The sequence below is a fragment of the Miscanthus floridulus genome, chromosome 2 (genome assembly GCF_019320115.1).
Source record: "Miscanthus floridulus cultivar M001 chromosome 2, ASM1932011v1, whole genome shotgun sequence".
Taxonomy (NCBI): Eukaryota; Viridiplantae; Streptophyta; class Magnoliopsida; order Poales; family Poaceae; genus Miscanthus; species Miscanthus floridulus.
In genome coordinates, this window is record NC_089581.1 from 32,279,151 (window position 1) to 32,350,869 (window position 71,719).

At 45.4% G+C, this 71,719-nt stretch overlaps 3 protein-coding genes across 3 annotated transcripts; 1 reads left to right on the top strand and 2 right to left on the bottom strand.

The window, feature by feature from the left end:
• Positions 1–24,736: 24,736 nt before the first annotated feature.
• LOC136538366 (phytanoyl-CoA dioxygenase 1-like) lies at positions 24,737–28,379 on the top strand. Its single transcript, XM_066530345.1, has 9 exons — positions 24,737–24,921; positions 25,060–25,181; positions 25,452–25,512; positions 25,796–25,864; positions 26,570–26,688; positions 26,760–26,907; positions 26,999–27,143; positions 27,228–27,314; positions 28,103–28,379. The coding sequence occupies exons 1-9, from the start codon at positions 24,867–24,869 to the stop codon at positions 28,143–28,145; spliced, it is 849 nt and encodes a 282-aa protein (XP_066386442.1). The 5' UTR covers positions 24,737–24,866; the 3' UTR covers positions 28,146–28,379.
• A 347-nt stretch (positions 28,380–28,726) lies between these two features.
• Positions 28,727–30,084, bottom strand: LOC136538367 (phospholipase A2 homolog 3-like). The gene is made up of 4 exons (XM_066530346.1): positions 29,826–30,084; positions 29,632–29,680; positions 29,396–29,518; positions 28,727–29,281 (listed from the first exon to the last, which is right to left on the bottom strand). Exons 1-4 carry the CDS (start codon positions 29,943–29,945, stop codon positions 29,109–29,111), a joined length of 465 nt encoding a protein of 154 aa, XP_066386443.1. The 5' UTR covers positions 29,946–30,084; the 3' UTR covers positions 28,727–29,108.
• Positions 30,085–56,752: 26,668 nt separating this feature from the next.
• On the bottom strand, positions 56,753–58,601 carry LOC136538369 (small ribosomal subunit protein eS19). Its single transcript, XM_066530347.1, has 4 exons — positions 58,422–58,601; positions 57,397–57,487; positions 57,116–57,299; positions 56,753–57,033 (listed from the first exon to the last, which is right to left on the bottom strand). Exons 1-4 carry the CDS (start codon positions 58,509–58,511, stop codon positions 56,961–56,963), a joined length of 438 nt encoding a protein of 145 aa, XP_066386444.1. The 5' UTR covers positions 58,512–58,601; the 3' UTR covers positions 56,753–56,960.
• Between the last annotated feature and the right edge of the window lie 13,118 nt (positions 58,602–71,719).

A 71,719-nucleotide genomic window follows, 5' to 3' on the forward strand; every position in this document is an offset into this window, starting at 1 on the left:
CAAATGCAACCATCCGACGTTGTAAGAAAGATTTTGAGTGTCCTCCCCATTGACAAATATGGGCATATTGTGACCGTGCTTCATCAAGGTGATCTTTCCACCGCTACTCCGACATAAATCTTAGAAAAGATCAATGCTCATAAGATGTATATGCATATCACACCATAAGATGGCTCATCCTCTACAAAGAAGAAAGAAAAAGATTTGGCATTCAAAGCTAGTCAAGAGAAGGGCAAAGCAAGGCTTGAGTATGAGAGCTCAAGTAATGATGAAATTGATGATGAAAGCATTGCTCTCATGGTGAAAAGAACCGCCAAGATGTTAAAGAAGCTCAACAAGAGTGGCATCAAGTTCGATGGTAAGAAGAAGAAGTTGTTCACAAGCTCTAGAAGGAAGCCAATCTCGGAGATAGATTGCTACAATTGTGGAGAACTTGGTCATCTAGCACATTAATGCACAAAGCCCAAGAAAGATAAGTACAAGAACAAGAACAAGGGCAAGAAAGATGACTCAAGCAATGAAGAATAAGATGAGAAGAAAAGGAACAAGCCATACAAGAAGAGAGATGGCAAGAAGAAGGACTTCTACAAGAAGAAGAAGAGTGGAAAGGCATACATCATCGGTGATTGGCTCACGGACATTGATTCATCAAGTTGCTCATCCGATGATGATAGTGACAATGAGAAGGTGGCCGCCATTGTCATTGACTCTTCATCATCTTCACCGCCATCATCCCCTACACACCTATGCCTTATGGCCAAGGGTGATCGCAAGGTATCAAATGATGATAGTAGTGGTGATGAACATGCTAGCAATGATGATAGCAATAGTGATGATGATGAATATGAGTCACCTTCCTATGATGATCTTGTTAAATTATTAAATCAATACACTAAGATTATTAAAAAGAGTAGTGCTAAGAATGAAAAACTAGAGGCTAAGAATGATTCACTTTTAGCAAAATGTGATATAGCGGAAAAGGCTAGTATTGAGCTTAGAGAAGCAAATGATGCTATATCATCCAAACTCAAGGAGCTCAAATCTTCTAAGAAAGAGCTTAGAGAAAAACATGATAAACTTGAGAGGATACACAATGAGCTCATCACTAGCCATAACAAGCTAAAAGAAGAATATATAACTCTAAAGATCAATCATGATAATCTTGTTATTGCTCAAGAATTCTTATCCAATGAGCCACATGATGCTACTAACAATGTCGTTAAGATTAATATAGCTACATCATATGATGATTTGATCATTGAGAGCATTGAGCAAAGTTCTAGTAGCAAGAGCAAGCAAGTGGTTGAGGCCGATGATTATGATGAGTTTGTCAAGCTCAAGAATGACAATGAAAAGCTCAAAAAAGATCTTGAAGAACTCAAAACCACTAAGTCTATAGTGCTAAAAACTCTTGTTCATGATGATGGTTTGATCCTTGAGAATGAAAAGCTCAAAGAAGAGAACAAGAAGCTCAAGGAAGAGAAAAACAATGATGCTCTCAAGGAAGAAAACAAGAAGCTCAAATTGGAGAAAGAGCATCTCAAGATTGGATTGAGCAAGTTCACAAGAGGCAAGTATCTACAAAGTGAGCTACTTATGAACACCATCATGAAGATGGATAGAAGTGGCATTGGGTATTTGGCAAACCAAGAAAAGAAGGCTCAAGCTCAACAACAACACAAGTCAAAGCCAAAGCCAAAGAGATGCTTCGAGTGTGGATAAGAAGGTCACTTTGCCCATGAGTGCCAAACTCCACCACCACAACCCTTGCCCAAGCATGCTAGACCTTTTGCCTTCAATAATCACTACATGCTTAGAAAGAATTCTAGTGAAAAGATGAAAGTCATGTTCTTAGGACCTTCAAACAAGAATAGGCCTAAAAAATTTGGGTTACAAAGTCACTTGTTGAGAAGGTGAAGGGCCCTCAATAAGTTTAGGTTCCTAAAGCTTGATCTCTTATGTGTAGGTGAACTACAAGACTGGTGGAAGTCATTGGGTTATTGATAGTGGTTACACATAACATATGACCGGTGATCCTCATATGTTCACCTCACTAGATAAAGAAGTAGATGGACAAGAAAGAATCACATTTAGAGATAACTCAAAGGGAAAGGTTAAAGGATTGGGCAAAGTGGCAATATCAAATGATCATTCTATCTCAAATATGCTATATGTTGCTTCATTGAGCTTCAACTTGCTATCCGTTGGACAATTATGTGATCTTAGCTTCCAATGCTTATCCACCGAGAAGGAAGTTGTTGTATCTAAGAAGGATGATGATCAAGTCATATTCAAAGGATTTAGATACAACAACCTATATCTAGTGGATTTCACCTCTGAAGATGTAAATTTGAAGACTTGCCTATTCACCAAAACAACACTTGGGTGGCTATGGCATAGAAGACTTGCTCATGTTGTGATGAGCTCACTCAAGAAGCTAATGAAGAATGATTTGGTGAGAGGGTTGAAGGATGTGAAGTTTGAGAAGGACAAGCTTTGTAGTGCATGTCAAGCCAGCAAACAAGCTGCAAATACCCATCCAACCAAAGCTTTCATGTCAACCACAAGAGTGCTAGAACTCCTTCACATGGATTTATTTGGACCAACAACATACAAGAGTTTGGGAGGAAATCTTTATTGTCTTGTGATTGTTGATGACTATTCAAGATACACATGGGTATTCTTTCTTCATGACAAATCCAAAGTTGCATCTTGCTTCAAGAAGTTTGCCAAGAGAGCACAAAATGAATTTGAAGTGAAGCTCAAGAAGATTAGAAGTGACAATGAGAAGGAATTTGACAACACAAACATAGAAGCCTATTGTGATGAAGTTGGGATCAAGCATGAGGTCTCCGCAACATATACTCCTCAACAAAATGGTGTAGTTGAGAGAAAGAACTGAACATTGATCACTCTTGTAAGAACAATGCTAGATGAGTACAACACCCCCGAAGCTCTATGGGCGGAAGCTATCAACACCGCATGCTATGCATCCAACCGCCTATTCCTTCAAAAGTTTTTTGGCAAGACACCTTATGAGTTGCTCAATGGGAAGAAGCCAGACGTCTCCTTCTTTAAGGTGTTTGGTTAAAAATGCTACATCTACAAGAAGCGGCAACACCTAGGGAAGTTTCAAAGACGTTGTGATATTGGTTTTCTTGTTGGTTACTCATCAAAGTCCAAAGCATATAGAGTATTTAATCATGCCACCGGTTTGATTGAAGAAATATATGATGTGGAATTTGATGAATCTAACGACTCCTAAGGAGCAGATGAGAATCTTGATGATGTAGGTGATGAACCATTGAGGGTGGCTATGAAGAACATGCCGGTTGGAGACATCAAGCCTAAAGATGATAAAGATAATGTACAAGTGATTGATCCACCTTCTTCATCAAGTGTGCCACAAGATGGTAATAAAGATAGGAGAGTAGAAAATGAAGATACTCATGTCTCCCATGATCAAATGGTGGTACAAGCACAATATGTTGATGCTCCACAACCTCCTCCTCAAGTGGTCAATAGAAGAAATACACCTCTACTACAAGATCATCCACAAGATCTCATCATAGGGAGTCCATCAAAGGATGTAATGACTCGCTCACAAAAACTTGCTTCATTTATTGCTCATCACTCTTTTGTCTCTTGCTATGAGCCTACCAAGGTAGAAGAAGCTCTTCAAGATTCAGATTGGATAAATATCATGCATGAATAGTTGAACAACTTCACCCGCAATGAAGTTTGGACTCTTGAAGAGTAGCCAAAAGGTGCAAGAGTCATTAGAACAAAGTGGGTGTTCCGCAACAAGCAAGATGATCAAGGTGTAGTTGTGAGGAACAAGGCAAGACTAGTTGTAAAGGGGTTCTCTCAAATTGAAGGTTTGGATTTTAGAGAGACCTTTGCACCGGTTGCAAGACTAGAAGCCATTCGTATCCTCCTTGCATATGCATCATATCATGAAATGAAACTATATCAAATGGATATGAAAAGTGCATTTTTAAATGGCTTTATAAATAAACTAGTCTATATTGATCAACCTCCCGGGTTTGAAGACCCTAGATATCCTAATTATGTTTATAGGTTGTCCAAGGCATTATATGGGCTTAAGCGAGCCCCAAGAGCTTGGTATGAGCGCCTTCGGGACTTCCTCATTGAGAAAGGCTTCACCATCGGGAAGGTTGACACCACACTATTCACCAAGAACCTTGATGGGCACATCTTCATTTGTCAAGTGTACATTGATGATATCATCTTTGGATCATCAAATGAAGAATCTTGCAAAGAGTTTGGTGAATTGATGTCAAAGGAGTTCGAGATGTCAATGATTGGAGAGCTTACATTCTTTCTTGGTTTTCAAGTTAAGCAAATGAGAGAAGAGATTTTCATCTCTCAAGAGAAATATACAAATGATCTTATCAAGAGATTCAAGATGGATGAATGTAAGCCAATCAAGATACCAATGCCAACTAATAGACATCTCGACCTAGATGTGGGAGGTAACATGGTTGATCAAACTCTCTACCGCTCTATGATTGGTAGCTTGCTATATTTAACCGCATCTAGGCCCGACATCATGTTTAGTGTGTGTATGTGTGCTAGATTTTAAGCTAATCCTAAGGAAACTCATTTGATAGCCGTTAAAAGAATCATTAGGTATCTCAAGCACACACCAAGCATTGGCCTTTGGTATCCCAAAGGAGCTATATTTGAATTAGTTGGCTATTCCAATTCGGATTATGCCGGTTGCAAAGTTGATAGAAAAAGCACATCCGGAGGGTGCCATTTGCTTGGTAGATCACTTGTGTCTTGGTCCTCCAAGAAATAAAATAGTATGGCCTTGTCCACCGCCGAAGAAGAATACATTGCCGTGGGTGCTTGTTGTGTACAAATACTTTATATGAAGCAAATTTTGTCAGATTATGGTGTAGTTCTAGAAAAAGTACCTCTTTTGTGCGACAATGAAAGTGCCGTAAAACTTGCAAATAATCCAGTTCAACACTCTCGCACCAAGCACATAGATATCCGCCATCACTTTCTTAGAGATCATGTTGCTAAAAATAATATATCATTAGAAGGTGTAAGGACCGAAGATCAATTGGCGGATATCTTTACTAAACCGCTAGATGAGGCGACTTTTTGTCGATTGCGGAATGAGCTCAATGTTCTTGATTTTAGTAACTTCACTAAAAAATAAGCTTGTGTTGTCCCTTGCATTGCATTGTAATATACAACATGTTTAATCTTGGATAATGCATATAGGGCTTGTCTAACATGGTTAAGATAACCACCAAAAGGCGTGTGATGGAGCTTAACCTTGGATCAAACTTGACAAGCAACTAGATTTACTTTCAAGTATTGCATTGCATATGCATAAATGTTGCTTTGTTGTTTATCTTCAATTGCCCTATTATTGCCTATTTTCATAAAAAGAATTATAGCCTAAGGTAAAATATTTTTGAAAAACATGAGGGTTTGAGAGAGGTCACTCATATCAATCTCAATTGGTGTTTATTTTGATCTTATTGAAGTTAGGACTTGATTGGGATCAGGCAACATGAAGGACTTTGAAGGTTTGCTAGAAAAATAGTGATCGGACGCTGCACTGGACTCTGATGTCCAGCGTCCGGTTAGTTCACAGGAGGTGAACCTACTGCGAAGGAGTGACTGGATGCTGAAACAGTGTTCTCCTAGCATCCGGTCAGGTGGTGATCCAGCGTCCGGTCGCTTGCACCAGACTCTGGCTGCATCCGGTTGGTGTTCACCGAATGCGTCCGGTCGTGATTATAGAGGTTTTGGACCTCTCTAGAATCGACCGGACGCTGGGTGGTAGTGTCCGGTCACTGCCACTGGAGCGTCCGGTTAGTAGAAAACATGCGGGATTCAATCTCTTATCTCGTTTCCTTTTCTATTCTGTGGGGGACCCCATATAACGCAGCGTTGCGCCTAGCCCATGTCCTAACTCCCGCTCGGCTGTGTTCGCGCCACCGCTCTCTGCGCCACCGCTGCTGCCCGCGCTGCTCCACGCCTGCTCCGTCGCTCGCGCCACCGCTACCTGAACCGCCGCGGCGCCATTTCCCAGCACAGCTCCCGCGCCAACACCACCTCCCTACTCTGTTTCAGTGTCGGAGTCCCTGCCGCCGATCCTTGTCGACCAGCTAACCCTAATCTCCCGATTGCCAACCCTAACCTTTGGATTTCTGGTGGTTCCCCGATTTGCTTATCTTCTCATCGTTTCACCAGTTTGTTAGGTAGCAAGCTCTCGTTTCCAATTTCGTATCCAATTGTTTGCTTTCTTAGGGTTTCGTATCTCTAGATGTATAATTAAGATTATTTGTATACCCTCTATTCTATCGTGCATCGAGTCGATGCCATTGTGGTCCCATTTGCAGTTGCCAGTCAACTCAGGGCCAAGCTCATGAGTACGGATCAAGGCCAAGCCTCGAAAGTGGCAGTTGATCTTCGTCAGTGGCAGTTGTTCTTTTCAGATCCATCAGATGATTCAGGTCAAGAATGTTGGAGGTGGTCCCGGTGATGAGGATCTGAGACACCCGCCTGCTTGCCTGCAGATCCAAAAAGCAAGGCGACGAAGAAACTTGCAAAAAAGAAGCGGAAGTATCCAGATGCAGCCACAGTTAGAGCAGATGCAGTTGTAGCAGCAGCAGAGCGTGCAGAGGTAGGAGGTGCTAGGCGTGGAGTCCAGATCGCAGATCAGCTCTCTCCATCCACAAGGGCCGCACTAGAGCAGGTTGAGCACCATCATGGTGGTCTAGCTGGGACTGTCATGGTTGCGGGATGGCAAGTTGTCTTGGATGAGAGTCAACCTTAGGGGGGTCATAGCAAGAGCCACAGCCAGCAGCACAGACTTAAGAGGGAGAGCAGACCGTGGAGACAGAGTAGGAACCTTAGCCACAGCTTCGCCGCTCTGGACGTACCTATGTTCCAGTCACTCCGAGGTTAGAGACTCAACGGAGGGGTTCACGTCCACCGCCTAGACCATAGGGTCCTCCTCCAGTGACCCACCTGGATTTGAGGGCCGCCACGGCCAAGCATGTTCAACAGCTCAGATTTGTGGATTTTGAGCAGTGGTTTCCACCAAGGCGGGATGAGCGTGCTTAAGAGGGTTTCTACACTCCTCTGTAGGAAGATTTCTATAATGCATATCTTAACAGTGGAGCTGTATTCAGATCTCAGAGGGTGTGTAACATTGAGACCATTGTTGCAGCAGCTGGAGAGCACATTCGCCCCTACCTATCTTACCTACCTGGGCTGTCAGATTTACTTGGACGGACAGGCTTATATATTCCATCTTGGGTCCGTTAGTTCTATGTTTCTCTCTGGATTGACCCACAGCACAGATTCATACACTTTGCATTTAGTGGCAGAGATTATAGGCTGACGAGGACTAGGGTCAGAGAGATACTTAGGCTTCAGGAGCAGCCCGTCCGGCTACATGAGGTTTGCTATGGACAGACAGTGTCCCCAGACGCCCTCATGGTGGTATGGTGCCCCCTATAGATCTAGTCCGCCACTGCTTCATAGAGCCATTCGGCGAGGGGTCTAGCAGGATGTAACACCCCGGTGTTACGATCCTTTTTAGCGCCGCGATTTAGGCCTCAGTAAAGTTTTCGAAACAAGTTTCTCGGATTTTTGATTTAAAATGTATTCGACACGATACGCGAATCCAGTGTGACTTAGTTCGCGGACTCAAGTAAACGCTCAAGTTGAATCACGCCGGGCGTAGAAATAATTAGGAATGTCGAACGGCAATTCGAGCCAATCGATAGCAAATGGTTCGCTCTATTAGATTAAGCATGAAAAGCAATGTTTATAAATAAAATAAAATCTGTTAATAAATAGAAAGATATATATATATATATAGATTTAGAATCAAATTTAAATTCGAGCTTGCTGAAATTTTCGTGCGCCTAGACGTTGCCGATTGACTAAAGTAGTAAACCATTATATATATGTATATATATATATATGTAGGTATATATATATATATGTATATACACGTTACTCGACAATAGCCCTAAATCAAAGCAGCAGTGGCCACTAGCCAGTGGGTCACGGTCTCGTGGAATCTTGCAGGGTGTTCCATAGCATAGGGGTGAAAACCAGGGTGACGAGAGTTTTTCATTTGGCGGTAAAAATATGTCCTCTCTGTACAAGTTGACCGACTGTGGCTTGTTGTTTTTCTTTCAATCAGTCTCTGTCTGCCATGTCTCTCTGTCTTTGTTTGTCGCTGCGCCACTATTCCCTCTGCCTGGCATGCAGGCCGGTCGTCCTAGCTGCTGCTGCTGTCTCCTACCCAGCTTTTTGAGCAAGCAGCTGGGCCGCACCGTAGTGGCCGAGTCACCGAGCTCGTAGGCGCCACCGAGTCCTTGGCCGCGCTGCTGTCTTGCACCTGCGCCCACCTTGGCTGCGTTTTCCTCCACCGTAGTCGAGCGGAGGCGTCCCAGCTTCGCGCGTCGAGCCGCCTCACCAGCATCCGAGCCACCGTGAGGTACCGGCGCCCCTCCCCTCCTTCTTCGCGCGCGCGCAAGGACCATAGCGCTTCCCTCTCTGCTCCTCCTGCACCCCGCTGCTGGCCGAGCATGTGCGCCCGTCGTTCGCCTCCCGCCACCGAGCTATAGCGCCTTGCTCCACCAGCACCGCGCGCCTACCTTCCGCCTCGCGCGAGCAACCGCCCCGAGCACTTTCCGTTCCACCTGCCGTCGGTTCCACTCGCCTCTACGTGCCTTCCTTATCGAGTCTGCCATGGTCGGAGCCCCGCCATGCTCTCCCACCGGCACAGCCCTGGCCATGGTCGCCACTGTCCTGGCCCTTTCCCGCGCGTGGACCCTGGCGTCCGTTCCCTTGCTCCAACAAGCCACACCGTAACAGCCGCCCACGCCACTGTCTCCTCGCAGCCGCAGTCTCGTCGGCGGCAGCGCCATCGTCGCCCTGTCTCCCCTCGAGCGCACCTGGCTCGAGCTACCGTGTGCCTTGCCACCACGACTCGTTGCGCCTCGCGTCGACGCTGCCCTCCTGTGAGTCGCGCTCTTGCTGCCTCGTCACTCGCGACGCGCCTGAGCCACCGCGGCTCTTTCCGTGTCCGTGGCTGCCGTGGCTAGGCCGGTTGCAGCCACACGTCTCACCGTAGCTGCCCTGTTGCGTGGTTTCTCCACGCGCGCATGCCCCCGGTCCACGCCGTGCCGGTGCCATGCCGTAGCACCACGTCCCGCATCGCTGCAGTCGCCATTGATGCCGCTGGTGCACGCAGCCTGGCTGCTGTGGCCATCGTCGGCTTCTGGCCCCCCTCAGCCCGAGGTCGCCGGTGGGTCCCCGTGCCACCCCCGTCGCTGCCGTGCCTCCCCGGCCGGTTTTGGTCGCCGGCCGGAGCTCCTCCGCCTCTGCTCTATACCGAAGGAGAAGATGAGGTGAGGAAAGGGGTATAAATCCAAGACGCCATTTTATACAGGGTCTTATTTGCTAACTACGAGACTCAAGTGAATAGTACTTTCGTACCGCGGGTTAAATTGAGGACAATATGAGGGCCTCGTTGCAAATTGGTGCCGTCGCTGTCTGGCCCTGGCCTTGTGGGCCGGCCAGCTCGCCGTGCCATGCGATTGGGCCGCGAGCGCTGCGCCCCGCCTGGGCCACGGCCGGCTGATTGGGCCGCTGCCCCGCTCCCGGTCGCTGGCTGCTCTTGGCTGCTGGGCCGCTGCTTCTCAGCCGCGCGCTGGGCCGGCCTGCTCTGCGCCCACCTGGGCCGCCAGTCTGGCGAGTTGGGTTGCCGCCGGCCCCTTTTCAATTTATAAATGTTTTTTTTCTAATATAAGTTTCTAGATAACTTGTAAAATCAATATAAAATTATGTAGTTGTCCAAAAATTATGAAACCAGTTTTGTTAAGTTTCTCAAATCACGCTCTACATGTAGTATATTTTGTTCACGTAGTGGGTAATATTTTTAGGAGCTATATGATTAATCTAAGATACTTAATATTATAAAATATAAACATGTAGGAAATTTCCGTGGTAAAATGGTAATAATGTTGGGGTCTGAAATTTCTACAGTAGGCTCCTAGTAATATTAGGTACTCACTATAATTTTTGTAGTTCTGGAATAATTAATTTGCTAAATAGATAAAGATGTCCTATTCGAATAAAGATTATATTGATAGAACGGAATTAAGAAACACCGTTGGTTTATATAACTAAACTAATTGTTGGGAAATAACGCCTTATCCGACAACGTGTACATGTAGCCTAAGTATGGTCGTCGTTAGAACTAGCCCGTTAGCTCGAGAGGCGTACGCCGTATTTTACGAGTCACGATTGCAGTTGATTAATTACATCTTTGCATTTCATCGCATGCATATCATATAGGTACTATGATGGATCAACGGATCGATCGAAGGATGATTGGGAATTCAAAGATGGTGTAATGGTATTCTCTCCAGGAGGTGATGCAATGAGCTTTCTATCCAGATGATCTAAAGATGTAGATACTAACTTTTAATATATCTTACCCAGGCAAGCCCCGGTGCATAACCCCTACTTTCTGCAGTTTAAATTATATTTGTGCATTAAGTTTCAAGGAGTTGAATGAAGCCCACTTGCATATATATCTTTATCCTATGAGTCTTACTAGTATGACAGGATCGTGTAGATTGCTATGCTATAGGACTCCGGTAGAAGTCGAGTGATTGCCTGTCACTCGCGAGATACAGGAAATATGTTACTATATGATTATCACCTAGAATATATAAAATGGTGGAAAGGAAAAATGGTGACTGGGCAGGGATATGGTTTGGGTATTGGTGGGTGTAAGAAGTTGTGTCGCCGCGGAGGCGGGTCATAGCTTGGTTACACCGTTTTTCCCTGTCTGGTCGGTTAAGGACCGATCGTTGCATATGACTCTAGGCAGGTCACAGACTTATTATCCCGAGCACATACTTGTGTATGGGCGCTTGGAAGACTTGTTGCTCTCTTGTCGCGGATCTGGCTCTTTCCGGACCGACTGTCAGGGTTTTGTTTTGGTGGAGGAGGTCCTTGCACCGCACTGAGTCCGGGACTCAGGGGCGGGGGCTTGGAGTCCCAGTTTGGACGGGGACCTAGACACCTGGGACAGGAGAGTGATGGGTTGGTCCTGCTTGTGCCTAGGGTACAAGCGGGGCGTGTGTTTTTGGGGTACCCAGCTGGGGGCATTGATTCGCGAATCGCCGGGCTATCCGGTATGGCTTGTCTACGGTTTAGCATCGTAGTAAGAACTGAAGATGAAAGATGGAAGATGGACAAAAAGGAAATCTGATTACTTATCACTTGCTTGAAAGTAACACATGTGCTTACATAGAATGGTTAGCTAATGAACCAATACGGCTATTACTAAAAATCAAATATAAGGACGCACGCTTAGTAATGCTTTCTGCAAATGCAACCCACAAACCAGATAGCCTTGCATATCCTTGGAGTCTTTTCTTTTCTCCTGTCAGATAAGTCTTGCTGAGTACAATTGAGTACTCAGGGTTTTATTCCCCCTGTTGCAGGTGATAGGTGGATGCTAGAGCTGACCTTTGTGTGTGGATTCCTCCTGGTGGGCTCAGCGAGGATTTCCTTTACGCTGCGATCGTAGTTGTTATTTATAACCCTCACCAAATGCTTTTATAGATGGAAGTTTAATAATCTGTTGTCGTAGTTTATATATCAATACTTCATCATGTCATTAATAGAGGTTTATTTCCACTGTAACTCTGATCACATGTTTATATTTCGCTGTTCAATTAAATTGTTTACAACTCTGATAATATGATTTCATTCCGCTGTTATATTAATAGATATTACACTCTAACATTGTATTAAAAGTGATGTAAGAAATGGTTACGAATGATGTAAGCTTTATTCTCTCATTTGTGATCGTGATGGCAAAAATGTGGATTTTCGGGTTCTCCCCTGGGGTGTGCCCGACGGAATCGAGTAATTTAGTGTTCTCTCTCGAGTGCTTAGTGTCTAATGGAAGACAAGTGCTCCTGTGAGGCATTAAATTAGGCGGTTCTGCCACAGGTGGTATCAGAGCATAAATGAAGAAATAAGGCTTCGAAAACCTTTTCTAAACTAAAATTTGACAACCCATTGTTGCAAAAAGGTTAGGACGTTTGTATGCGAAGTTATATAAGTAGCCCTATTACTATGGTTATGTATCCAGGATAGATGGCACTCTGCTGACTTAGATAGGCTTAATCAAGTTTTCTGCAGGTACACTGACTCAAGCATAGTTCGATAGTATCGACTAGTTACAGGGAGAGAGCGATGTGCTAAAAATCTGAGAACGGTTGCCCTATATGTTGGCAATAGTAGAAGGACGTATAGGACGTGCATTCATGCATATCCCGTTTGTGCATTCTAGTGCTCGTATTGCTGGTAGATACACCATCCATAGGTGTCACGCGCGTCGTATTGTGCATGTCTGACTCGTTCCTGTTCTAGAGTTAGGTCCGCACTATGGCTCCGTGCTTCGCGTTCACCCGTGGTTCACGTCGGTCGTGACCCACGTCTCCCCCATACCCCCTTTCTATGCTCTTCTCGGACCTTTGCCCTGCAGTCGTACTAGTCAGCAATGGCATCGCACGTCGCTCGCCTTGAACGCGCGGAATTTGGTCGATCCACCATAGTGATCTCGCGCGGGAACCCTGGTGAACCACGCTAGGACCACTGAACGCTCCACCTTTATAAGTAGAGCCTGACTTAGCCATTGGTACCACCACTCGGCGCACTTTAGCTCGCGTAGCTTTTCCTTTGAGCCAGCTTTTCGCTCAACCTTCATTGCAACCACCGCCAAAGATGGCAGGAGCCTGGGTTAGTACCTACTGCCTAAACGTTGAGGGTTTTCCCAGAATCCTACATGCCACTCTGCAAAAACTCGGAGTCAAGGATCATCCCGAGTATGAGGGCCATGAGTATGAGGAGCATGGCACCGAGCGGTGTGAGGTTACCGTCTACATCGGGAAGAGTGAAGAGTTCCCCGACCTCACCGAAGCCTGGAGTGTGACCGCAACTGGGTTTCGCTTCGTCGACACCTGCCAGGTTGTGGCCCGCAAAGCCTTGCAGTACCTCTGCCAGATCTATGAGGAGCCCATTGCTCATACTCCCATGCGGTTCTTTCCTCCTTTGGACAAGAATCAGCGGGCATGGAGGGCCCGCATGGAGGCTTTGCAAGGACGAGATGTGCAAGAGGACAATCCCACCATGGTGCACTTGACCACGTACCTGCTCGCTCTGGATGAGCAGTACGACCATCAAGCCTTGGAGCTGAGGGCATGCCTTCGGCGTGCCGAGGAAGCCGAGATCTTCAACCGGATGCTCTAGGTGCAGCTCGCTGAAGCGCATGCCAGTGCTGCAGCTGCGGAGAGCCGAGAGACTGCCATGTCGGAAGCCCTAAAGGAAGCCGAAGATCGGCATGTTCATCAGCTGCGGGTGGCCTATCTTGTCACTAGGGCTGAACGGAGGATGTTGGCTACTGGAAGGCAGGATGCCCCGATCTTGGAAGGGATCCCTATCCACCCGCCAGAAAGAAGAAGAACTGGTGTTGCTGCACCGCCAGCACCTCCACCCTCGGAAGTGTCAGAAGAAGAACCCTTGATTCCTCTCGCTCAGCCGTTGCCCCACGAGGATGTAGACTAGTTGCCTTGGGACGTTGTGCCCGTAGTAGTAGTGTTTTTCATTGCTGTCCCCGGTATTGTACTCTTGCCATTGTTGTCATCCGTAGTTGTTGAGCTCATTCGACCATAGGTGAATGCTGTGTCATGAACAGGAGCCTGAATGCCTGTACGTTGTACCCGTATAAGACCATTCGGAATATGCATTTTTTTTATTTCGCTACGTTTATTACGTTTATCTACTTAAGTTTCGTTAGATGTGCTTAAAGTTTTCAAGGGCGATATTAAGCGGGTTGCAAGAAAAGTTGCAATTCAGATGCCAGTAGATCAGCCATGATTGGATAATATAGGACACTGTAGCGGCTAATTGTGGGTGTCCCAGCAGAACACTTGAATCTTTTTAAAACAAATCCATCGTTGAATTTGAATTCCTTGTCCCTTGTTGTGGAGGGAAACCTTTGTTGTTGAATTTTTCCCTTGCGATACGCCCTTACTCTGTGGTCTATGACCCACTGCCTTCATGGCGTGTAAGTTGGTAGTAGTTGCCTGGTTAATAGCTTACGGTGCCGCGACAAAACCGAGGGCTCCCTGTGGAACAGCTGCCACATGGTGATGCTGCTCGGCACGCGCTGGTATCGAGGTTGTTGACCAAGTACCTTGCCGAGTTACACCGCCGTACCATTGTTTTAAAAATTTTCTCCTTGGAAATATTCAGGTGTTCAAACGGGAAATCCACAACGGGGTGATGCAGAAGTGTTCTCTCAAGGTAAACAAGAGATGGTTTGGAGAAAGAAAGTATGACATGATCTGGGTTTACAGAAAAGACGGATGTGGTTGAGTAAAGGAAAGAAAAAGAAGAGTAGTAAAGGAAGGTTAGCAGTGGATAGCCGGGAGTAATAGAAAAGCCTGAGTGGACGTCTTGTCCCAAGCCCTGTGCTTAGTTGACCGCGCTATGCATGTTGGGTCATTTCGCTGCGTGCCCTGCGAACACCGTCGGTGTCGGGTCCATTATCGTCCCATTTTCGCGTGTCTGCGGCATCGTGCAGTGCTCGTCGTCTTTGTGCACTGTGCGCTTCTCCTTTTCCTAGCATCCGGTCGGCTCTCGACTCTCATGCCTCGTCCCTCGTACCGGACCCCCTCTTTTCCTTCTTCTTTTGGTGACACGACCACCCGCACGCCTGCCTCGTCAATCGGACCCCCTCTACTCTCCTTTATTTCCCCCTCCGCCGCTCACGCAGGAAGCATGCCATGTTTCCGACCTTATCTCCATAGCATGCACCGTCTGTGTATCCCATCCCCGCCGCATCCGCCTCTGGTGTGTTGCTTCCCCTCTCCGTTTGCCTCTATAAATGCCATTGGTCCTTGCTTTTCTTCTTCATCCCCATTCCTCTTGCATTCACAACAGAGCTACGAGATCCAGTCGACGTTGTGAAACTAGGTTCGTCAGTCTGAGGTGATGGTGTGATCTGAGAAGAAGAAAGGATTCGGTTCGTCGAGGAAGTCAAGTTCCCTTTTGGTAGTCAATCTTAGGGTTCACGATGTTTTACTTCTCAGTCGACTATTTCTAGATCTGTTGGTGCTACGCCATGTTTTGGATAATCACTATCTTGTTGTTTCTCCATTGTCCTCGTCTATCTTGACTTCTGGATTAAGTCTCGGTTGTATCAAGTTGCTCCTAACCATGTATCCCTAGATCCCCGTGTGGGTTAGTATTCGAAGTCATGTAATCTTTCGTGTAATCCCTGATCTACGAAATGTAATCGCGTTTTTCCCCTTCTGGTTCTTGCTTCGAATCTCGGGACGAGATTCTTTTTATGGGGGGTTGGTTGTAACACCCCGGTGTTACGATCCTTTTTAGCGCCGCGATTTAGGCCTCAGTAAAGTTTTCGAAACGAGTTTCTTGGATTTTTTATTTAAAACGTATTCGACGCGATACGCGAATCCAGTGTGACTTAGTTCGTGGACTCAAGTAAACGCTCAAGTTGAATCACGCCGGGCGTAGAAATAATTAGGAATGTCGAACGGCAATTCGAGCCAATCGATAGCAAACGGTTCGTTCTATTAGATTAAGCATGAAAAGCAATGTTTATAAATAAAATAAAATCCGTTAATAAATAGAACGATATATATATATAGATTTAGAATCAAATTTAAATTCGAGCTTGCTGAAATTTTCGTGTGCCTAGACGTTGCCGATTGACTAAAGTAGTAAACCATTATATATATGTATATATATATATGTAGGTATATATATATATGTATATACACGTTACTCGACAATAGCTCTAAATCAAAGCAGCAGTGGCCACTAGCCAGTGGGTCATGGTCTCGTGGAATCTTGCAGGGTGTTCCGTAGCATAGGGGTGAAAACCAGGGTGACGAGAGTTTTTCATTTGGCGGTAAAAATATGTCCTCTCTGTACAAGTTGACCGACTGTGGCTTGTTGTTTTTCTTTCAATCAGTCTCTGTCTGCCATGCCTCTCTGTCTTTGTTTGTCGCTGCGCCACTATTCCCTCTGCCTGGCATGCAGGCCGGCCGTCCTAGCTGCTGCTGCTGTTTCCTACCCAGCTTTTTGAGCAAGCAGCTGGGCCACACCGTAGTGGCCGAGTCACCGAGCTCGCAGGCGTCACCGAGTCCTTGGCCGCGCTGCTGTCTTGCACCTGCGCCCACCTTGGCTGTGTTTTCCTCCACCGTAGTCGAGCGGAGGCGTCCCAGCTTCACGCGCCGAGCCGCCTCACCAGCATCCGAGCCACCATGAGGTACCGGCGCCCCTCCCCTCCTTCTTCACGTGCGCGCAAGGACCACAGCGCTGCCCTCTCTGCTCCTCCTGCACCCCGCTGCTGGCCGAGCATGCGCGCCCGTCGTTCGCCTCCCACCACCGAGCTACAGCGCCTTGCTCCACCTGCGCCGCGTGCCTCCCTTCCGCCTCGCGCGAGCAACCGCCCCGAGCACTTTCCGTTCCACCTGCCGTCGGTTCCACTCGCCTCTGCGTGGCTTCCTTGCCGAGTCTGCCATGGTCGGAGCCCCACCATGCTCTCCCACCGGCGCAGCCCTGGCCATGGTCACCGCTGTCCCGGCCCTTTCCCGCGCGTGGACCCTGGCGTCCGCTCCCTTGCTCCGACAAGCCACACCGCAACAGCCGCCCACGCCCCTGTCTCCTCGTAGCCGCAGTCTCGTCGGCGGCAGCGCCATCGTCGCCCTGTCTCCCCTCGAGCGCGCCTGGCTCGGGCTACCATGTGCCTTGTCGCCACGACTCATTGCGCCTCGCGTCGGCGCTGCCCTCCCGTGAGTCGCGCTCTTGCTGCCTCGTCACTCGCGACGCGCCTGAGCCACCGCAGCTCTTTCCGTGTCCGTGGCTACCGTGGCTAGGTCGGTTGCAGCCGCATGTCTCACCGCAGCTGTCCCGTCGCGTGGTTTCTCCACGCGCGCACGCCCCCGGTCCACGCCGTGCCGGTGCCGTGCTGGTGCCGTGCCGTAGCGCCACGTCCCGCATCGCTGCAGCCGCCATTGACGTCGCTGGTGCACGTAGCCTGGCTGCTGTGGCCATCGTCGGCTTCTGGCCCCCCTCAGCCCGAGGTCGCTGGTGGGTCCCCGTGCCACCCCCGTCACTGCCGTGCCTCCCCAGCCAGTTTTGGTCGCCGGCCAGAGCTCCTCCGCCTCTGCTCTGTATCGAAGGAGAAGATGAGGTGAGGAAAGGGGTATAAATCCAAGACGCCATTTTATACAGGGTCTTATTTGCTAACTACGAGACTCAAGTGAATAGTACTTTCGTACCGCGGGTTAAATTGAGGACAATACGAGGGCCTCGTTGCAAATTGGCACCATCGCTGTCTGGCCCTGGCCTTGTGGGCCGGCCTGCTCGCCATGCCGCGCGACTAGGCCGCGAGCGCTGCGCCCCACCTGGGCCACGGCCGGCTGATTGGGCCGCTGCCCCGCTCCCGGTCGCTGGCTGCTCTTGGCTGCTGGGCTACTGCTTCTCAGCCGCGCGCTGGGCCGGCCTGCTCCGCGCCCACCTGGGCCGCCAGTCCGGCGAGTTGGGTTGCCACCGGCCCCTTTTCAATTTATAAATGTTTTTTTTTCTAATATAAGTTTCTAGATAACTTATAAAATCAATATAAAATTATGTAGTTGTCCAAAAATTATGAAACCAGTTTTGTTAAGTTCCTAAAATCACGCTCTACATGTAGTATATTTTGTTCACGTAGTGGGTAATATTTTTGGGAGCTATATGATTAATCTAAGATACTTAATATTATAAAATATAAACGTGTAGGAAATTTCCGTGGTAAAATGGTAATAGTGTTGGGGTCTGAAATTTCTATAGTAGGCTCCTAGTAATATTAGGTACTCACTATAATTTTTGTAGTTCTGGAATAATTAATTTGCTAAATAGATAAAGATGTCCTATTCGAATAAAGATTACACTGATAGAACGGAATTAAGAAACACAGTTGGTTTATATAACTAAACTAATTGTTGGGAAATAACACCTTATCCGGCAACGTGTACATGTAGCCTAAGTATGGTCGTCGTTAGAACTAGCCCGTTAGCTCGAGAGGCGTACGCCATATTTTACGAGTCACGATTGCAGTTGATTAATTACATCTTTGCATTTCATCGCATGCATATCATATAGGTACTATGATGGATCAACGGATCGATCGAAGGATGATTGGGAATTCGAAGATGGTGTAATGGTATTCTCTCCAGGAGGTGATGCAATGAGCTTTCTATCCAGATGATCTGAAGATGCAGATACTAACTTTTAATATATCTTACCCAGGCAAGCCCCGGTGCATAACCCCTACTTTCTGCAGTTTAAATTATATTTGTGCATTAAGTTTCAAGGAGTTGAATGAAGCCCACTTGTATATATATCTTTATCCTATGAGTCTTACTAGTATGACAGGATCGTGTAGATTGCTATGCTACAGGACTCCGGTAGAAGTCGAGTGATTGCCTGTCACTCGCGAGATACAGGAAATATGTTACTATATGATTATCACCTGGAATATATAAAATGGTGGAAAGGAAAAACGGTGACTGGGCAGGGATATGGTTTGGGCATTGGTGGGAGTAAGAAGTTGTGTCACCGCGGAGGCGGGTCATAGCTTGGTTACACCGTTTTTTCCTGTCTGGTCGGTTAAGGACCGATCGTTGCATATGACTCTAGGCAGGTCACAGACTTATTATCCCGAGCACATACTTGTGTATGGGCACTTGGAAGACTTGTTGCTCTCTTGTTGCGGATCTGGCTCTTTCCGGACCGACTGTCAGGGTTTTGTTTTGGTGGAGGAGGTCCTTGCACCGCATTGAGTCCGGGACTTAGGGGCGGGGGCTTGGAGTCCCAGTTTGGACGGGGACCTGGACACCCGGGACAGGAGAGTGATGGGTTGGTCCTGCTTGTGCCTGGGGTACAAGCGGGGCGTGTGTTTTCGGGGTACCCAGCTGGGGGCATTGATTCGCGAATCGCCAGGCTATCCGGTACGGCTTGTCTACGGTTTAGCATCGTAGTAAGAACTGAAGATGAAAGATGGAAGATGGACAAAAAGGAAATCTGATTGCTTATCACTTGCTTAAAAGTAGCACATATGCTTACATAGAATGGTTAGCTAATGAACCAATACGGCTATTACTAAAAATCAAATATAAGGACGCACGCTTAGTAATGCTTTCTGCAAATGCAACCCACAAACCAGATAGCCTTGCATATCCTTGGAGTCTTTTCTTTTCTCCTGTCGGATAAGTCTTGCTGAGTACAATTGAGTACTCAGAGTTTTATTCCCCCTGTTGTAGGTGACAGGTGGATGCTAGAGCTGACCTTTGTGTGTGGATTCCTCCTGGTGGGCTCAGCGAGGATTTCCTTTACGCTGCGATCGTAGTTGTTATTTATAACCCTCACCAAATGCTTTTATAAATGGAAGTTTAATAATCTGTTGTCGTAGTTTATATATCAATACTTCATCATGTCATTAATAGAGGTTTATTTCCGCTGTAACTCTGATCACATGTTTATATTTCGCTGTTCAATTAAATTGTTTACAACTCTGATAATATGATTTCATTCTGCTGTTATATTAATAGATATTACACTCTGACATTGTATTAAAAGTGATGCAAGAAATGGTTACGAATGATGTAAGCTTTATTCTCTCATTTGTGATCCTGATGGCAAAAATGTGGATTTTCGGGTTCTCCCCTGGGGTGTGCCCGACGGAATCGAGTAATTTAGTGTTCTCCCTCGAGTGCTTAGTGTCTAATGGAAGACGAGCGCTCCTGTGAGGCATTAAATTAGGCGGTTCTGCCACATAGGACACCTAGTGATCTTACTCTCACTGCTAGAGTGCTTGATGCCATTATGAGGAGGACACTACTTCCAAGGATGGGGTATCATGAGGGCTTGACTCACATACAGTTGTGGTTACTGAACTGTCTGATGCAGTAGACAGTGTTTGATATTTGGGATCTCCTTCTATCAGAGATGAAGGATACTATTGTTGAGGGGTTCAAGGGTCACAAGCAGCTGTCGTATGCTCACTGGATCACATTTCTTAATTCATAGGGCAGTTACAGTGAGGTCGCCTGAGATGCTCGCTGAGTACAGTGGTGCTACTACAGAGTTTTCTACATATAACCTGACTCAGATGATCCGCCATAGTACACTGAGTGCACCTAGCTAGCCGCGTCATCATCCAGAGGTGCCAGAGACTACAACCCAGCAGGATGATACTATCAGGGGCATAGCAGCTATAGAGGAGGAGGAGCTTGACACTCAGTAGGAGGGGATGGTCGAGAGCGACCCCAGCGATAGCTTAGATGAGGACTACCGTGATATCCCCCAGATGCCTCCTCGATGACATGATCATGAGGCCGGTAGCTCCAGTTCAGCTCCATCTGCACCGCAGACAGACCCCGCTCTACTTACCATACTTGAGCGGATGAGGTAGGATTAAGCTCGCCAGGCTTAGGAGACCGCCGCTACTTTTGCACAGTTTTAGACTCGATAGGATGAGTTTCCACGGCAGCAATAGGCCATACAGCAGCAGCAGTAGGCCATGCATCAGCAGCAGCTTCTCATGCAACAGTAACTACTTGGTTTTATGCAGCATGTTGTGTCAGCTATTGGGGTTCCACCACCACAGCCTTCACCCTAGCTTGGTTAGCCTGCCACCACTTCTATGACTCCAGCGTTACAACCTAGTGGGCTTCAGAGTCAGGGATAGCCACCAGCATAGTTTGTTTCACCTACAGAGCAGGTGTCCTAGTGGTTTGCTTCACCCATGTTAGCCCCGCAGTTCACACCTCTCCAGACGGGTTTCACACTGGCTCAGACTTCCTCGCTACTAGTGCTAGATACTTCAGTCTCTAGGAGTCCTGGAGTGACCTTCAGTGAGTTGATAGGGCAGCCTACTCCACCATATTTGTATGTCCTAGGTCCTTCTATAGTTGCACCTTTTACCGGGACTACAGAGACGCTCCCTTCCTTAGTGGCATCATCAGAGCCAGCTGCTCTAGTCATACCTGCACAGTCTACAGCAGCTCCAGTTGTTGATTCGACCCAGACCACTTTAGCATCACTTCTAGCTACAGAGGGTCAGACAGCTCAGAGCTCTGGTTCAGATGATGATGGCACTCAGTTCTAGCTTGCTCCTCGTACCTCAATGCCCGACTCGTCCACTACAGCGCCACCGACTGACCCTTAGGTTTTGGTGTTTGACGCCAAAGAGGGAGAGGGATCGAGTATGCTAGACTTAGGGGGAGCGACTTAGGGGGAGCTTAGTTTACCTATTTGACTATCTATTATATTTGGTTTTTATGTGTGATACACTATTATGCATTCGTGTGTTTACTTTTATGCATCAAATTATATCTATGTGACAGTGATATCTATGTAATCGTGATATATGACATGTGCGCTCTCTACTTTGAATTAGTTATATGTCATATCACTTGTGCTATGCTCAGTTGCTTTGCTTCCGCGTTTCACTCCGATGCAAATGAGCTTTATTACTTGTACTCATGCTTATTGTCATATCTTTTGAGTACATCATGTTGGCTTGGGTCATATAAGCTTGCCTAACTCTTTTGTTCTTATTGTTAAAAGCTTATATGAATTAAGCATGTTAAAAACCTCAACTCTTTCATATACTCGAGGTAGTATTGTCATCAATCACAAAAAATGGGGAGATTGAAAGCATCTAGGCCCCTAGATGAGTTTCGGTGATTAATGACAATACATGATTACTATGACTAACGTGTGTTTTATAGAGACAATTAAGTTAGGTCATGGTAACAGAGATCGATTGGGCTATCATGGTGGTCATGCCCCTCGATGAAAATCATTTCGGTTTTCAAAGGATGGATGACAAGGTTAAGGATATACTAGTTCTAAGTGATGTTTGGTGTTGAAGAGACACTTAGAGTAGTTTAGGACTTTGTTTTTCCTTTGGCCGTACTATTAAGGGGGGTATGGACGGGTAGCTTGACCTAGGTGAGTCTAGTGGGTTAGGTGTAGTGTACACTTGCTAAAATTAGCATTAGGTAGCTTCTAAAAAGCCATTAGATCTATTGGAGCAAACTTCATTCACATACGTTTGAAAGTTGGAAGTGAATGGAGGGTTAAATACTGACCGGACGCTGGCTTCGGTGTGACCGGAAGCTGGCACAGAGTCCGGTCAGTTCATTTGATCAAGATGAAGTCGTCTGGAAGTGACCGGACGCTGAGAGGTGAAGTGACCAGACGCTGAGGGCCAGTGTCCGATCGACTCTAGTAAGGTTCTAGAGAGCAAAAATCACGACCGGACGCGTTCGGTCACACTTTAAACACTGGAGTTCAGGGTGAACTGACCGGCGCGTCCGGTCAACATGACCAGAGCGTCCGGTCACCCCGCAGAGGCACATAACGGTTCGTTTTTTAGCCCATGTTATAAATACTTCCTCCACTCGTGTGGGGGGGGGACTTTTGCTCATTTCAACAGCTGAGAAACACCTTTGAGAGTGCCAAGAAGAGCAAGGTCCTACTGAGGTGATTGAGATTTGAGAATCCCAAAGAGAGCCCTCATTAGTGAGATCAAGAGTAGCAAAGTGTGCATCCACCCTTCTCATTAGGCTTGTTGTGGTCAAGTGTGAGTTCGTGCTTGTTACTCTTGGTGATCGCCATCACCTAGACAGCTTGGTGGTGATTGAGAGCTTGGTGATCATCCGACGGAGCTTGTGGATGACCCAACTCAAGTTATGAGCGGTTGTGGGTGATTCACCGCGACGGAGTGTCGAAGAATTAACCCGTAGAGAGCACTTGATCCTTGCGCAGATCAAGGGAGAGCTATACCCTTGCGCGGGTGCTCCAACGAGGACTAGTGGGGAGTGACGACTCTCCGATACATCGGCAAAACATCGCCGCGTTCCTACTTCTCTATTTACTTTGAACATTTACTTTGAGCAATTCAATACTTGTCTTTACATTCATAGAATTGCCATGCTAGAGTAGGATTATAACTTAGGTTGTAAGATTTTTTGTGCGATAGAACATTACAAACACTTTCTAGGCACAAGGGGTTAATTGGGCTAACAATAGGACTTAATTATTGAAAGAAATTTAGAATTAGCCCAATTCACCTCCTCTTGGGCATCTTGATCCTTTCAGTTGGAGTAAGTAGTCCGACCGACATCGTCCTTATATTTCTAATCGGCCTTAGGCAGATCAAATTCGAGGACATCATTGACTGGTCAGAGAAACGATGTTGTATGGCGGAGTAGATGAGACGTGGCTGAGTAGACACGCCAGCCTTTGTTCGCTATAGGGATGGCCGTGCTGTAGATGTACGGCTCTCAGACTTGCTGTAGTATTAGCATACTTGATGGATGCATACGCACACAATGTGCAAGTGCCTTAGCTAATTTCTGTATAGTTGGCTTCCATGTACATACGCCTTCCTTATTTGCTTAGGTGACGGAAACAGCCAATGATCCGACTCGGATCCAACTCGAGCCTTCCCGTCGACCGATAAATCAGTCGTAGGAAATTGCTAACTCGTACGTGAACTGGAGTCAGAGTCGAATTCGATCAAGTGGCGAAGTGTTGACCAATCTTGTAGATGAGTATGTCCTCTAGTTTGCTTGTTGGTTGATTGAAGCACGCGGCAGATTCTCGTTGGGCGTTAGAAGCTTGTACTGTTTGACTTGAGATGTCCGCTAGCCTGTATAAGTTGTTGAAGCACGCCGCCGTAGGAAGTCAGGTTGCCACGAGCGACGTCGATCTTAAGATCTCATCTAGTTCGCCATGGATCAGCACGCACACCCTTACCCGGCGCGCCAACTGTCGATAAAAGATGCTCGGCAGCCCATCGAGGGGTATCCCGTGATGGTAGATTGATCGGTGGAGGTACGTGTAATCAGGAACCAGATGGTGACACAAGGCGTAGAGACAGCGATTTAGACAGGTTCGGGTCGTCTGATCGACGTAATACCCTACGTCCTGTGTCTTTGGTGTATTGTATTGAGTATAAGATGTATGTAGATGACCACTGCCTCTCCTTATATACTTTGGAGGGGTAGGGTTACAAGAAAAGTATCTTATTTGATACTATACAATGTCTTACGGTGCACATCGATCAGTGCCGTACACGTCTTGATCTTACGGGCTGAACCACCTCTAAGGATGCGGCACATATCTTGTCTTAGGGATACCGGGGACCATACCTCCACACTAAACTCCTCACCCCGCTCGCTCTCGAGAGAGCAGGAGTAAGGAGAGACGACTATCGTGGGAAGGCTCACAAATGGACGGTATAACAATTATCGAAGGAGTATAAATATTGAAAATGCTTTCGCCCTAGGTGCATAAAGGTCTTTCACTCTCACAAATTGTCGAAATAATTAGAATTACGAGCACTTTGATTATCTAAACCGTAGATTATTGATACTGCACCTTACCAGAAAATCCGGATTAATCAGATTAGAGATTATCTGATTAAAGGTCGTTCACACTCACACTTGTCATAATAATTAGAATTACAAGCACTTTGATTATTGATTATCTAAACCGTAGATTATTGATACTGCACCTTATTACCAGATAAATAATCGTTTCCCACGCAAACGGTTCCAACGGCGCTCCGTGGATCGAATCGCCTCCAAGCAGCTTCGGGAGAAGAAGTTCCGTACCCTTCACTCCACTATTCCGGTCAACCCTTCTCCCCTCCCCTCCGGCCTCCGCCTCCGCCCGCCGCTATGCCGCCAGCCAGTAGCCTCACCGCCGACCAGCTCAGCTTCTTCGAGGCCAATGGTGAGCGCGTCCACCGCTTGTCCACCCTCAGGCCTATTCCTTCGCCCTCGCGCTCCTGGTATCCCGGCAACCGGAGGCGAATGTCGCTGCTCGTATCGAGCTGAAACCCTAACTCGTAATCTCGTTGGTTGGTTCCAGGGTACCTCGTGATGGACTCGTTCTCGAGCGCGGAGGAGGTGCGGGAGATGCGGGACCGCATGGCCGAGCTTGTAGCTGGGTTCGATGGCCCCAACTCCGCCGTCTTCTCCACCAAGGATCATGTACGCTATCCGCTTCGATTGGGCCAGTCTCGATCCCTGCCTTTGTTACGCTCCTTTCCTTCTTCACATACACACCCTGTTGCTGAAGCACCTACATATCTGTCTTTTTGAAAATTCCATTGCTTGGTTTGAATTACACATATGTTTGGTTTACATTGCGCTATTTTTTTTTTGTTTCAATTAGTTGTGTTTGTAGCCTGTTGTGGTTTATAAATAGCATATCGTGCATACTCAGATTTAGCATAATTGTTATGTTGTTTTCCATTGCAGCGGCAGTTGAAGGATGACTACTTCTTTAAAAGTGCAGAGAATATCTCATTCTTCTTTGAGGGTACGTGATTTGTTCCCCTCAGACTAGTAGGAATATCAATATGTCACGATTCTATTCAATCTATTTTACAAACTAGGAATTAATACTGCCTTGGACTATGTGAAAATAACTCTACTTTGCTCTACCGATTTAGTTTAGTGTTTCTGTACCTGTACCTATGCGAAAAATTTTACTTGATACTGAGATTTCTTATCCTTTTTTTTTTTGCTCAACTGGCTGAAGATATTTTGACAGCTTGAGGGCCTCATATCTTTTTTTTTCTTTGACACTGTTTCACTTACAGAAAAGGCATTTGGAGATGATGGATGCTTGAAACAGCCAAAAGAACTTTCAATTAATAAAGTTGGGCATGGTAAGTATGGGCATGGTGCTGTCACATTCAGCTAGAAAGCTTTTATACCTAGTTTTCTTTCATATGATGGGCTCGATCATTTTTTCAATATTGTGCCCCCCTTGGCCCCTCCCCTCTTATGTGCATACTTTAATTTGGCCAGTAAATAGGAAATAGTGGTGGAAACACCCTGTTTAACTAAATACAAGAAATTTATCGTCACCTTCTGTAATTGTAGTATTGTACTAATAGTATGTTATTATACCTCTGTGACTTTACCAAAGATGATAAACTGTAGCTTCTAAAGAGATTCCACTTTTAAATGACTTTCAGAGTTTCTGGTGGTAATAATCTTAAAAATAAGAACAATTGTTGCTGTTAATCCAATTATGTTATGTGTATTCTAAATGCACCACTGACTTATCTTTGTTATAGATGTTTGTAGTTTGTGTAATCTAGCTATCTTAAATATTTATGTGCTTTTTCGTTCAAAAAATATATTTATGTGCTTCAATTTGTTATGTAAAGTGTTGTTATATTATAATCCCCATCATTTTTTTGATAAACCTCCCCATTTGGTTGCTTCTGCCTTACAGTGTGTATTATGTTCCATGTTGTGAATGTATTATGTAAGCCATTCAAGAAAAAGTGGCATCCAGCATGGCCTGCAGTCCTGAACAACAGGGTTTGAGATATCTTGCCTTCACCATCTTTCCTGATATGCAGCATTACATGAACTTGATCCCGTGTTCAAAAAGTTTTCTTTCTCGGAGAGCGTTGCAAGCTTGTTCTCTTCTTTAGGCTACAAGAGGCCTGCAGTCATTCAATCGATGTACATCTTTAAGGTAGATTTTTTAGACTTTACTTTCTGCTGACATTGTATGTTATTTCGTAATTTCTTACTGTTTTTTTATAGCAACCAGGTATTGGTGGTGAGGTGGTGCCACACCAGGATAATACATTCCTTTACACGGAACCTCGAACATGCACAGGGTTGTGGCTTGCACTTGAAGATGCAACAATCAACAATGGTTGCCTGTGGGCAATTCCAGGATCACATAAAAGTATTTCTTTCACACAATTACTTTATGCCAAAGAACGTCTTGAAAGGCAGGAATATCTAAGTTTTCTTTTAACTTTTGTGTTTTGTATTAGAGGGTTTGGTGAGGCGTATGATCAGAGATGAAAATGGTACACATTTTGATCGGCCCTCCCCAGCCTATGATCAGAAAGAATTTGTGGCGCTGGAAGTAAAATCTGGTGATTTGGTAGTTATACATGGAGATCTTATACATCAGAGGTGGAATTCTCCTTTATATTACTAATGCTTCCTACTTGTGTTGTACTGTTTCAAGTTAATAGTGTTATGGCTTTTTGTGTGCAGTTTTGAGAACCTTTCTCCAGCGTCAAGACATGCACTGAGCTTACATGTAGTTGATACTGAAGGATGTGAATGGTCCAAAGACAACTGGTTAGTTCATAATGGCACTATTGAAGAATTCTTCTTTTACAATACTGTTTTGATTTTCCTTCACGTCTTGAAGGTCTTGGCACAATTGACTAGAAATCCTTATAAATTCTGTCTTCAATCTTGAATGGGATGTCGCTAGCGCTGTTTCCCTTCTGAAATCAAGCTTGTGACAACTGCTTAATTATCTCATTGGTAGGTTCATACGATAGTTTGCACTTTTCACTAAACCAAAACATATTAGTGCTTGGTAACTCACATTGACAAACAAAACAACACATTTTCGTGCATAAACTTGCCGTTCGCTTATTAGGTTTGCTCTGCAACTTATTAAGGTGTTGATCTAGACACACTTCTGATAGTATGATGTTTCAGTTGACAATGTTGTTCTTCAGTGAGTTGATAATAGTGGTAACAGTAGAACATGGGAGAATTAGGCTAATGTTTCATGCAATATAGATACACCCATCTTTGATTATGAAACGAGGCAACTACTAGTTTGTATGCATTGCTGAACATGTACGCCTCATGCCCATGGTAATGATGCACATAAGGGGGCTCAAGATTATATAAATAGTGATTGTGATTAAAATTCCAGTATTCCACTATATATGTGCATTGTAAATGGACCCATAAGTCTATGGACCCATCCTTATAGACAAGTCTATTAACCCAAAGGCAAGTGCACCTCCGTCCAATCTGCTCTTTCTTCGCCACTGATGCATATTGAGTGTTGACATTGGTTTTTATATTTCCTTCGTTTTTCTAACTTCTTCTTTTGTTATATCCAGGATACAGAGGAAAATGGCCCCTGAACCGCTTTATGTGTCTTAGTAAAACCAGCCAACCAGTTATCAGTAGTGCAGTAAAACAACAGAGACTCCCAGCAAGTGATTTGTGGATCGCTTCTTTGCACAATAAAATAAAATGGGGGAATCCAGCTGGGCCATGCTGTTTCCGTTTCACCTGTAAACATGTAAATTGTAAATACTCTTGCTACTGTGGCGCCGTCATTGACATATTATGTTTTCTTATGCATCCAATAAATCTCCAGTTATTGGTACTAAATGAAGAGAGCTACACAAGCTTACTTTCCATTCGATCATGCAATGCTGCCCTGCTCTTTGGTGCAGGCGTGCAGCTGCTGCGCGCTCTGCTCTTAATTTTGTTCTTTGGCATTGCATCACATTTGTAGTTTTGGTCATTCCTGACTGCTGTCTGCTGAGCTTATGAGGGCATGACCGTATGACGGACGCTACGCGCTACTACTTCCAATGTTTGTATGCATCCGAAGGATGGACTTGACAGCAATGTGTGGACTATGGACAACGAGATAGCATCACTGGAGCGTCGAGGCCAGACGATCAGTGGGCGCAGATGCCCTCCGAGTCTCAGTAACAAACAAATCGCGCGATCACGAAATCGTTCCGGCAGCAGCACGTACAAGATCCTATCATCCTAAATCAAGGTTCATCCATCACATGATGATCCTGCTGAGGACACACTCTGTATTATTCGTCATTTGCAACAACGCAAGCTACACACGTATCTTTAATAATCTCCATACATATATCTTGTCGTCAGTTTAGGCCGGGCTGAGAGCCTGTGGGAGCTGCTGGCCAGCTAGTAGCACGCACACAAGCCGCCATGTGAGCCGCCGACGCAGCCCGGGCCCCGGCCAGCCGTCCAGGACGCCACCACCCTAAACCAAGCACGAAAAAGATGTATCACCCACCAACCGCAGGCTGCTGTTTACATGTCCCTGCGCGCGCCCACCACGCCCGCCGCGTGCGGCGGCTACGGCTTGTGCAGCACCCTGCCGGCGACGACGGCGGCCTCTATGACGACCGTGATCACGTCGATGACCTCGTCGATCATGCACTTGTTCCCGTCGAAGGTGGACGTGCCCTCCCGCAGCCTCGCCAGGCAGTCCAGCAGCGCCTCGTTGCAAGACGTGCTCAGGTAGTCCACTGCATACGGTTTACAACACGCGCGCAGCCGCCGTGTCGTCATCAGCCCACGTTCGTGGTAGCAATTGAAGATGCATGATGACTGGAGCGAGCTTGTGTATATAATTAACGTACTCTTTGCCTGGACGCAGTTGTCGTGGTGCATGCAGCAGGCGTCCAGCCCGTCGCACGGCTGCTCGCCGGGGCAGCCGCTGTACAGGATGCCGCAGTACTTGCCGTACCGCAGGAACGGCGCCGCTGTTGATCGAGTGGCAGAAGATCATGTCGGGCGCTTAATAAGTGAGCGATCGATGCAATTAAGAGGAAATAAACCGTGCAGATCATGGAAGAGACGGGTTAATTGTACGCACTCGTGCAGTGGTCCGACTCGCACGTACGGCTGCACGCCTGCTGCTTGCTCTGCGCACGAATCAAGCAAAGAGCACAGTTAACAGGGGTGTGGAGCTAGATTAGTGGGCAACGACGTGCTGCGTACGTGTGTGTATGAGCATGATGAAAGGCTGAAAGCTACTCCAAGCATATATAGTTTAGCCTGTGTACGTACCGCGCCGTCGCCGTCGGACTGGATGCCGATGTTGAGCGCGGCGGCGGGCGGCGAGAAGAGGGCCGCGCAGGCAAGGATGCCGACGACCACCGTGAGCCGCCAGGAACTGCCGAGCTCCATCCTCACTGGAGCTCTAGAACGAAATCTCTCCGATCCCACCGCGCGCGAACGCACTCTCTCGGTCTCTCCTTGACGACCCGGCCGGCGAGTGGCGAGGAGTCTTGTGACGGCACGGCCTGCCGTCCCTGGCGAGACGAGATTATCTAGGGTAGGGGCGGCGAACTGGTCTCAACTGCAGTCGCTTTTATCAGTATAGTATTTTTCTCTCGTAATAAATCAACTACAATCGGCTTTAATACCCGTCGAGCATGTCCGGTTGACGCTGATATACCGGGGATGTGGACAGAAGCGGGGGAGGTGAGTGAAGATGGGGGCGTGGCGGGCGCGCGTTTGGTCGGATTCGTCCCGTGAGTGGACGGGTCCTTCTTGATGCTCACGGGCGTGCCAGTTGACAGCACACGGCCGGCAGGGACAAGGGACGCCGCGCTCCAGTCCCTGCTGTGCCTGTGCCGCTGCAGTGCATGCACCAACAGCTGAGCCAGCGCAGCATGCACAGAACCAGTGCGATGGGCCGGGCCGATGCCCCTCTTTGGGGATGGTTCATTTCGGCCTCTAAACGTTTTGTTGTGTTCACGGGCTCCGAGCTTGTTTTAGGGTTTTGATTTCTCAGCGGTCAGACGGACGGACATCCTATCTCCCACACTTAAATGACGATATTTTTTTTAGTGCGACCCTCTCGCTTCCCCTTACATCGCCCGTACGATTTGCCCCTACGGCACCCCCTCATTCCTTCCTCCTTTTTTTTGCGACAAATTAAAAAGGAAGGAAAGTCGATCCCGCACCCCTCCCTCGCTCCTTCCCACTTCATTTGCGACAAAATTCAGCTGCGCGCGCCGCCGCCGCCCTCTGCGCCCGCGCCTACCCACCGATCCTGCGATCCATCTCCCAATCACGCTCCATCCCCTCCCACGATCCCGCTTCAATCACGCTCCGTCACACGCATGCCGACCCACCGATCCTGCGATCCATCTCCCAATCACGCTCCGTCGCACTCGCGCCGTCGAGCTCGCCGTTCGCGCCAGCGCCGTCGTCCTCGCCCGCGCTCGTCAATCCCCGATTCGCGGCCGACGGATCGCCGAGAAGACCGTTCCGCCGCCTCGCCGAGAAGGAGAAGGACCCGCGCCGTCGTTCTCGCTCCGCCCCAATCCGCGTCCGCGCCCCGCCCCGATCTGCCGACGCCGACGACTCCTTTCCCTCCCCGCTGCGAAGCAGTGCCTGCTGCCGGCAGGACGCCTCGACGCCGCCGCGCCGCCACCGGACGCGCCGCTGCCTCCACGATCTGCCCTACCGTCGAGGCGGGTGGACGTGCGGCCGCCGGACACGCCACCCCCTCCACGACGCCGGAAACTCAGGTGGTCCTCGCCGTCGAGCGGCCCGCTGTCCTCGCCGTCGTGCGACGTGGCCAACGTCGTACGTCTCTTGTGTCTACCTTGACAAAAGGTGTGCGCATTACAGAAGGATGCAGCGTCATGGCGCCCTGCCGCCGCCAATGCCACAACGATGCCAAGGTGCGTAGTCTTTGTTCGGTTCATCTCCCCCTATCGCTCTCCATTTTACATCTAATTGAACAAGATCTGACTGCTGCATAATTGATGACCTCGACCTGGAATTGGATATGATTAGTGTCGTGTTTGCTATCTAGATCAAGTGATGTGCCCCCAACAGGTGCACCTGGACATAGTAGCAGACTTAGCAGTGAATTTGAGATGTCAATCGGCTAAAGCAATCACATTTTATTCTTTTCTTTTGAGAGTACAGTATATATGCCTGATTCTTCTTCGTATTGGCATATAATGGCTACCTAAATATTCCTACCTTTTCTAGATAATGAAGAATTCTCTAGAAAATATGGATGAGTTGCTATGTTGATATGTTAAAGAAATATGGGAGTATATGTTTTTTTTGGGGGGCAGTATGCGTGTATGCCTGATTTTAACAGGTAGTCTAACACTGTGATTCCTAATCTAACACTGTTCTGTTCCAGGTCTCAAATGACCAATACCATTGTGATGGATGTGCCATATGCAGGTAACTACCATACTGACAGGCAATCTTCCACTTACCACTCAAAAGTCTACTTTTGCTAATTGTTCAGAACTGGTGGTGTAGATAACTTTTTTCACCGTGATAAACTTGTTTCACTGTGATAAATATGGTAAGTTTCTGCACAAACTTCTTTCTGCTAATATTCCATTGCATGTTGTGCAACAAAGATTTTATTTGCACCCCTGGTGCCCTTGTTGCCATCCAACAGGGTGTTGCTACAACAATGTCATGAAGGATTCCCACTGCTATGTCAAAAGAGCAATGCATCCCAACTGCCCTGTCTGCTTCGAGGTGAGAAACCTTCGTTTCAATGAAACATCACTCTGAACTTTCCAGTTTCTTGATTTTGAGAAGATTTCCCTCTCTTGTTTTGCACTATATATACTACTGAGGATAAGGAGCATGAGAAGGCGGCCAAAGCTGAGGCGAGGGGCAACGAGCAAGAGGTGCTCGCGAAAAGGAGTGACGATATGGGTAACTTGACTTTTATTACATGAGCCCCAATACTAACACATAAAATTATTGTGCTTGAAGCAAGGATATGCAAGTGTAGTTTTAACTGTGATCAAGCCACGTTTCTGTTTTTAGCATATGAGGTGAGAACTGTATGAGCATTTTACGTGTTCGAGAAAAAAAATTTGTATGGGCATTTTTAAACAAGAGGCAGAGTAGCAGATTTGTTCTGTTCCTTAGGCTATGTACGGTGTGCATGTGTAGGAGGGAGCAAACAACAAAGTACATGAACTAAGGACTTGGCAATTTGACCTGCTATTTTCAGTCTTACTGAAGCTATAAGCTGTTGTTATATCTACAGCACTAATGGTGTTGGAGTATGTGTGTATTAAGGCCCATATATGGCCCATGTATGACTCCCATATAGCTACCCTTCCAGGGTTAGCCCAAAAGTAAGGAATCACAATTCTATCATGGTACCGGAGCTTAGGTTTTCCCTTTCCTCCCTCTCCCAGCCGCTAGGCAGGCAGCCGCCGCCGGCAGCCGCCGCCGCCATGGCCGGTGGCCCACCACCTCCTCCCCCTCCCTCCTACTTTAACTGCTTCCCCCCTCTTCCTTCCACCTGGGCGCAAATCGCGAGCCGCGCGCGCCACGGAGACCCAGCCGCTGCCGCCGCTTCTCTTCTCGCCGCCGTGGCCCTTCCCGGCACGGATGCGGGCCTCCCCGGCGCGGATGCGGGCGGCGCGGCTGCTCGCGTGGAGAGCCGGCCGCACTCGGCGGTGGTAGACACGCACCGGCTGTGCGAAACGCGCAGCAGGTGCTGAAGCCGAGGTCTCCGGACCCGCGCAGGGCGTAGGGCCAGGAGCAGCACCAGAGTTCAGCGCCGCCGGACCCGCGCTGGGCGCAGGGTCACCGGAGGGCGTCGAGCCGGAGCACGGAGCCGGCGAAGGGCACGGTGGAGTAGTACCTGCAGGACACAACGGCAATGGTGGCTGGTCCACCGTGTCAGTGGGAAATAGGGAGAAGAGGTCAAGGTCGGGGGTGGAGGGGGGTGGGGAGGTGGTGGAGAAAGGGAAGACGGACTCGTCAAACACCACGTGGCGAGAGATGAGGATCCGACGAGAGGTGAGGTCAAAGCAATGGTACCCCTTGTGATCCGGGGAGTACCCGAGGAAGACACACTGAGTCGAACGGGGAGCCAGCTTGTGGGGAGCAGTGGCAGTGGTGTTAGGGTAACACGCACACCCGAAGACACGAAGGTGATCGTAACGAGGGGGGGTACCGAAGAGAGCGTGGTGTGGAGTGGGAGCCGGACAGGCAACGGAAGGTAGGCGGTTAAGGAGGTAGGTGGAGGTGTGCAGACTCTCAACCCAGAAGTGAGCAGGAAGCGAAGCCTGGAACAGAAGGGTGCGCATGGTGTCGTTCGTGGTGCGAATCATGCGCTCAGCCTTACCGTTCTGGGAGGAGGTATAGGGACATGATATGCGTAACTGCACACCGTGAGAGAGGAAGAAAGCACGAGAGTTGGAGTTATCGAACTCACGCCCATTGTCACACTGAACGGCCCTGATGGTGAGGCCGAACTGAGTAGACACCCAGGCGAAAAAGTGGAGAAGCGTGGGGAATGCATCAGACTTAGCACGCAAGGGAAAAGTCCAAGAATAATGAGAGAAATCATCAAGCACGACAAGATAGTATTTATAGCCAGAAATGCTCACAACAGGAGACGTCCATAGGTCGCAATGTACAAGATCAAAAATATGGGTCGCATGGGAAGAGGAGGTAGGGAAAGGAAGACGAACATGACGGCCCAATTGGCATGCCTGACACAAGTGCTCATCATGAGCCCGAGTACATGGTATGTCGGAACTACGACTAAGCTGGGTCAAAGCATTACGGCCAGGATGCCCAAGACGCCGGTGCCATGTAGTGGATGAAGTGGTGGCGGCAAAAGCAGCCGCTGCCTCCCTGTTGCCCGCGCGCCGTAGCAGCTCGCCCGCGCGCCGCCTGTCCCGCACCGGAGCAGCCCGAGCCACCATAGCTCTTCGCGCCGCCGCTAGTGGCCTAGCCTCCACGCCTAGCGCTGCGCTGCTCCCCATGCCTCTCTGCTCCCCACTGCCGTGAAACCCTAAGCGCCGAGCCCCTGTTCCAGTGTCGTAGCTACTGCTACCCTCAGCCGTCGATTCACCGCGTCGCATTGCCGATCCTCGCCGACCAGCAACCCTAGCCGATTCGGTGTCCTCCGATCCGTTCCTCTTGTCGCTGTTTTGCTGTTTCGAAAGGTAGCGAGCCCCGTGTTTCAATTTCATATATAAATTGCTTGCTTCCTAGGGTTTCGTATCTTTAGATATATTGTATTTATTTGTATATCTTTTCTATTCCATCGTGTAGTGAGTTGGTTTTGTTGAGGTGTCAGCGGCAGTTGTCAGTCAACTCGGGGCCAAGCTCGCGAGTACGGATTGAGGCCAAGCCTCAAAAGTGTCAGCAGTAGTTGATCTTTGTCAGAGGTAGCAGCTTTTTGTCAGATGACTCATGTGAAGAATGTCGGAGGTGGTCCCGGTGACGAGGATCCGAGGCCCTCGCCTCGCCAGCCTACAGAACCTAAAGGCAAGGCGACCAAGAAGCTGGCAGTTAGGAAGCGCAAGTATCCAGATGCAGATACAGCGAGAGCCGCCACAGTTGCAGAGGCCGCAGAGCGTGCTGAGAGAGGAGGCACTCGTAGTGGAGTTTGGATTGCTAATCCACTTTCACCAGAGGCAATGGCTACACTTCAGCGAGTTGAGCGCCTTCATTGTGGTCCAGCTGGAACCCTCATGATTGGAGGACGGCGTGTTGCCATTGACGAGGTTCAGCCTCAGGGGGAGCCACAGCAGCAGCCTCAGCTGACACAACAGTCTCAAGAGGGTGAGAAGGTTCAGCAGGTCGAGGAGACAGAGCTGGCACCATAGCCACAGTTACGTCGCTCTGGTCATACTCGTGTCCCAGTTTCACCAAGGCCAGTCACTCAGCGCAGGGGTTCTCGCCCACCGCCTCAACCACAGGGTCCGCCTCCAGTGACCCATCTTGACCTGAGGGCCGCCACGGCCAAGTAGGTGCAGCAGCTGAGGTTCGTTGACTTTGAGGTATGGTTTCCACCCAGGAGGGATGAGAGAGTATCAGAGGGATTCTATACACCCCTGTAGGAGGATTTCTCTAATGCTTATCTGAACGACGGAGCAGTCTTCAAACCTCAGCGAGTGTGCAACATAGAGTCCATTGTTGCAGCAGCTGGAGAGCACATTCGCCCCTACCTTGCATATCTGCTGGGGCTGACAGAATTAATTGGACGGACTGGATTATATGTTCCATCTTGGGTTCGTCAGTTCTATGCATCTCTCTGGATTGACCCCCACCATAGGTTTATTCACTTTGCATTCGGTGGCAGAGACTATCGGTTGACGAGCACCAGGGTCCGAGAGATTCTCAGGCTTCAGGAGCAGCCAGTCAAGCTCCATGAGGTATGCTATGGACAGACTGCACCCCCCAGATGCCCTCATGGTGGCATGGTACCCCTATAGACTTGGTACGTCACTGCTTCACAGAGCCCTTTAGCGAGGGGTCGAGGAGGAACCCCAGTGATCTCACGCCTACTGCTCGCGTGCTTGAGGCTGTTATGAGGAGGACTTTACTCCCAAGGATGGGATACAGAGAGAAATTGACTCGGATTCAGCTATGGCTTCTCAACTCTCTGATGTAGCAGACAGTTTTCAACATCTGGGATCTCCTTCTGTCAGAGATGGAGGACACTATAGCTGAGGGCTTCAGAGGTCATAGGCAGCTACCCTATGCTCACTGGGTCACTTTTCTTATCCATAGAGCTATTTTTGTTAAGTCGCCTGAGATGATTGCTGAGTATAGTGGTGCCACGATAGAGTTTCCTGCTTATAACCTGTCTTAGATGATCCGACACAGTACATCACAAGCACAGAGTCAGCCACGCCATCGTCTAGAGGTGCCAGAGACTACAGCCCAGCAGGATGATATCATTAGGGGTATTGCAGCTATAGAGGAGGAGCTTGCTCAGCAGGAGGGGTTGGTCACTAGCGAGCCCAGTGATAGTTCTGATGATGATTACCAGCCCATTCCACAGATGCCTCCACGACGACATGATGCTAAGGCCGGTAGCTCTAGTTCAGCGCCACCTGCCCCACAGACTGACCTCGCTCTTCTTGCTATACTTGAGCAGATGAGGTAGGACCAGGCCAGACAGGCTTAGGAGACAGCTGCTATACTTGCACAGTTCTAGACTTGGCAGGACGAGTTCTAGCGCCAGCAGCTTGTTATTCAACAGCAGACACAGGCACTACAGCAGCAGTAGCAGGCTATGCATCAGCAGTAGATCCTCATGCAGCAGCAACTTCTCGGATTCATGCAGCATATAGTGACAGCGATTGGGGCCCCACCGCCACAGCCTACGCCCTAGCTTGGTCAGTCTGCTACCACTTCGATGACTCCAGCGTTATAGCCTAGTGGGCTTCAGAGTCAGGGATAGCCACCAGCATAGTATGCTTCACCGACAGAGCAGGTGTCCCAGTGGTAGCCCCGTAGTTCACACCACTCCGGATGGGCTTCACACCAGCACAGATGTTATCGCTGCTTGAGCCAAACACTTCAGTCTCCAGGAGTCTTGGAGCCTCCTTCAGTGAGTTGATAGGGCAGCCCACTCCTCCATACCTACATGTTCTAGGTCCTTCTATGGCTACACCTATCACAGCAATGACAAAGACGCTCCCCTCCTCCGTGGCATCATCAGAGCGAGCTGCTTCTGTTATACCAGCTTAGCCTACAGCAGCACCAGTTCCTGATCTGACCCAGACTACTTCAGTGTTAGTACCAGCTACAGAGGGTCAAACAGCTCAGAGCTCAGGATCAGACGATGATGGCACCCAGTTCCACCTCGCTCCTTGTACCTCAGCGTCCGGCTCGTCCGCTGCAGCCTCGCCGATCGACCCTTAGGTTTTGGTGTTTGACGTCAAAGGGGGAGAGGGTTTGAGTATGTTAGGCTTAGGGGGATCTACTTATCTAGGGGGAGCTTAGTTATTATATTAGCTTATCTATTTACACCTGGAGTTTTTATGTGTGTGATACATTATGCATTCATGTTTACTATATTTATGTGACAGTGGTATCTACGTGATCGTGATATATGACATGTGTGCTCTCTACTTTGAATTCTTTATGTGTCATATCACTTGTGTTTTGTTCATTTGCCTTTGCTTCCGTGTTTTACTCCGATGCAAATGAGCTTTATTACTTGTACTCATGCTTATTTCATATCTTTTGAGTACATCATGTTGGCTTGGGTCATATAAGCTTGTCTAACACCTTTGTTCTTATTGCCTAAAGCTTATATGATTCAAGCATGTTAAAAACCTCATCTCTTTCACATACTCGAGGTAGTATTGTCATCAATCATCAAAAAGGGGGAGATTGAAAGCATCTAGGACCCTAGTTGGGTTTCGGTGATTAATGACAATACGTGATTACTGTGACTAACGTGTGTTTTGCAGAAACAATTAAGTTAGGTCATGGTAATGGAGATCGATTGGGCAATCAAGGTTGTCATGCCCCTACGATAGAAATTATTTTGATTTTCAAATGATGGACGACAAGGTTAAGGATGGACTAGTTCTAAGTGTCGATTGGAGTTGGAGAGGCACTTAGAGTAGTTTAGAACTTTGTTTTTCCTTTGGCCGTACTATTAAGGGGGGTATGAATGGGTAGCTTGACCTAGGTGAGACTAGTGAGTTAGGTGTGGTGCACATTTGTTAAAACTAGCACTAGGTAGCTCCAAAACAGCCCTATGATCCAATGGAGCAAACTTCATTCATATATGATCGAGAGTTGGAAGTGAATGGAGGGTCAAATACTGACTAGACGCTGGTTCCGGTGTGATCGGACGCTGGCTCAGGGTCCGGTCAGTTCATTTGGCCAAGGTGATTGCGTCTGGTTTGACCGAACACTGCGAGGTCATGGTACCGGACGCTGAGGGCCATCGTCCGATCAACTCCAGTAAGGTTCCAGAGAGGGAAAATCATGACCGGACGCGTTCGGTCAGTGCTAACCAGACGCTGGCCAACGTCCGGTCACACTGTAAATACTAGAGTTTGGGGTATACTGACCGGAGCGTCCGGTCAACATGACCGGAGCGTCCGGTCACCCTGTAGAGGCACATAACGGTTTGTTTTTCAGCCGGTGTTATAAATACAACCTCCACTCGTGTGTGGGGGTACTTTTGCTCATTTCAATAGTTAAGAAACACCTTAGAGAGTGTCAAGAAGAGGAAGGTTCTAGTGAGGTGATTGAGATTTGAGAATCCCAAAGAGAGCCCTCATTAGTGAAGATCAAGAGTAGCAAAGTGTGCATCCACCTTCTCATTAGACTTGTCGTGGTCAAGTGAGAGTTCGTGCTTGTTACTCTTGGTGATCTCCATCACCTAGACGGCTTGGTGGTGATTGGGAGTTCAGTGATCACCCGGCGAAGCTTGTGGGTGACCCAACTCAAGTTGTGAGCGGTTGTGGGTGATTTACCGTGATGGAGTGTCGAAGAATCAACCCGTAGAGAGCACTTGATCCTTGCGCGGATCAAGGGGGAGCTACACCCTTGCGCGGGTGCTCTAACGAGGACTAGTGGGGAGTGGCGACTCTTCGATACCTCGGCAAAACATCGTCGTGTTCCTTTCTCTCTATTTACTTTGAGCATTTACTTTGAGCATTTACTTTGAGCAATTCAATTTATGTCTTTATATTCTTAGAATTGTCATGCTAGAGTAGGATTGGAACCTAGGTTGCAAGTCTTTTGTGCGGTAGAACAATTAGGAACACTTTCTAGGCATAAGGGGTTAATTGGGCTAACCATAGGATTTAATTATTGAAAATAAATTTAGAATTAGCCCAATTCACTCCCTCTCTTGGGCATCTTGATCCTTTCAATTGGTATCAGAGCCTCGTGCTCACGTATTTAGGCTTAACCACCTAGAGCAAGATGTCTCACGGGGATGGACCTCCTCCTATCTTTGAGGGAGATGACTTTTCTTATTGGAAAATTCGCATGGAGGCATATCTAGAGGCTCTAGATGTTGGTATACTTAGAGCCGCCTCATAAGGCTTCCCAAAACATCGGGATGCTACTAACCTACAAGACAATGAGGTGAATTATGAGAATGCAAAGACTCAAAACACTATCTTTAGAGGCCTTTGCAAAGATGTGTTCAATCAGGTGAGGAACCACAAAGATGCCCATGCACTATGGTCGAATGTTTATGCACTCCATGAGGGAACTAAGAGTGAGCGTGAGGAACGCTATCATCTTGTCATGAAAAGGCTCTTTTGAAATGCTTTCTAAAGAATGTGCTAATGAAATGTATTCACGTTTGAATGTTCTTATAGAGGAAGTCAATGGGCTTGGACTCACTCAAATGCAACCATCCGATGTTGTAAGAAATATCTTGAGTGTCCTCCCCATTGATAAATATGGGCATATTGTGACCGTGCTATATCAAGGTGATCTTTCCACCGCTACACCGACATAAATCTTGGAAAAGATCAATGCTCATGTGATGTATATGCACATCACACCTTAAGATGGCTCATCCTCTACAAAGAAGAAAGAAAAAGACTTAGCATTCAAAGCTAGCCAAGAGAAGGTCAAAGTAAGACTTGAGTATGAGAGCTCAAGTGATGATGAAGTTGATGATGAAAGTCTTGCTCTCATGGTGAAGAAGACCGTCAAGATGCTGAAGAAGCTCAACAAGAGTGGTATCAAGTTTGATGGCAAGAAGAAGAAGTCATTCACAAGCTCTAGAAGGAAGCCAATCTCCGAGATGGATTGCTACAATTGTGGAGAACTTGGTCATCTAGCTCACCAATGCACAATGCCTAAGAAAGACAAGTTCAAGAACAAGAATAAGGGCAAGAAAGATGACTCAAGCAATGAAGATGAAGATGCGAAGAAAAAGAACAAGCCATACAAGAAGAGAGATGGCAAGAAGAATGACTTCCATAAGAAGAAAAAGAGTGGAAAGACTTACAACATCGGTGATTGACTTACGGACATTGATTCATCTAGTGGATCATCTGATGATGATAATGACCACAAGAAGGTGGCCGCCATTGCTATTGACTCATCATCTTCACCGTCACCACCGCCATCATCCTCTACACACCTATGCCTTATGGCCAAAGGTGAACGAAAGGTATCACATGATGATGATAGTAGTGGTGATGATCATGCTCATAATGATGATAGTGATAGCGATAGCGATGATGATGAATATGAGTCACCTACTTATGATGATCTTGCTAAATTGCTAAAGAAATACACTAAGATCATTATAAAGACTAGAGCTAAAAATGAAAAGCTTGAGATTAAGAATGATTCTCTTTTAGCTAAATGTGAGATAGCCAAAAAGGCTAGTGTTGAGCTTAGAGAAGCAAATGATGCTATGTCATCCAAACTCAAGGAGCTCAAATCTTCTAAGAAAGAGCTTAAAGATAAACATGATAAACTTGAGTAGGTGTACAAAGAGCTTATCACTAGCCATAACAAGCTAAAAGATGAATATACTACTCTCAAGATTAATCATGACAATCTTGTTATTGCTCAAGAATTTTTATCAAATGAGCCACATGATGCTACAAACTATGTTGTTAAGATTGATATAGCTACATCATGTGATGATTTAATTGATGAGAGCATTGAGTAAGGATCTAGTGGCAAAGGCAAGCAAGTGGTTGAGTGCAATGACTATGATGAGTATGTCAAGCTCAAGCATGACAATGAAAAGTTAAAGAAAGAGTTTAAAGAGTTTAAAATCAACAACACCATTGTGCTAGAAACTCTTGATCATGATGGTGACTTGATTCTTGAGAATGAGAAGCTAAAAGAAGAAACAAGAAACTCAAGAGAGAAACAATATTGCACTCAAGGAAGATAAAAGTACTGATGCACTCAAGGAAGAGAATAAGAAGCTCAAGTTAGAAAAAGAGCATCTCAAGATTGGATTGAGCAAGTTCACTAGAGGCAAGTATCTTCAAAGTGAGCTTCTAATGAACACCGTCATGAAGATGAATAGAAGTGGCATTGGGTACATGGCAAACAAAGAGAAGAAGGCTCAAGCTCAACAACAACAATCAAAGCCAAAGCCAAAGCCAAAGAGATGCTTTGAGTGTGGATAAGAAGGCCACTTTGCTCATGAGTGCCAAACTCCACTACCACAACCCTTGCCCAAGCATGCTAGACCCTTTGCCTTCAATGCTCACTACATGCTTAGAAAGGATTCTAGTGGAAAGATGAAATTGATGTTCTTAGGACCTCCAAATAAGAATAGGCCTAAGAAAAATTGGGTTGCAAAGTCACTTGTTGAGAAGGTGAAGGGCCCTCAACAAGTTTGGGTTCCTAAAGCTTGATCTCTTATGTGTAGGTGAACTACAAGACCGATGAAAGTCATTGGGTTATTGATAGTGGTTGCACACAACATATGACCGGTGATCCTCATATGTTCACCTCACTTGATGAAGAAGTAGATGGGCAAGAAAGAATCATATTCGGAGATAACTCAAAGGGCAAGGTCAAATGATTAGGCAAAGTGGCAATATCAAATGATCATTCCATCTCCAATGTGATATATGTGGCTTCATTGAGTTTTAACTTGCTATCCGTTGGACAATTGTGTGATCTTGGCTTCCAATGCTTGTTTACCGAGAAGGAGGTTGTTGTATCCAAAAAGGATGATGATCATGTGATATTCAAAGGGTTTAGATATAACAACCTATATCTAGTGGACTTCACCTCTGAAGATGCAAACTTGAAGATATGCCTATTCACCAAAACAACACTTGGGTGGCTATGGCATAGAAGACTTGCTCATATTGGGATGAGCTCACTCAAGAAGCTTATGAAGAATGATTTGGTGAGAGGGTTGAAGGATGTGAAGTTTGAGAAGGACAAGCTTTGTAGTGCATGTCAAGCCGGCAAGCAAGTTGCAAATACCCATCCAACAAAAGCTTTCATGTCAACCGCAAGAGTGCTAGAACTCCTTCATATGGATTTATTTGGACCAACAACATACAAGAGTTTAGGAGGAAATCTTTATTGTCTTGTGATTGTTGATGATTATTCGAGGTATACATGGGTATTCTTCCTTCATGACAAATCTGAAGTTGCATCTTGCTTCAAGAAGTTTGCCAAGAGAGCACAAAATAAATTTGAAGTGAAGCTCAAGAAGATAAGAAGTGACAATGGGAAAGAGTTTGACAACACAAACATAGAAGCTTATTGTGATGAAGTTGGAATCAAACATGAAGTCTCCGCAATATATACTCCTCAACAAAATGGTGTAGTTGAGAGGAAGAACCGGACATTGATCACTCTTGCAAGAACAATGCTTGATGAGTACAACACCCCCAAAGCTCTATGGGCGGAAGCAATCAACACCGCATGCTATGCATCAAACCGCCTATTTCTTCAAAAGTTCCTTGGTAAGACACCTTATGAGTTGCTCAATGTAAAGAAGCCGGACGTCTCCTTCTTTAGGGTGTTTGGTTGCAAATGCTACATCTACAAGCGGCAACACGAAGTTTCAAAGACGTTGTGATATTAGTTTTCTTGTTGGTTACTCATCAAAATCCAAAGCATATAGAATATTTAATCATGCCACTGGCTTGGTTGAAGAAACATATGACGTGGAATTTGATGAATCTAATGGCTCCCAAAGAACACATGAGAATCTTGATGACGTAGGTGATGAACCATTGAGAGAGGCTATGAAGAACATCCCGGTTGGAGACATCAAGCCTAAAGATGATAAAGATGATGTACAAGTGATTGATCCACCTTCTTCATCAAGTGTGCCACAAGATGGTGAAAAGGATGGGAGAGTAGAAAATAAAGATACTCATGTCTCCCATGAACAAATGGTGGTACAAGCATAAGATGTTGATGCTCCACAACCTCCCCCTCAAGTGGTCCATAGAAGAAATACACATCTACTTCAAGATCATCCACAAGATCTCATCATAGGGAGTCCGTCAAATGGTGTAATGACTCGATCTTAAAAACTTGCTTCATTTATTGCTCATCACTCTTTTATCTCTTGCTTTGAGCCTACTAAGGTAGAAGAAGCTCTTCAACATTGAGATTGGATAAATGCCATGCATGAAAAGTTGAACAACTTCACCCGTAATGAAGTTTGGACTCTTGAAGAGGGGCCAAAAGGTGCAAGAGTCATTGGAACAAATTGGGTGTTCCAAAACAAGCAAGATGATCAAGGTGTTGTTGTGAGGAACAAGACAAGACTAGTTGCAAAGGGGTTCTCTCAAGTTGAAGGTTTGGATTTTGGAGAGATCTTTGCCCCGGTTGCAAGATTAGAAGCCATCCGTATCCTCCTTGCATATGCATCATATCATGAAATAAAACTTTATCAAATGGATGTGAAAAGTACATTTTTAAATGGCTTTATTAATGAACTAGTCTATGTTGATCAACCTCCCGGGTTTGAAGACCCTAGATATCCTAATCATGTTTATAGGTTGTCCAAGGCACTATATGGGCTTAAGCAAGCCCCAAGAGCTTGGTATGAGCGCCTTCGGGACTTTCTTATTGAGAAGGGCGTCACCATTGAAAAGGTCGACACCACATTATTCACCAAGAAGCTTGATGGACATATCTTCATTTGTCAAGTGTATGTTGATGATATCATCTTTGGATCATCAAATGAGAGAAGGGATTTTCATCTCTCAAGAGATTCAAGATGGATGAATGTAAGCCAATCAAGACATCAATGTCAACCAATGGACATCTCGACCTAGATGAGGGAGGTAATCCGGTTGATCAAACTCTCTACCGCTCTATGATTGGTAGCTTGTTATACTTGACCGCATCTAGGCCCGACATCATGTTTAGTGTGTGTATGTGTGCTAGATTTTAAGCTAATCCTAAGGAAACTTATTTAGTTGCCGTAAAAAGAATCATTAGGTATCTTAAGTATACACACTAAGCATTGGCCTTTGGTATCCCAAAGGAGCTATATTTGAATTAGTTGGCTATTCTGATTCGGATTATGCTGGTTGCAAAGTTGATAGAAAGAGCACATCCGGAGGGTGCCATTTGCTTGGTAGATCACTTGTGTCTTGGTCCTCCAAGAAGTAAAATAGTGTGGCTTTGTCCACCACCGAAGCAGAATACATTGCCGCGGGTGCTTGTTGTGCACAAATACTTTACATGAAATAAACTTTGCTAGACTATGGTGTAGTTCTAGATAAAGTACCTCTTTTGTGCGATAATGAAAGTACAGTAAAACTTGTAAATAATCCGGTTCAACGCTCTTGCACCAAGCATATAGATATCCGCCATCACTTTCTTAGAGATCATGTTGCTAAAAATGATATATCACTAGAAGGTGTAAGGACCGAGGATCAATTGGCGGATGTCCTCACTAAACCGCTAGATGGGGCAACATTTTATAGATTACGGAATGAACTCAATGTGCTTGATTTTAGTAACTTCACTAAAAATTGAGCTTGTGTTGTCCCTTGCATTGCATTATAATATACAACATGTTTAATGCTTTATAATGCATATAGGGCTTGTCTAACATGGTTAAGATAACCGCCAAAAAGCGTGTGAAGAAGCTTAACCTTGGATCAAACTTGACAAGAAACTAGATTTACTTCCAAGTATTGCATTGCATATGCATGAATGTTGTTTTGTCATTTATATTAAATCGCCCTCTTATTTCCTATTTTCTTAAAAAGATTTATAGCCTAAGGCAAAATATTTTTGAAAAATATGAGGGTTTGAGAGTGGTCACTCACATCAGTCCCAATTGATGTTTATTTGGATCTTATTCGAGTTGGGACTTGATTGGGAACAGGCAGCGCGAAGGACTTTGAAGATTTGCTAAAGAAGGAGTGACCGGACGCTGCACCGGACTCTAATGTCCAGCGTTCGGTCAGTTCACAGGAGGTGAACAACTACTGAGCAGGAGTGACCGGACGCTGAAATAGTGTTTTCCAGGGTCCGGTCAGAAGGAGCTTCATCATCCGGTCGATCATGAAGACGTCAAGGCTAGGTGACCAGACTCTGGCTATGTCCGGTCGATGTCCACTGGACGCGTCCGGTCACGATTCCAGAGGAATTGGACCTCTCTAGAATAGACCGGATGCTGGGTGGCAGCGTCCGGTCGCTACCACCGGAGCGTCCAGTCAGTAGATTCGTGCGGTTTCAGGACTCTTATTCGTTTCCTTTTCTGATCTGCCAGGGGACCCCATATAATCCGGATGTGCCTTGAGCTAAGCCCTATTCCGTCGTTCCCACGCACCATCGCCTTCGCCGCCTTTAGAGCTTGGATCCGCCGCCGTCAGCCCCAATCGCTAGATCCGTCGCCGTAGTCCCGCGCCGTGCCCCACGCGCCCGAGCGCCAAGCCGCCGCACCGTGCGCCGCTCACGGCTAACTACGTCGTCGCTCCTTGCGTCGTTGCCCGTGCGCCGCCACAGCTCTACACGCCGCTGCTTGCCCGCATGCCACAGCAGCTCACCCGCGCGCTGCAGCAGCTCGCCCATGCGCCGCCTGTCTCGCACAAGAGCAGCCCGAGCCACCATATCTCTCCACACCGCCGCTAGTGGCCTAGCCTACGCGCCTAGTGCCACGCTGCTCCCCGCGCCTCTCTGCTCCCCACTGCCGCGAAACCCTAAGCGCCGAGCCCCTGTTCCAGTGCCCTAGCTACTGCTACCCTCGACGGTCGATTCACCGCATCGTATTGCCAATCCTCGCTGACCAACATCCCTAGCCGATTCGGTGTCCCCCGATTCGTTCCTCCTCGCTGTTTCGCCGTTTCGACAGGTAGCGAGCCCCGCGTTTCAATTTCGTATCTAAATTGCATGCTTCCTAGGGTTTCACATCTTTAGATATATTGTATTTATTTGTATATCCTTTCTATTCCATCGTGCAGCGAGTCGGTTCCATTGAGGTGTTAGCGGCAGTTGTCAGTCAACTCGGGGCCAAGCTCACGAGTACGGATCGAGGCCAAGCCTCGAAAGTGTCAGCGGTAGTTGATCTTTGTCAGAGGTAGCAGGTTTTTGTAGATGGCTCGTGTGAAGAATGTCGGAGGTGGTCCCGGTGACGAGGATCTGAGGCCCCCGCCTCGCCAGCCTATAGAACCTAAAGGCAAGGCGACCAAGAAGCTGGCAGTCAAGAAGCGCAAGTATCTAGATGCAGATACAGCGAGAGCCACCATAGTTGCAGAGGTCGTAGAGCATGCCGAGAGAGAAGGCGCTCGCAGTGGAGTTCGGATTGCTGATCCGCTTTCACCAGAGGCAATGGCTACACTTCAACGAGTTGAGGGCCTTCATGGTGGTCTAGCTAGGACCCTCATGATTGGAGGACGACATGTTGCCATTGACGAGGTTTAGCCTCAGGGGGAGACATAGCAGCAGCCTTAGCCGACACAGCAGTCTCAGGAGGGTGAGTAGGTTCAGCAGGCTGAGGAGACAGAACTGGCACCACAGCCACAGTTACGCCGCTCTGGTCGTACTCATGTCCCAGTTTCACCGAGGCCAATCACTCAGCGCAGGGGTTCTCACCCACCGCCTCGACCATAGGGTCCGTCTCTAGTGACCCATCTTGACCTAAGGGCCGCCATGGCCAAGCAGGTGCAGCAGCTGAGGTTCGTTGACTTTGAGGTATGGTTTCCACCCAGGAGGGATGAGAGAGCATCAGAGGGATTCTATACACCCCTACAAGGGGATTTCTATAATGCTTATCTGAACAGCGGAGCAGTCTTTAGACCCCAACGAGTGTGCAACATAGAGTCTATTGTTGTAGCAGCTGGAGAGCACATTCGCCCCTACCTTGCATATCTGCTGGGGCTGACAGATTTGATTGGACGGACTGGATTATATGTTCTATCTTGGGTTTGTCAGTTCTATGCATCTCTCTGGATTGACCTCCACCATAGGTTTATTCACTTTGCATTCGGTGGCAGAGACTATTGGTTGACGAGCACCAGGGTTCGAGAGATTCTCAGGCTTTAGGAGCAGCCAGTCAGGCTCCATGAGGTATGCTATGGACAGACTACACCCCCCCGATGCCCTCATGGTTTCATGGTACCCCCTATAGACTTGGTACGTCACTACTTCATGGAGCCCATTGGCGAGGGGTCGAGGAGGAACCCCAATGATCTCACGCCTACTGCTCGCGTGCTTGAGGCTGTTATGAGGAGGACTTTACTCCCAAGGATGGGATATAGAGAGGGATTGACTCGAATTCAGCTATGGCTTCTCAACTCTCTGATGCAGCAGATAGTCTTCGACATCTAGGATCTCCTTCTATCAGAGATGGAGGACACTATAGCTGAGGGCTTCAGAGATCATAGGCAGCTACCCTATGCTCATTGGGTCACTTTTCTTATCCATAGAGCTATTTCTGTTAAGTCGCCTGAGATGATTGCTGAGTACAGTGGTGCCACGACAGAGTTCCCTGCTTATAACATGTCTTAGATGATCCGACACGGTACACCACAGGCATCGAGTCAGCCGTGCTGTCGTCCAGAGGTGCCAGAGATTGCAGCCCAGCAGGATGATATCATCAGGGGTATTGCAGCTATAGAGGAGGAGCTTGCTCAGCAGGAGGGGTTGGTCACTAGCGAGCCTAGTGATAGTTCTGATGATGATTACCAGCCCATTCCACAGATGCCTCCACGATGACATGATGTTGAGGCCGGTAGCTCTAGTTCAGCGCCACCTGCCCCGCAGACTGACCCCGCTCTTCTTGCTATACTTGAGCGGATGAGGTAGGACCAGGCTAGATAGGCTCAGGAGACAGCTGCTACACTTGCACAGTTCTAGACTCGGCAGGACGAGTTCCAGCGCTAGTAGCTTGTTATTTAGTAGCAGACACATGCACTACAGCAGCAGTAACAGGCTATGCATCAGCAGCATATCCTCATGCAGCAGCAGCTTCTCAAATTCATGTAGCATGTAGTGACAGCGATTGGGGCCCCACCGCCACAGCCTACGCCCCAGCTTAGTCAGCCTGCTACCACTTCAATGACTCTAGCGTTACAGCCTAGTGGCTTCAGAGTCAGGGACAGCCACCAGCACAGTATGCTTCACCGACAGAGCAGGTGTCCTAGTGGTTCGCTTTGCCAGTGGTAGCCCCGTAGTTCACACCACTCCGGACAGGCTTCACACCGGCACAGACGTCGTCGCTGCTTGAGCCAGACACTTCAGTCTCCAGAAGTCTTGGAGCCTCCTTTAGTGAGTTGTCAGGGCAGCCCACTCCTCCATACCTGCATGTTCCAGGTCCTTCTATGGCTGCATCTATCACAGCAATGACAGAGACGCTCCCCTCCTCCGTGGCATCATTAGAGCGAGCTGCTTCAGTTATACTAGCTCAGCCTACAGCAGCACCAGTTCCTGATCCAATCCAGACTGCTTCAGCGTCAGTACCAGCTACAGAGGGTTAGACAACTCAGAGCTCAGGATCAAACAATGATGGCACCCAGTTCCACCTCGCTCCTTGTACCTCAGCGCCCGGCTCATCCGCTGCAGCCCCGCCGACCAACCCTTAGGTTTTGGTGTTTAACACCAAAGGGGAGAGGGTTCGAGTATGTTAGGCTTAGGAGGAGCTACTTATCTAGGGGAAGCTTAGTTATTATATTAGCTTATCTATTTACACTTGGAGTTTTTATGTGTGTGATACATTATGCATTCATATTTACTATATTTATGTGACAGTGATATCTACGTGATCGTGATATATGACATGTGTGCTCTCTACTTTGAATTCTTTATGTGTCATATCACTTGTGTTTTGTTCATTTGCCTTTGCTTCCGTGTTTTACTCCGATGCAAATGAGCTTTATTACTTGTACTCATGCTTATTTCATATCTTCTGAGTACATTATGTTGGCTTGGGTCATGTAAGCTTGTCTAACACCTTTGTTCTTATTGCCTAAAGCTTATATGATCCAAGCATGTTAAAAATCTCATCTCTTTCACATACTCGAGGTAGTATTGTCATCGATCATCAAAAAGGGGGAGATTGAAAGCATCTAGGCCCCTAGTTGGGTTTCGGTGATTAATGACAATATGTGATTACTGTGAATAACGTGTGTTTTGCATAAACAATTGAGTTAGGTCACGGTAATGGAGATCGATTGAGCAATCAAGGTTGCCATGCCCCTACGATGGATATCATTTCGGTTTTCAAAGGATGGACGACAAGGTTAAGGATAGACTAGTTCTAAGTGTCGATTGGAGTTGGAGAGACACTTAGAGTAGTTTAGGACTTTGTTTTTCCTTTGGTCGTACTATTAAGAGGGTATGAATGAGTAGCTTGGCCTAGGTGAGACTAGCGAGTTAGGTGTGGTGCACATTTATTAAAACTAGTACTAGATAGCTCCAAAACAGCTCTATGATCCAATGGAGCAAACTTCATTCACATATGATCGAGAGTTGGAAGTGAATGGAGGGTCAAATACTGACCGGACGTTGGCTTCGGTGTGACCGGACGCTGGCTCAGGGTCTGGTCGGTTCATTTGACCAAGGTGATTGCGTCTGGTTTGACCGGACGCTGCGAGGTCATGGTACCAGACGCTGAGGGCCAGCGTCCGGTCAACTCCAGTAAGGTTCCAGAGAGGGAAAATCACAACCGGACGCGTCCGGTCAGTGCTAACCGGACGCTGGCCAGCGTCCAGTCACACTATAAACACTGGAGTTCGGGGTATACTGACCGGAGCGTCCGGTCACCCTGCAAAGGCACATAACGATTTGTTTTTCAGCCAGTGTTATAAATACAACATCCACTCGTGTATGGGGGTACTTTTGCTCATTTCAACAGCTGAGAAACACCTTAGAGAGTGCCAAGAAGAGCAAGGTCGTAGTGAGGTGATTGAGATTTGAGAATCCCAAAGAGAGCCCTCATTAGTGAAGATCAAGAGTAGCAAAGTGTGCATCCACCTTCTCATTAGGCTTGTCGTGGTCAAGTGAGAGTTCGTGCTTGTTACTCTTGGTGATCGCCATCACCTAGATGGCTTGGTGATGATTGGGAGTTCGATGATCACCCGACGGAGCTTATGGGTGACCCAACTCAAGTTGTGAGCGGTTGTGGGTGATTCACCGCGACAGAGTGTCGAAGAATCAACCCGTAGAGAGCACTTGATCCTTGCGCGGATCAAGGGGGGCTACACCCTTGCGCGGGTGCTTCAACGAGGACTAGTGGGGAGTGGCGACTCTCCGATACCTCGACAAAACATCGCCGGGTTTCTTTCTCTCTATTTACTTTGAGCATTTAGTTTGAGCATTTACTTTGAGCAATTCAATTCATGTCTGTACATTCTTAGAATTGCCATGCTAGAGTAGGATTGAAACTTAGGTTGCAAGTCTTTTGTGCGGTAGAACAATTAGGAACACTTTCTAGGCACAAGGGGTTAATTGGGCTAACCATATGATTTAATTATTACAAAGAAATTTAGAATTAGCCCAATTTACCCCCTTCCCTCTTAGGCATCTTAATCCTTTCATGCTACTCCTCTATTGTTGATGTCAAATTTGTTAACTAAGTGATATAAATACTACACTGACATATATAATACTTGATTAACCAATTAATATATTTGTGGATGACAAGAGTGATTCCATCTGCGATCTGCTAATTGGTGCACTGCTTTACTGTTTGAACTGACACTCAGGAATTTTTACTTCCATTTGAACTCAGTTGTGCCTGTGCTTATCTGCAGTATTATCTACTTGAGATGTTTGGCATGTTTGTTTATTTTGAGTGCCACTAACTGAAATGAAGCGGAAAGCAAGAAAGTATGCTCTCTATTTCTCACCGCATTCTGAAAATTTAGAACCTTCTATAAACATTTTGTCCTCTGCTAATTTCTTGCCTTTTTTGTCATGAAGGAATTTTGGCCTAAGTTATTGTGCACAAGATCAAACAGCGGCTGACAAAAATGATTCAGTATCGTATAAGAATGAGGAAACTTTAACTGAAAGTGAGGTAGGCACTTCTATTTTAAATACTATAGGATGTAACGTAGTTTCTTTAAAAATATTCTTTTCAATGTTCACGAATTTACATTGCAGATCATGAAGGAGGACTATTGCATGAGAAATGCCTTGTGCGTAGTTTGTACAATCCTATTGAAACAATAGCAAAAAGGTGATACTTTAGGTCGCCAGGATTCTGAGAAGTTGGAGGTATTTATGGCAACAATAAAGCGGGGGAGCCTTTTATCTAAACAAAATTGCACCCAATCATGTCTATTTTAAAAAAAGTAGTTATCTTTAGTTTTTTATGCTTGTCCCTTCTATTGTATCATCTCCACCTCGTTAGCATAATTGTAAAGTCACCATAGCGTTAGCACGAGCATACTACTATAAAAATAAATGTTTAAATACATTACGTATATGTTTCCTGTATAAAAATAAATGGTGAAATACAAAACATATATGAGGGCACATGATAGCGCTTTGTTTCTAAAAAACAGGTGTTCATAAATCATAATCCTAATCAAAAGATACATCGATAGAAACCAAAATCAATCATGCTCAATCATAGCCTAACGTTTTTATTATTTTTTAGATTATAATTGCACCATCGCCCGTCCGAGACTCACATCTTCGCCTGTCCACGCCAAGACCTCCCCCACCTGCGATCACACGCGACCCTCGCCCCGCAGCCTAACCCGGCTGCAAAGGGCTCCTCAACTGCATATAATGGTGCCACCTATGAAACACATCGGATTATTCGCTACATAATAAATCTTTGCCCTCCTCGTCACTAGTATCAACACGTGCATAGACTCCCCTCCATCAGCAAGTGTACTGCTGCTCGCTACGTTTGTTGCTTGGTTTTGTGAGAGATTTTTCAAGACACGCAGTATTAGCCATATGACATGCACTAATATTTACATGTATACTCGAACCTATGTACAGTATGATATGTTGATGTGGTGGAACTTATTTGTGAATTTATTGGCGCACGAAAGAAATGGATATCGAAGATTTCTTTCTGCCGATATAAAACATTCAGGCTGTTCAGCTGATGGTTTCTGCGGCTGATAAGTCGGCTGATGTTGTTTTATTATTAGAGAAAGACACTGTGTTATGGCTGATAAGCCGTATCACAAAAATGTCTATACAGTAGAGTTTGTGAGCATGCGACGCCACGCTCTCCGTAACTGTGTTAATTTCAGGAACTTAATTTGCTTTTGGATTAAATGTCACTTTAACGTATGTATTTAATTTCACCATATTGTTATCTTATTGTGCGATCCGTGTGTTTTTAGTATAAAAGTTTAATTGTCCCATAGCAACGTACGTGCACGAACCTAGTACTCTTATAAAGCTAAATCACACTAGAGATTTCTCTCAACATGCAAGCTATCCACGTCAACAATCTACTGGAAGTTATAATTATAGTCAACTAGCATATATAATTATGATAGTTATCTCTTCATCCACTAACATACATTTAGCTGTCCACGTCGATATGTCAATCCATTCACCAAAATTAATTTAAGATAATTTTAGTAATATAAGTATAAGTATAAATAATCTAATTTCTTTTAAAATTGACCTCGTTCGCGTGCCCTTAAACCCGGCTTGATCCGCTTCCTTTTTCATCTAGAACAGTGTTTTCCTCTCATAAATTTCTTTATATTTCTCCAAACGAACAGGGCCATTATCAAGAATTCCTGCAGCAACGCGCGGGTATTGTCCTGCTATGCTCTATCGATCTGCCATTGCTGTCACGCGGCGTGGCATGTGGGAGTGCCACGTTAATGTTCTTCCTTTTTTCATTAGATTAGATTAGCAAAATTGTTCGTGCATTCTGATAAGAGAAAATTATGTCTACCTCTTCATAATACGTCCAAACGCGTGATCAATCGTAAGGTGATGAGCTTAGCCACCGCACACCAGAACAGTGAAAAGTTTAAAGCAATCGGATCGAGCTGGACACAAGTGACTTGTTTTGCCACGGACTTGATTGACGGTGGGTGATGAGCCCGGTCACCTGCAAATGAAATACTTTTATCAAACAATATATGCATCTTCATTTGAGCAATTAAATATACACTTCTCCTATATTTTAGATGTCTGAATTTTAAGACGATTTCAGACAATACTCTTGCATTATCAATTAGTATAAGTTGTCACTTTTGTAATTTGTTATTTATCTTTGTGTCATGATATATCAAATTTTTGTTCTTATCTAACTATAGAAATAATTATGAATTGTTAAATTGTCATTGTGCCAACACATATCAAATTTTGTGAGTTTGTGGTTTTGTCTAACGGGTTTTTTTATTCTCGGAACTAAAAATTGCAGATTATGTCTATAGAAATTGCAACAAACTAAAACTACAATTTTAGAATAAATTATATGCAATAAGCGTCGCCTGAAAGAAAACTAAAATTCAGACACTTGAAATTTAGCACATCCCTTAAATATGTCCTACTCGTGTTGATAAAAAACACTCAAACACATGCTTAATGAAAAACCAACCAAGCGAGTGACAAACTAAAGGAAGTGCTTCCTCTTGCCCTTGTCCAGAATTATGTTAATGTTTAGTACACATAAGGGCCCATGTCGCGCGAAGTTCATGGTCATCCCTAACTATACCTATCTCAAGCCGAAGATGTCACCCCCAACGTCAATGAAATTTCTCAACCACTACATGAACATCCTATCTAGCATGAAGCCGATCAAGCATCGCCTACGCCGCTTCGACAGGGAGAAGGGTAGGGAGATAAGGGAGAGAATCACTAAGTTTTTGGAAGCTAGTTCTATCAAGGAGATGTTGGACCCCGACTGGCTTTTCTTTCTTTCACATTGGCAGACTCAATTTCTCATGTCTTTTCTTTCTTTCCTTTTTGTGGGGGATTTGAGATCAGGTCATTGCTCCATTTGTGAGAAAGGATTAGGCAAGATTCTGCATCCACCATCTGGAGGTTATTTTGGGGATATTGATGGTTCCACTGATTTGTACCGGCCTGATGTGCACAAGTTGCACGAGGAAGATTTCGAAGGCTTGCTGAGTGAAGACTATATCTATTTTGATCCTGACCGTGATGCTGAGTTTGCTAAGATTATTAATAACTTACACAGTTATGAACACAGTGTTCTGCCTGTGACGCAGAGTGCCCAAGCATCTTTACAATGGTGATGGCAATCAGTTCCTGTGTCCACCACTTCTCCGAGTGAAGACCCCATGGGCATGAGATTAGCTGAAACATTTTCACCCCCGACGAGTCAGTTTAATCCCCATCTTTGCTTATTCTATCAGGAAATCTGTAATCGTAAGTATATTTATTATTTAAGTAGGAGATGAGAGCAATCATGTTCTCTTGTAGCAACAACTAGGTATTAAGGTGCTGTTTGGTTGGAGCTTTATGGCCTATTATCCATTCACGCTGCAATCAATTCGCGTTGCTTAGCTTCTCGTTTGGTTGAGGTGGGCCGGAGTCCAGTCCCACGTAAATGGAAAAAAAATCAGTGGATACAGTATCCACCTAAACTGAGCCCTTGTTTAGTTGGACGCCAAAATTCAAAAAGTTGCTACAGTACCTATCACATCGAATGTTTGCGGTCCGTGCATGGAGCATTAAATGTAGACGAAAAGAAAAACTAATTGCACAGTTTGGTGGAAAATTGCGAGACGAACGTTTTAAGCCTAATTAGTCAATGTTTGGATACTATTTGTCAAATAAAAACGAAGGTGCTACAGTAGCCCCAAAATCCAAATTTCGCGAACTAAACAAGGGCTAAATGCGTACCACCACTCCTACATTCGCCCGGTGAAGCGGAGAAGGAGACGAGCACCAACAGTCTGTTCGGCTGGGCGATCGTATACGATCGTGGATTATTACCGCTGACTGGTTTGATGTGAGAGAAAAATACTATTCTAGCTGAAAATTTACGATCGTTTACGACCGTGCGAACAGGCTAAGTCCACCAACCGTCATGACTCAAAATGAGCGGAGCAAAGCACTTCCTGAAACACACGCACACATGTCACCATTTGAGTGGTGGTATGCACCCAGTTTGGGTGGATACTGGATCCATTGAATTTTTTTCCACATAAATAGATACAAGCTTTCGCAGTTGCATTACCGCTCCTCCATCGGCGTCATCCGATTCCTGCACGCGACTTCCCCTCCGCGTAACTCCATGACGCCAGCAAAAGCAGCAACCAAACAAGTTACATATTCATTATTCATTATTCGTAATTTTTTTAGGACAAAAAAGGAACAGGTTTCTCTAAAAACATGGTTTTGCCGAGCTAAAGTGCTTGTTTAGATCAGCTAAGGCTAGTTTTTTTTTTGGTGGGTGGGGTGTGGGGGGGCTAGAATTAAAAATTCGCTCAGAATAGCTGGGGTAGGTCAGCTAGTTCGTTAACAACTAGACTTGCTAAAAATTTAGTCCATCTATTAACCCCTTGTTAAGATGAGCTAGGGCTAATTTTTACCTGGCCCAAAATGTCGCTGGTTTAACGAATAGTTGTTCATGTTCTCAGAAGTACTTTCAGTTATGAGCTAAAAACATGGTTTTGCTGAACTGATCACAATCTCACCATGTTCGATAAGTTCTCGGCAAATGGATGCAACATAATGTTGAACAGAGTCATGAGCATGTCTCCTATTGTAATAATAATGCTGAGAGTGACTGCATCCGAAGCAGACAGATCGCAACACAAAATATACAGACATGACATTAACCATGCCCATCCCAGAGCAACTCTTAGGCTCTTCGTAACTAAGAGATATAGGACTGGAAAAGTGGAAGCAAGATGATTAGGAACAATCGGCCAATCTGCAAATGCGCAAACGTTGGGAATTCTTATGGAGACCGGGAATTCTTAAGGAGACCTTACGCCTGTTCGCATGACTTATAAGCCTTACTTTTTCAGCCAACGAACGATATTTTTCTCTCATAACAAATCAGCCAACGGTAATTTCAGTCATGGTTTATCAGTCAATCAAACAGAGCAATTATGCCAAGAGTAACTTCAACTTCAGAGGCGTTTTACAGCACACCAATGAAGTTAGGATGGTCAATACATGAACTGAGCTTGCTGAAGGCAAGGGGACGCCAGGAGGAATTTTAAGTTTCTTTAATGGCATGAATGAAATGTAAGACTGGCCTCTTTTTTAGGCAACTGAGAAGAAATAGGAATACGTATAGAGCTTAATATATTCAATGCTATACCACAAAGATCTGTACCAAAACGAAGGCACGTCATGGACATCAGCTCAGACACTTCGCAAACATATTTCTTTGGTTCCAGAATGACTTTTGATACTGCATTAGGTATTTAGGTACTCAGGGAAAATATAGTGTGGCACCATAGCTAGATGCATTAAACCTTAAAAGTTCTCTTAACTCAAAAATCCTAATCCAAAGTGCAAATAAAGTGTAGCCATCTCAACCATCAAACATGACATCATTGAAACCGAAGATGAGACTGCTCAAGCTTCAACAGCAACCCTTCCAGCCACTTGGTCCAGATCACGCCTTCCTTGGGAGGTGATGAGCCTTCCACTGCAACACAACGACCAATAAGCAAACTTCCACAGCCAGAAAAAGTCGTTAGTAAGAGAAGGGGGTATAGCAGTTCAAATACCCCTTGGGATCGACATCAATGATGCCCATCTTCTGCAGCTGCTGCAGGATGTTGCGTGAAATGGCACCGCTGCTCTTGCAGAAGTGTGGTGGGCGGGAGCCATTCCTCTGGCGGCCACCGTAAATCTTCTGGAAGCCACCCACACCAATGCCTTGCCTCAGGTAGATCTTCCTTGCAATGGATGCTGGAGTTGAAGAAAATTAAAAATCTGATGAGTGCAAAATCCGGACATCGAAGTTTATACTAGTAAATGATTTTAGCAAACAAACAAGATCCCTTACCAGCCCTGGTGTAGTACCAGTCAGGGTCATAAGGAGGGAGCTCCTTGAACCTCGCAGTCTTCACAATGTCAACCCACTCAGGGAGCTCCATCTAACAGAAGACAGAGGATACTTATAAGGAATTACACATAGCAAAATAGGAATATAGTAATTATCTATACCAAGAAAGGAATATAGTCATTATCGATACCGAAAACCGATGCAATGAAGGAAACATTTTCCCAACCTCAACTCTAGAGTATTTGCTTGCCAATACAACAGACTTGTTTCTTGAAGCAACAAAAGCTTTAGCTACAAATTTGAATTAATAAAGGGGCGTACCCAGTGCAGAGAGCTCCCGCTCTGTGCGGGGTCTGGGGTGCGGGGTCTGGGGAAGGGTGTCAGTGGCAAGCCTTACCCTCGCCTGTGCAATGCAAGGAGACTGCGACTCGAATCCGGGACCTTCCGGTCACAGGCGGTAAGACTCTACCGCTTGCACCAGGCGGGCCCTTCACAAATTTGAATTAATAGCCTAATAAAAAAGAAACCTCGACAATAGCAGCACTTGAGCCAAATATAATAAGCAGCCTACCATTCAGCAAGAGAGAAATGGAATCAGTGTTCAACTTCCTGAATCAGAGCAATGGTTCACACCACACCCAAGGCTAACCACTGTCTTGACAGATATCAATAGAAAACAAAATAAATCACAACTCGTATAGGGCCTGCATAGATGAGTGTGCTCAAGGAATTTTCAGCATATTCAGTTAAAATTTGCATAAAACCCACGCATATGGACAATAAAAACCACTTTAGAAACAGGATTTTATGCACAGGTGATCTAGACTTGAATAAGAAAAGCTACCACGGAGGCCTAAGACTCAGAAGAACGGCATTGCTTATGCCTAACAGATCCGAATTAGTAGTTATGTGAGCAAATCACACTCCAACCTACCAATCAAATGTCCAGAAGGCACACAACATAAACGGTGAATTTGTTTCGAGATGGTCTGGGTAACAACAGTGGGCGAGACGGGCACGGTTACCTTGCCGGAGCGCTTGAGGTGGGCGGAGTAGGCCTTGACGAACTCGTGGGGGTTGACATCCTTCACCGTCCTCGCCGTAGATGCCGCCATCCTGCTGCCGCCGCCGCCGCCGCCGCCACGGAACGAGAGAGAGGCAGGTAGTGTGGATGTGGATGCGGCTGCTCTGGGGCTAGGGTTTGGTTGAGCGGCGTAGGAGGCGGAGCGTAGGATTTATATATGACGACGGGGTTGGCATTTGGGCGTCAGACGAGGATCCAACGGTTGCGATGGGGGTGAGCAGCTGGGTTTAGGGTTGGGGATGGGTATGGGTATGGGCAGGCCGAGCAAGGTGTAAGCGGGCCGAGTTGAAGTTGGGCCGAGAGGTGGTTCCCTTTACTCTTCAGAATGTTTCTAAAAAATAAAAAAGAAAAAAAAACTCTTCAGAATCCATTTGGGGCTCGTAGCCTCTTCCGTGAATGGAGTTTTATTCGTATTCGACGCATACTCTGGAGCAGAGATTAAGATTTGGTATCACCGGATAGACGATGACGTTAGAGTTTTTTTAGGTATAGAGATTAAAAAGTCGTTAACCAAGTATATGCTTATCTCTAGAAAAAGCCCAAATATTATATAGTTTCTTGTTTCTAGATTATAGTTTAATTTGGTTTCGTTCTAAGTCAAATTTTTGTAATTTTAAATATTTTAAAAAATAACCAACACCCACAGCATATTCTTCATGGAATGTATTTAAAAAAACATAATCAAAATTTAAAAGTTTGAATTGGAATAAAACTGAAACAACCTATAGAACGTTAGCTCAAATCTCTTTTTGCATCCACAAGACAAAGACGACATCCAGGCGAGGAGCCAGCAAAACATGTCCTAATTAGATAACCAAATAAGCATCGATACCAGTATAGAACGAGAACGAGAACGAGGTATACTCTCTTCGTTTCCCATTTAGGGTCCATTCCAAACGCAGAAATCATGTAAAAAATTCATATGAATCACAGTTCAATTTTACAAAAAGATGTAAGAATAGATTTTTTTTCTACGTTCTGAACAAACCCTTATAAAGCGTACTTTAGGGTTTAAAAGAGTCAAATCTTATTGAATCTAACTAACAATTTGTTAATTTAAAACTACGTGCATAGCTAGTGTACGAGAGTTGCATTAATATATTCACATTCTCAAATATTTTTGCCTAAGATGGAGAGAAGAATAGTCAATATGCAATTAAAAGCAGTATAACAATCTTGTAATATACTAAATAAATACTTGTGCGTCGCAATGGAAATAAAATAATATCCGGCCCTCAATGTGTGCTAGTGTCTTTGTGTGCCGTGTGCCACTTAGGGTGTTGTTTTGGGTTTTGACCACCCTGGGCCTTTCTCGATTTGCATCCCTAATTCATGTGTATCATTTGTTTTCCTGAATGCAATGTTCCTCATGTCGCAGTGCAAATTTTTGCGCGTTGCAAGATGCATAAAAATTTCAATGTTTTCATTATTGATCAATAACAATAGTGATGACCGTCGCCACCTCAAGTCATTTTGAACATAAACAAGGCAACCTTTTGAACCTACCAAGACACTTCCTCTCGATGATAGTTAAAGTTCTAGGCCCCGTTTGGCCGGGCTCCGGCGGCTTCGGCTCCCGCCTGTCGGCCGCTGGGCGGCCGACACCCGGTTATTGTTCACCGGAGCCGTTTTTCTCTCTCCTCCTTTCCTCTCTCACTGACACAACCGGAGCCGGAGAAGCTTATTTTTCTGGCTCCGTGGCTCCGGCTCCTGTAGGCACCTGTCGGCCGCTGGGCGGCCGACACCCCGCTACAGTGCGGGAGCCGGAGCCCGCGGGAGCCCGGCCAAACGAGGCCCTAGTCTCCCAGCGCCATCACAAGGTTGGACACGCACTATTTATAGTGTCGCACAACCAGTTGCACCTCCTATCCCTCCATGGCTCCATCAGGTGCCACTGCTTCTACAGGCTTTCCAACCAATCAACCATCCAGTGCCCTCTACGTTTTGTTGCCAAACTGTACCACACAACTCAAGTTTACATTGAGTTCTAAAATAGTTTGATGCAACAAAAGCTTCATTTTGGAGTGTCGTTGGCTACCCAATGCTGCATTGCAAATAGGATGGTGATCTTCAATATATGTTGTTTTCGGCTGATGGATACATGCTAGTTTAAATTATTCATGGATTTAATCTATAGGAAAAGCATTTGATGTATCTCTAAAAATCAAAGCCGGTGCTGCGGGCCAAATGAATCTGCAAATTGTAAAGGCAAACTTAGCAGTTTACGGAGTATGTGATGAGGAAATGCTTATAGATAAAATGAAGACATGACTTGTGCACCTTATTATAGTATAGATTGCTCAAAAGTTAAAATGCATCATATTATAGCACAAATTCTTTAAGCTTTGTGCATCATAAATTCGTTAAGCCTCAAAAGTTTAAATGTATCAGTCTAGGCAGTTCAAAACCTGAGAGGAACACATGAAGGCACAGATTGCTCGTGCATCCATTTTTAGCAGAGCAGGCTTATTGCAAAACTATCAAAATCAAAGCGAAGGTAGGTAATGATCCATAATCACCACAAATAAGAAAAGACAGATAATGATCCATAATCACCTTGAATTCTCCAAACGCGCCGAGTTGCTTGGGAATTTGCTCCACTAGAAGAGAGAACACCTGAATAATAGGTTTACAACAGAGTAGTAGGATTCACAGCAGAGCAGTAGGGCTTATTGTCCTATAAAAAGATGGACACAATATCATCATTCATACATATCCACTCAATCTGATTAGCTAGTATCATCACGCCTGGAAGATATAAGACAATTCAACATAATTCATTGCTAAGAAGATTTGGATGGTTTTCTGAATGAGATTCAGGCATATGAATTATCAACCTGTTCGGCTGGGCTTATACGATCGTATACGATCGTAGATTATAAGCTGGAACAATATTTTTCTCTCACACCAAACCAGTCAAACCAGCCAGCAGTAAATAATCCACGATCGTTTACGACGAAACGAACAGACCGTATGCCTGCTAATTTGGGACAGCAGGTTTCAGTGTCCAGAAAGGCTGGTTCCTTAAAACAACAAACCATGTCTTCAAATCTTAAGCATGGGTTTTTTCCACACAGGGATTCCATAAAAAAGTGTTTCTATTGAGTCAAAGAAACCAAGATCATACACATCACTATTAAAATTACAGCACAAGTGCAAATCGTGAACATTGAGTCTCTTCTCTCTTTATACCTTTTTTCTTTTATTACTTCAGCATTTTATGTGCAAGGTCTGGAACTAAGGGCTACTTAGTTGGGTTATAAAACTTGCCCAACCAAAATTAAGGCATTCTTACAAAATTTGGCTACCCATTAGTTTACTATAAAAATGGCACATCAATTTCTATGGCCAAAATAATGGCAAAAATCTCAATAGAAACTTATTGAATCGCACAAGAGGGGAAAGTGCTCGCTGCTATGTTACAGCACTCAACCGAATGCATGTTTGTATTTTTTTATCCTAACTTTGACAAGCTTTAATTTTGACAAGTCTAAGTTTTAGTTTGCCATGATTTTGGTTGGTCTTTTTCTTTTTTTTATATTAAGGGAAAACACGAACTGTCATACTGAGACAGTGACTCCGGCTCGGATAGACATGCTCCAACACAGAAAGGATAACCAACATGAGTTACTCTGTATTCACAACCGGCAAACCATTTGGGACTCATCATTGGAATTCCTAGATCATTCCAGACGCAAGAGATAAAAAGGCGGCCCCTCTGTGGATCAGTATATTAGAGCTCATTTCTTGAACTCTGCAGACACATGTGGGCCGGAACGAAACCTATAAATAGAAAGCGAACAAATAAATGCAGTGCAATGATTTACTCTTTCAAAGCTACAAATAGAAAACAAATAACAGTACCATCGAGTATATGAAAGTAGTACGCTCAAAGAGGTACTGAAGAGCATTCGATTAGACGAATGCAGGAGCCGCCGATCTAGGCCGTGTTTGGCACCGCCGCTTCAGCTCATCTGACATAGATTTAATATGTACTGCAGTGCGAAGCTGTTTCGTATTTCAAGGCGCAAAATGAACTGGAAACATGCGAAGCTGTCCTGAGCTGAAATTTCTAGGGAGTATTCGGCTGTTTGAATAAGCCAAAATATTGTCCAGTTAAATTGTTGTGAGAGAAAAATATTATTCTAGCTAAAAGACAATGTTCATATAAATAGTGCCCGCGTGAGTGGGCTGGTGAAAGGGTCGAGATGATGGACTCGAGGGGAGTGAATAGTCTTTTTTAAAATTAATCGCGTCGGCTAACCGAAACAAGTGCGGAATTAAGACGATCGGTCTAGCCAAGACTACATCTCTCTATCTATGTTCTCTAGCACCTTCTAAAGATACTAATTAAGCAACAAAGGTGTCAGGCTAGCTAGAGCTCACCTAACCAATTCTAGAAGCAAGGTCACACAAACCTATGCCACTAGTACTTCAAGCAACAAGGAAGCTCCTACACAAGCTAGTAAGCAAAAGCACAAAGCCACCTAAGCTTACTAGCAATGCTCAATAACAAGGCAACCAATGTCAAATTAGAGAGCGCAATTACTTAGCTACACAAACTAAGTAATGTGACTAACAAGGTTACACAAACCAAATTAGCCACGCAAGGGAGCTACTTCTATGCTACACAAGCAAGAAGGTAACTAGTAAACTACACAAGCTAACTAATTACAAAAACAACAACACAAGCTAAATGTATATAAAAGTAATCGCAAGCTTGGGTAACGGGGATGCAAACCAACGGGAAGAACAAGGTTGACACGATGATTTTTCTCCCGAGGTTCATGTGTTTGCCAACACGCTAGTCCCCGTTGTGTCAACCGCTCACTTGGTGGTTCGACGGCTAATTGGCATCACCCGCCAAGCCCGCACGTCGGGCGCCGCAAGAACCTACCCCGAAGGTGAGGGTAGCTCAATGACACGTTTTACTAAAGTTGCTCTTCACGGCTCCCGTGGGGCGAGCACAATGCCCCTCACAAAGCACTTCTTCGGAGCGCCGCACAAGCTTCTTGCGAGCTTCCACGGAGACCACCACCAAGCCATCTAGGAGGTGGCAACCTCCAAGAGTAACAAGCACCATGGGCTTGCAACTCGATCACCTAGTGCCACTCGATACAACCTCACAATGCAATCGCACTAGAATCGCTCACTCACATAATTGGATGATCACTATCAAGTATGTGTGAGATAGAGGGCTCCCAAGCACTCTTAAGTATGGACACAAAGTCCCCCGAGGTGCTCAGCACCAGCCATGACCGAAGGCCACTTCTATTTATAGCCCCAAGGGCTAAACTAGCCGTTACCCCTTCACTGGGCAACTGTCGGGTCGACCGAACGCTCCGGTCGTGTTGACCGGACGCTGGACCTCAGCGTCCGGTCGCCCGATGATAGCCACGTGTCACCTACGTTCAACGGCATTCTTCTGATCTCAACGGTCATCTTCTGACCAGACGCAACAGCTTCAACTGACCGGACGCTGGACCTCAGCGTCCGGTCGTTTACAGTAAGGTACCGACCTTGACCGGACGCGTCCAGTCGCACGTGATCGGACGCAGCCCAGCGTCCGGTCATACTCCAGCTCCTACGTCACCATGCGTCAGCCTGACCGGACGCGCCCTGCCAGCGTCTGGTCACTTCTAGTGCCAGCGTCCGATGTACTCTGTGAGACCCTATCTTTTCTGTGTAGGGTGCCGGTGGCACCATCGGACTGACCGCACTCTACGGGCGGACCCTCCGCCGGTGGAGTTTCTTCACCAAGTTGATCCACGTCAACTCTAACTCTATCTCCTTTGTAAATGTGCCAACACCACCAAGTGTACACCACCATGTGTATGTGCGTTAGCTTTTTCACAATCATTTCCTAAAGGATGTTAGCCACTCAACTTGCCACGTCACTCGATCCTAGCGACGATGCAAAGTTAGATCACTCGAGTGGCACTAGATGACTGATATGCAAACAAGTTTGCTCCTCTTGATAGTATGGCCATCTATCCTAAATCCGGTCATAAACTTCTCTACACACCTATGACCGGTGAAATGAAATGCCCTAGGTTATACCTTTGCCTTGTGCATTCCATTCCATCTCCTCTAACGTCGATGCAACACATGCACCAATACGATCAACAATGATATGATCCACTTCATATCATCACGTGATCATATTGGTTCATCGATCTTGACTTCACTTGCCCTTCACCGTTGCCATCGTCCATCGACGCCAAGTCTTGCTCAAGCTTCACCGCCACGCGGTCCATCACTCCAAAGCCTTCGACTTGCCCTTCACGCTTGCAACCAGTCCATCAAGTCAAGTCTTGTCTTGATCTTCTCCACCTTGATCACATGACTCAATGTCATGTCTCATGTGTATTTAAGCTCCTTCATCATCATATGTGTGAGCTTTGCAACATCTCCAAGCTATTTTCACCTTCATGGCATATGTTGCTCACACACATGTATCTGTGGACTAATCACCTGTGTATCTCACATAAACACAATTAGTCCACCTAGGTTATCACTCAATTACCAAAACCACACAAGGACCTTTCAATCTTCTCCTTTTTGGTAATTGATGACAACTCTACAAAGATATGAAAATTAAGCTCTTTTGGATTCATGTTGCTTGCCCAAACAATTTTATCATGTGAAAATGATTTTGGACAAGTACCACAAACCTGAAATGGTAGTATTAGCTCCCCCTACATATGTGCTAGAGTGTTTGATTTGAAGGTCGCACATATGCATAGATTAAAATTGTGGGAGAGTAATTACTATAAAATGATGCTAAGGTGTATAGTATAAACCTTTAAAGCGTGTACCAATCGGAGTTGCACCTTTAAGTTCATCCTTAGCACCATGGTTAGCTAGATATCACTTGGCAATAAAAACACTAGATATCTTGTGAGATCAATATTAAAAGCAAGGTACTAGCATTACTTGAAAACCATACCAAGTGTCTAGCTATCATCCTATGTGTGCTAGTTATCAAATCATCGTTCAAGTTCTACAACTAGCATACACCACACAAGCATGCATATTTGAATTTGAAAACTTATGCAATGCAAGCAAGCACATGAATATGCACATATCAAATGCAATCAATCAAAGTTCATGAGCTTGCTCCCCCTACTTGTGTGCTTCTCTTGTCCAAGAATTTTGATCCATCTCTTTTCTTTAATGTTGCTCCCTCTTTGTCCATGTCCAACCTCTATTTCTTTTATATCTCATCTCTCCCATTGTATAATCTCTCCCCCATTCAATCAAGCTTTCATATCTTTGTACAATCTCTCCCCCTTTGTCATCAATTTCCATAAAAGGTGTGCTTCTCATTGATGCAAAGGTATGTATTTGGGGTAGATGGTTGAGGCTTGAATCTTGCATTTTTTATGGACATCACTTGATTGTTGGAATGATACCATTTGTAAATACCACTTGTATCTTGTGTAGGGCTTCTTGAGATACCACACATAAGATTTTTGATCGTGTGATCAATTTGTGAGACACCTCCCCCTATGTGATAGCATGTGTCATCCATTTGATATACTTGAGCTCTTGTAGGTGAGGGATGCATTCTTCATTTGATGATCACTTAAAGTTGAGGATCACTTGTGAAACCATCGTCTCTCATGGTTGATACTATGTATGTAGGAAGTGAATACTATTTGAAAAAATCTTCTAGTATGGAACCACTTGTTTGATTTATCAATAAAGACCATTTCTTGAACATTTGCTATCTTCATGAGTACCACTTATAGGATATCACTTGTGAGTTGATCTAGACATTATTTGTAGATTCTTGATAAAATACTTGAGTCTAGATACCATTTGAAACAAACTAGATATCCATTTGCATTGTTGTCTTGTGCTTGTACTCTTATCACTATCATGAGCTTCTATGATTGACTTGAACTGAAATGATTTGCCTAAGCTTTCAAGTTCGGTTTGAACCAATGACAAGCTTCTTCACACCTCTTGCAAGAGTTATCTTGCCAGTGTTGTACTTGTCACTTGTTAGCAATCCAAATTAAGTCAAGTACTTAGATTCACTAGCTCATGAATAAATTCATATACTAACCACTAGATCAAGTAATCATTCAAACAATAGTGGTAGGCTATGAATTTAAATATTTCATTTGTTATGCATGATCCTATGAAGCATGTACTATATGCACTAATCGCATACAAGTAAGGGATGAAATGATCATGCACATTACAATGATACCTTTGCTATGTTGGAGTAGAGGATAGTCACATAGATTTCAATTCATTACTCCAATAGCAATGTGAAGTCCAATTATAAGCTTGATGAAGACCAATAGATACCATGTTGAATTTCATTCTTCACCCATATGAAATGAATACCACTTATGATCAAGTACACTTTCTTGTTGTGGTTGACTTGCTTTATCTTTTGATCTTTGCTTGCATGAGAGTATCAATTTGAGAATACCACTTGAAATATCATGACTAGCTCTCTTTTGGGTGTTGCTTGCTTTTCTTGATCAACTCTTTTGATTGCTTCAACTAAGCATCTCAAATGTTCCTCGGATCACCACTTCCATGTTAGCCTTCCAAGTACCACACTTGGTTTACCTACACATAGGTGGCAAGCCCCTACACTAGGGAGAAGTGACCTCTCTCCAAGAACCATTCTTGACACTCACTTGAAATAACTTGATTGATTGATCCAAGTGATGGACTTAACTTAATGAGTAACATTGATTCCTTCTTTAAGTCCTTTTCTTTCTTCTTGTTTAAGTCCTTTTCTTTCTACCAAATGATTTCCAATAGTCACTAGAACTTAAACTTCAACTTTATCTTGAGTTTGATCTTGATCTTCCAATTTGAGTACCGAATGTGTGCAAAGTATACCCCACAATCAAATAGCCTTGTACTCCTATCTTGTCATGCTTCTAGATCATCTCAAAATTAAACTTAGGTACCTCAAACACTTGTAAACATGTTTCCAACTTGAGGACCTTTCAATCAGAGTGACTCTAGATCAATCCAACATTTGTCACTTTTCTGACAGATTTTGTATCCTTCAAAGAAATAAGCATATCTCCCAAAGTACAAATCCAAATACCACTAAATTTGGTGGAGGTGTGCAATACTAAGTTATCTAGCAGCTATAAAAATTTGAGCTTCATTTGACTTCTAGATTGCTGCCATATTTCAATTCTTCCACCACTGCTACTTGCTGAAAACTGCTGCACTATAGCTGACAAGATTCACTCCAAAACTAAAGCATTTCTTATCCAATTTTCATGAAACTTTTACAGCATCTTATACCATAAGTCTAGAGCATGTACACCAATTTTTATGCCAATCCAATAAGTTTTGATTCTCAAATGTGGCTAAGTTCACAGCTAGCTCAGATTTTGCAATATAGTATAGATTTCAATAATTTGAGCTATACTTCATCAAATATGAATCAAACTTGATACTAACTTATTTGAATACTTCTATAAGACATATATACATTCAAATCACTTACTAAAAGTCATCTCATGAATTTATCCAACACAAATCAATCCAAACTTGATTACTAAGCAATTATCCATTCAAACATCTCATAGCAAGCAACATTGCATATTTATCCAATTCAATCAACTCATATGCACCCAAATGAAATGATCAACAAGAGATATACCTTAGTTAGCTCATGATCATCCAACTAGCAAGCTTGAACTCAATTATTTGTAAGTCATCAAATATTCCAATAAATCACCACAACTTGAATATGACACTTGTATGTTGTAGCACTTGGACTTCATTTAATTTTCATTTAGCATTGGGTTAGATATGCACTAAGCTTCAATGCTTGATTCAACATATGATGATTAATATGAACACAATTGAATCAAGTCTCCAATGCCAATGGTACCTACAATCAATCATCCACTTTTTGATGGTACCCAAACAAGTTTGGGTCCTCTCAAGTTAGGAGCAACATACTTAGGCATAGCCTTAGTATGAATAGCGAGATATTTTGCAATTGCAACCAATGAGGTACCATTGCTATCTTTTCTAAGCACATTATTATCAACAATTGAAGTAGGCTTAGAAATATCACCTAGGGGACATGAATGTGCCATGTGTCCCCTTTCCCGGCATGAGTAGCACTTTCTCTTTGCTTGAGCCTTCTCTTCTTTGCTCATGTGGTCCTTCTCATTGCCTTGCCTCTCATGGATTGCTTGAGCCTTCTTCTCAAGCTTGGTAGGACACTTAGAGGTAAAGTGTCCCACATTTCCACACTTGAAGCACTTGATGTGAGCATAATCTTTCTTCTCATCTTCATTCTTGCTCATCATCTTGGCATCTTGAGTTTGCATTGGATGCCTTGCCTTTCCACCTTTTCTTGTTTTCTTCTTCTTTATCATAAAATCACCACCATCTTCATGGTTGATCTTAATTTGAACTTGGGGTGTCTTCTTTTGCTCAACTTGTGGCTTTAGTTGAGGCTTCACTTGTTGCTTCACCAATTGCTTGGTTGGGCACATTGAGGTAAGATGACCCCAAGTGTGGCACTTGAAGCACTTCACATGCCTTAGCCTCTCTTCTTCTTTCTTCAACTTGAGCTTTTCTTCATTGGGGCAACCATTTGCAAGATGTCCCACTTCATGGCACTTGAAGCACATAAAATGAGAGAGCTTCTCTTGTTCTTGCTTCTTCATCTCTCTTTCATATCTTCTCTTGCCCCATCTTTTGCCCTTGATCTTGCTCTTGTTGAAGCCAATGCCACTTATGTCATTGTGGCTTTCTTGATGATTGACTTTGCTAATCTTGAAGCCGACTCCACTCTTGTCACCAAAGTTTCTTTGAGTCTTCAACATATGCTCAAAGGTGACTTGAGAGTTGTAGCACCTCTCTAACTTGTTGCTTAATTTCTTCACTTGTTCATTGAGCTCATTGTTCTCCTTCAAAAGGTTAGTCTCACAAGACATAGAAGTAGAACAAGCATCTATATGTGAAGAGCATGGCATATCTAATAAATCATTACAAGAGGTGGATACATGCTTCTTGCCTATATCACAAGGGTTAGCAATAATATGTGATTGATCAATTGACCCATGTGATGAACTCTCATTATTTTTAAGTGTCTTGGTAAACATTTTAATGAGAGAAGCATATTGTTCTAATAATTCATCATGAGATGCAAGTAGTGTCTCATGATTCAATTTAAGCTCATCATGTGAAGATTTATAAGCATCAAGTAAGTCTTTATGTTCTTCACAAGAGTTCTTTAGAAATGAGTTTTCATTTTCTAATTTAAATGTTTTAGCTTTCTCATTTTCTAAAGACATGGTCATGCTAGCAAGTTTACTAACAAGCTCATCATATGAATTAACATGATCAACCACATTATCATTTGATACCTTGGTGTCACCTTGTGACATGAATCAATGTGGTGATGTAGTTGGAGAGCTTGTAGTAGCATTTTCAGCATGGCTTGAGCATGAACCATCATCACCATCAAGTGTGCATGGGGTAGCATCATCACTTGCAACATGTCGACGAAATATGGTCGGTAGTCTACCTAGGGGTATGCCCAAGATAGTAGATTGTCGGCAGACAGATGCGCAAGCTACAAACAAGATGGTGACGCAAGACAGACACGAGGTTTTATCTAGGTTCGGCCACCGTGAAGGCGTAATACCTACGTCCTGCGTCTGATTGTATTGCTGTATGTCAATGAGAGATGTTTTTTAGAGGGGTCCCCTGCCCGCCTTATATAGTCCGGGGGGCAGGGTTACAGATCTAGAAACTAATCCTAGCCAGTTACAATTGCCATAGGAGGCTGGATAAGGATTCCTATTCTAACCAATAAGGATCTTGCTTGACCTCCAAATCTGCCTTGATTCCTTGCGCGGGATTCCGAACAGATTGACCGGGCCACGCATCGTCTTCCAGTGGGCCAGACCCTCTGATCCGGGCCGGCCCAAGCCTAGCCGTAAGGGTATAGGGGTTAATACCCCCACAGCTAGTCCCCGAGCACCATGTATTATGCTACGACACGCCGTTCGATCTCCTTCAACTAATGCGATCCGTCGTCATGTCCTCTCCAACTGGTTGAAATATTGACCAATCGAATGTGCCAGCATTCTGGTCAGAATAGAAAGCAGTGGACCACGATTATAGCCGAAGATTCTGGTTGTCTGAAGAATGCATGGTGCTCTAAAGAAAAAAGAAAAAGATTTATTTCCTTATCAAGTGTGCCCACTTGTATTTCTAAAAAGAAATGTAAGTGACCCTTGGACAATAATAGTTTTGGCGAACAGTCATAGCGTAGGGGTCGATAAAATAAGCACATTTACCGCAAGGTGACGTAGGCACATGGTGCCAGGGTCTAAAAAGAATTTCCACTGAAGTTAAGAATCCAATCGTCGTGCAAGCAATATGAGATGCACCGGCAGGTGCATCGTACCGATGTAGTCCTCGAGATTGCTGGAAGGCGAAGTATAAGCCTTGTAGCAAGGTCTAAATAAATGCCTCTCGACTGTATGTGAGTACAAATCACATGTAGCCGAGGAGAGCGGTCTCCGAGCAGTGATCGGAACAGTTCCCGAGCACGATAGTGGTCAAAAAAGTCCTCGAGCATGGTAGTGGTCGGAGCAGTCCCCGAGCACGGTAGTGGTCTGGATAGTCCCCGAGCACGATAGTGGTCTAGGCAGTCCCCAAGCACGATAGTGGTCTAGATAGTCCCTGAGCATGAGAGGTGCGACGAAGATCCAAATGCCACTTGTACTATTTTTATGTATTTATTTATCTACTTGCTCTGTCAAGTCTAATCTGACATGTCTGGTCAAAAAAGTAGACGGGTATAGCACGTCATACTGCCTTTTTGTCCTTTCAAGCAAACAGTTATATGGCACCTATAAGTAGGTGCGTCAGCGTGGGCCCTCTCACACTGGTAACGAAGAGGCGCATACACTGATAACGAAGAGGCGCATATATTGGCATAGATCTCAAGGTTGTGAAAACAACCGTCTGCGGCTGAAAGTGCATCTAGCCCTTTAGTGGGTTTTGGATGATTGAATGACAACATGATTAAAGGACTAACCCATTTGCTAAGTGTGGATAGGTAATAGGTTATCTCACAGGTACTTAATGAAAGCCAAAATGATGTGTTGTTGTGTAAACAATCTAGTTCAAGCACAAGACAATAATGCAAATGGAATTCATGCAAAGGCTTAATTATTGTGGGATTTTCATGTACTATATGAAAGCAAGCTTATA

Excerpts from the sequence above, each read along its gene's own strand:
- LOC136538366 (XM_066530345.1), top strand. The coding sequence starts at position 24,867 with ATGCCGCCAGCCAGTAGCCTCACCGCCGACCAGCTCAGCTTCTTCGAG. Across the intron at positions 25,513-25,795 it reads TATCTCATTCTTCTTTGAGG|AAAAGGCATTTGGAGATGAT; the intron begins GTACGTGATTTG and ends TTTCACTTACAG. Across the intron at positions 27,144-27,227 it reads GGAGATCTTATACATCAGAG|TTTTGAGAACCTTTCTCCAG; the intron begins GTGGAATTCTCC and ends TTTTGTGTGCAG.
- LOC136538367 (XM_066530346.1), bottom strand. The coding sequence starts at position 29,945 with ATGGAGCTCGGCAGTTCCTGGCGGCTCACGGTGGTCGTCGGCATCCTT. Across the intron at positions 29,519-29,631 it reads CGAGTCGGACCACTGCACGA|CGGCGCCGTTCCTGCGGTAC; the intron begins GTGCGTACAATT and ends CTCGATCAACAG. Across the intron at positions 29,282-29,395 it reads CAACTGCGTCCAGGCAAAGA|TGGACTACCTGAGCACGTCT; the intron begins GTACGTTAATTA and ends AACCGTATGCAG.
- LOC136538369 (XM_066530347.1), bottom strand. The coding sequence starts at position 58,511 with ATGGCGGCATCTACGGCGAGGACGGTGAAGGATGTCAACCCCCACGAG. Across the intron at positions 57,488-58,421 it reads ACCTCAAGCGCTCCGGCAAG|ATGGAGCTCCCTGAGTGGGT; the intron begins GTAACCGTGCCC and ends GTCTTCTGTTAG. Across the intron at positions 57,034-57,115 it reads ATTGATGTCGATCCCAAGGG|TGGAAGGCTCATCACCTCCC; the intron begins GTATTTGAACTG and ends GTTGTGTTGCAG.